Source organism: Cajanus cajan, chromosome 9 (genome assembly GCF_000230855.2).
Source record: "Cajanus cajan strain Asha chromosome 9, NIPB_CcT2T_4, whole genome shotgun sequence".
Lineage (NCBI taxonomy): Eukaryota > Viridiplantae > Streptophyta > Magnoliopsida > Fabales > Fabaceae > Cajanus > Cajanus cajan.
In genome coordinates this window covers 5881471-5951301 of record NC_138525.1, presented here as the reverse complement: position 1 = coordinate 5951301, position 69831 = coordinate 5881471, and the positions used below count along the sequence as shown (strand labels likewise).

General features: G+C 31.5%; 11 protein-coding genes across 13 annotated transcripts; 6 read left to right on the top strand and 5 right to left on the bottom strand.

Moving 5' to 3' along the window:
• The first annotated feature begins 14478 nt into the window (after positions 1 to 14478).
• Positions 14479 to 16962, top strand: LOC109795569 (uncharacterized). The gene is made up of 2 exons (XM_020355112.3): positions 14479 to 15482; positions 16099 to 16962. The coding sequence occupies exons 1-2, from the start codon at positions 14620 to 14622 to the stop codon at positions 16736 to 16738; spliced, it is 1503 nt and encodes a 500-aa protein (XP_020210701.1). The 5' UTR covers positions 14479 to 14619; the 3' UTR covers positions 16739 to 16962.
• Positions 16963 to 18758: 1796 nt separating this feature from the next.
• On the top strand, positions 18759 to 25645 carry LOC109795300 (uncharacterized). Of its 2 annotated transcripts, none has more exons than XM_020354755.3 (9): positions 18759 to 18955; positions 20183 to 20377; positions 20904 to 20974; positions 21446 to 21499; positions 22035 to 22280; positions 22390 to 22452; positions 24277 to 24345; positions 24428 to 24473; positions 25279 to 25645. In XM_020354755.3, the coding sequence occupies exons 1-9, from the start codon at positions 18922 to 18924 to the stop codon at positions 25338 to 25340; spliced, it is 840 nt and encodes a 279-aa protein (XP_020210344.1). In that variant the 5' UTR covers positions 18759 to 18921; the 3' UTR covers positions 25341 to 25645. The 2 variants fall into 2 exon arrangements, with proteins under 2 accessions (XP_020210344.1, XP_020210345.1); XM_020354756.3 differs by having other exon boundaries at positions 18763 to 18887.
• Positions 25646 to 26646: 1001 nt separating this feature from the next.
• Positions 26647 to 29370, bottom strand: LOC109814142 (arogenate dehydrogenase 1, chloroplastic). The gene is made up of 7 exons (XM_020378502.3): positions 29092 to 29370; positions 28855 to 29023; positions 27934 to 28089; positions 27564 to 27646; positions 27391 to 27460; positions 27181 to 27255; positions 26647 to 27024 (listed from the first exon to the last, which is right to left on the bottom strand). The coding sequence occupies exons 1-7, from the start codon at positions 29235 to 29237 to the stop codon at positions 26938 to 26940; spliced, it is 786 nt and encodes a 261-aa protein (XP_020234091.1). The 5' UTR covers positions 29238 to 29370; the 3' UTR covers positions 26647 to 26937.
• Positions 29371 to 32966: 3596 nt separating this feature from the next.
• Positions 32967 to 33683, top strand: LOC109814149 (protein EARLY RESPONSIVE TO DEHYDRATION 15). 2 transcript variants are annotated; one of them, XM_020378521.3, is made up of 2 exons: positions 32967 to 33233; positions 33328 to 33683. In XM_020378521.3, exons 1-2 carry the CDS (start codon positions 33026 to 33028, stop codon positions 33504 to 33506), a joined length of 387 nt encoding a protein of 128 aa, XP_020234110.1. In that variant the 5' UTR covers positions 32967 to 33025; the 3' UTR covers positions 33507 to 33683. The 2 variants fall into 2 exon arrangements, with proteins under 2 accessions (XP_020234110.1, XP_020234103.1); XM_020378514.3 differs by having other exon boundaries at positions 32969 to 33233; positions 33322 to 33683.
• A 1459-nt stretch (positions 33684 to 35142) lies between these two features.
• Positions 35143 to 35991, bottom strand: LOC109814164 (copper transport protein ATX1). Its single transcript, XM_020378532.3, has 3 exons — positions 35803 to 35991; positions 35633 to 35708; positions 35143 to 35527 (listed from the first exon to the last, which is right to left on the bottom strand). Exons 1-3 carry the CDS (start codon positions 35971 to 35973, stop codon positions 35382 to 35384), a joined length of 393 nt encoding a protein of 130 aa, XP_020234121.2. The 5' UTR covers positions 35974 to 35991; the 3' UTR covers positions 35143 to 35381.
• A 1040-nt stretch (positions 35992 to 37031) lies between these two features.
• Positions 37032 to 39324, top strand: LOC109814134 (staphylococcal-like nuclease CAN2). Its single transcript, XM_020378487.2, has 9 exons — positions 37032 to 37317; positions 37500 to 37555; positions 37780 to 37894; positions 38001 to 38111; positions 38226 to 38413; positions 38493 to 38549; positions 38628 to 38787; positions 38886 to 38954; positions 39032 to 39324. Exons 1-9 carry the CDS (start codon positions 37168 to 37170, stop codon positions 39128 to 39130), a joined length of 1005 nt encoding a protein of 334 aa, XP_020234076.1. The 5' UTR covers positions 37032 to 37167; the 3' UTR covers positions 39131 to 39324.
• Positions 39325 to 40161: 837 nt separating this feature from the next.
• Positions 40162 to 42905, bottom strand: LOC109795294 (uncharacterized). Its single transcript, XM_020354749.3, has 2 exons — positions 42583 to 42905; positions 40162 to 42295 (listed from the first exon to the last, which is right to left on the bottom strand). Exon 2 carries the CDS (start codon positions 42222 to 42224, stop codon positions 40548 to 40550), a length of 1677 nt encoding a protein of 558 aa, XP_020210338.1. The 5' UTR covers positions 42225 to 42295; positions 42583 to 42905; the 3' UTR covers positions 40162 to 40547.
• A 4430-nt stretch (positions 42906 to 47335) lies between these two features.
• Positions 47336 to 50206, bottom strand: LOC109816906 (alpha-soluble NSF attachment protein 2). The gene is made up of 9 exons (XM_020382062.2): positions 49876 to 50206; positions 49735 to 49784; positions 49582 to 49654; positions 49363 to 49442; positions 49046 to 49197; positions 48406 to 48565; positions 48274 to 48321; positions 48023 to 48103; positions 47336 to 47597 (listed from the first exon to the last, which is right to left on the bottom strand). The coding sequence occupies exons 1-9, from the start codon at positions 50018 to 50020 to the stop codon at positions 47517 to 47519; spliced, it is 870 nt and encodes a 289-aa protein (XP_020237651.1). The 5' UTR covers positions 50021 to 50206; the 3' UTR covers positions 47336 to 47516.
• A 3898-nt stretch (positions 50207 to 54104) lies between these two features.
• Positions 54105 to 57714, top strand: LOC109788660 (amino acid transporter AVT6C). Its single transcript, XM_020347439.3, has 5 exons — positions 54105 to 54572; positions 56078 to 56230; positions 56353 to 56553; positions 56693 to 57164; positions 57265 to 57714. The coding sequence occupies exons 1-5, from the start codon at positions 54143 to 54145 to the stop codon at positions 57383 to 57385; spliced, it is 1377 nt and encodes a 458-aa protein (XP_020203028.1). The 5' UTR covers positions 54105 to 54142; the 3' UTR covers positions 57386 to 57714.
• A 5792-nt stretch (positions 57715 to 63506) lies between these two features.
• LOC109817297 (amino acid transporter AVT6C) lies at positions 63507 to 66364 on the top strand. The gene is made up of 5 exons (XM_020382517.3): positions 63507 to 63923; positions 64014 to 64166; positions 65091 to 65294; positions 65406 to 65871; positions 65996 to 66364. The coding sequence occupies exons 1-5, from the start codon at positions 63566 to 63568 to the stop codon at positions 66111 to 66113; spliced, it is 1299 nt and encodes a 432-aa protein (XP_020238106.1). The 5' UTR covers positions 63507 to 63565; the 3' UTR covers positions 66114 to 66364.
• Positions 66365 to 67350: 986 nt separating this feature from the next.
• On the bottom strand, positions 67351 to 69524 carry LOC109810291 (protein LURP-one-related 14). Its single transcript, XM_020373717.3, has 3 exons — positions 69195 to 69524; positions 68610 to 68837; positions 67351 to 67619 (listed from the first exon to the last, which is right to left on the bottom strand). The coding sequence occupies exons 1-3, from the start codon at positions 69459 to 69461 to the stop codon at positions 67488 to 67490; spliced, it is 627 nt and encodes a 208-aa protein (XP_020229306.2). The 5' UTR covers positions 69462 to 69524; the 3' UTR covers positions 67351 to 67487.
• Between the last annotated feature and the right edge of the window lie 307 nt (positions 69525 to 69831).

The following is a 69831-nucleotide window of genomic DNA, read 5'->3' as shown; positions in this document are numbered from 1 at the left end:
TTTGATGACTAATTGTGAATCACCTCGGATCAATATATTTCGAGCGCCCAAATCCATTAATATTTCGAGTCCAGTTATCAACGTTTGATACTCAGTTTCATTGTTCAAGTACCTTTTGTCCATTTCAAGTGACACCTTAGTTGGCAATCCTTGGGGGTTTATGATCAGAAGACCTATTCCAGCACCTGACTCATGCTTGGACCCATCAAAATATAGTTGCCAAGGTTTTATGGTTAAGTATAAATTATCTTTTGTTTCTTTCGAGTGATCAGCAAGAAAATCCGCAAGTATCTGACCTTTAATTGCTTTTAGTGGTTCGAAAGTGAGCGAATATTCAGTTAATGCAAGTGCCCATTTACCAACTCGAGAATGTAAAACAGGTTTACACAACATATACTTAATCACATTACTTTGACAAAATATTACAACATCACGAGTCCTAATATAGTACTTCAACTTTGTACAAGCAGCATATAAACTTAAACATAATTTCTCTAAAGAAGAATATCGGATTTCTGCTCCTACTAACATTCGACTTAGATAATAGATGACCCTCTCAATGCCATTATCATCATCTTGCGCCAGCATGCCCGCAATAGTCGAATCGCTAGCTGAGATATACAACTTGAGTTGCTTCTCTTTAGAGATTGGTGCAAGTACTGGAGGATGAGCCAAGTAAGCTTTAATTTCCTCGAATGCTCTCTGGTGCTCTTCATTCCATCGAAATTCTTGCTCCTTTCTTAAACGCAACAAAGGAGAGAACACTTTAGTTTTACCAGACAAATTCAAAATAAATCTCCTCAGAAAGTTTACCTTACCTAAGAGAGATTGAAGCTCTTTCTTGTTCGATGGAGGCCTGGTCTCCATGATAGCCTTGGTTTTGTTCTTATCCACCTCGATCCCCTTCTGGTGTATAATAAATCCCAGAAATTCACCTGCTGTGACACCAAAAGCACATTTCAGTGGATTCATTTTCAAACCATATTTCCTCATTCTCTCGAAGGCTAGTTTCAAATGATATAAATGGTCTTTCTTTTGTTTTGAGCCAACAATTATGTCATCAATATAAACTTGCACGAACTTACCAATCAAATCATGAAAGATTAAGTTCATTGCTCTTTGATAAGTCGCACCAGCGTTTTTAAGTCCAAATGGCATCATCACCCATTCGTAGACGCCTAAGGCACCTGGGCATCGAAAGGCAGTTTTTGACACGTCATTAGCTGCAATATAAATTTGATTATATCTAGAATAACCATCCAATAAACTCATAATTTCATTACCTGCAGCGACATCTATCATATTTTCAGCAATGGGCATAAGGTACTCATCCTTGGGAGTTGCCATGTTGAGATCTCGAAAGTCAATGCAAACTCTGAGTTTCCCATTTTTCTTTATAACCGGCACTATATTCGAGATCCAGTCAGGGTATCTCGAAGTCCTAATGAACTTTGCCTTCAGCAATCTCTCAATTTCCCCCTTGATTTTCTCGATCACTTCAGGGGCAAATCTTCGAGGACTTTGTTTCACGGGTTTCCTTCCTGGGATCATTGGTAGCCTATGTTCCACCAATTCTCGATCTAGACCTGGCATTTCATTATAATCCCATGCGAAGCAATCTTTGTATTCATGCAAAACTTGAATTATCTCCTCTTTCAGCTCCCCTTGCAAGAACTTGCTAATGTAAGTGATTCGTTTATTTTCGATAGTTCCCAGATTAACCTCTTCGAGCGGATCTTGGGATTCTAACTTATGTTCTTCATTAGTGGCCCTCTCGAACCCCAAAGGTGAATCATCGAAAATGCAGTCCAGTTTGAGTTCTAGCTCTTGCTTTTTACCTTTTTTTGTCCTTTCGATCTCTAGGTCTGTTTTTTCCTTTTGCTTTTCATTTTTATCTGAGACTCATTGGTCCCTTTGATTTTCTGTTTTTTGTTTTTCTTCATTTTTTTTTCGATTTCGAAGTCCTTTTCTTTTCTCTTTTGTTTTTCTTTTTTCTTTATTGACTCGAAATCCATCTCTTCTTTCTTTTTTTGTTTTTCTTCGGCCAAAATGGCCGTGCTAACCTCATTGTCAAATTGATCTTTCTCGGCCAAGTTGGCCGTTTGATCGGCCACGTAGGCCGATATTCGAGCTAAGAAGCTCGAGTAAGGATCTTCGTCCTTCATGCATCCAGTGGAGCCGAATTCTTTTCGGCTCGAATCACGAATCCTCTCTTTACGTCCCAACAAAAGGTTTTCTTGACGCCTTCCTCTTCATCCATCACCCCAGAATTGTAGGCGTCGAATGGTTTGGTCTTGGCAAATGCTGTCAGTTGTTGATCAGCAAAATACATGCCAACTTCATAAGTCTTCTGATCAGCTTCGAGGACCTCTAACCCTTCATCATCGTTCCAGAAGAAAACCTTCTGGTGTACGGTCGAAGGAACAGCACCTACACCATGGATCCACTCTCGACCTAGCAACACGTTGAAGTTTGCCTTGGAAGGCGTCACTATAAACATGGTAGTCCTCTTCACACTTCCGATCTGTACATCGAGCAGAATCATACCCTCAGGATGTGAAGACTTGCCTGCATAGTCGGAGATCATGATGTTGTCGGGTTTCAAATCAGCCAAGGATTTCCCAAACCTTTTTAGCATTGTCTTAGGCAAGATATTCACAGCTGCGCCTCCGTCGATCAGCACCTTGTTCACCTCTTGTCCTTCGATCATCAAGGTCAGCAAGAGAGGTTTAAGGTGCCCCTTCATTTCTTCTGTGGGAGAGTCGAACACCGCCGAGTTGAACTTGGGGAGAACCCTCGAGATTTGATTCACCCATATAACTTTCGACTCATAGTTAGGATCCTCAAAATAATCTTCTCGATGAATGTCCTCTTGTTCATTGACGGACTCCATAGCCCCAGCATACTCGGAAGGCAAAATGGAAACTACCCCACAAATGTCTTCCAGAGAATCCTCGAACCCGCTCTCAAAGCAATCAGTAATCATGTCCTCATCATCCTCGATATATTTTTGGGATGATTCTCCTCTTTGAGGTACTTGGACTGAAAAACGATTTCCCCCAACACCTTCGAAAGTAGCCTTTCGCATCCTCTGTTGTCTCCTCCACTGGGTCTTAGTTAAATTATTAAATGGTTGTCGAAAACCCCGTCCATATCCTCCAGTCGAAACTTTGCCAGGTCCTGGGGACAGATTCGAGAATCTCCCAGCATTTCCCTGCATTGGGTTCTTAGGGTGAGTTACTATCTGTTTCCCTCGACCCATTCCACCAACCATGGACCTCGGAGGTGCATTCCACTTTCCAATCGGAACATTTGCATTTGGCACAAAAGTATTGCCAAACTTTGTAGAGTTGTACATCTCCATTTTCCCTACGGGAGCATTGTACTGAGGCATATGGACCTGCCTCATCATCACCCCAGTGTTTGATCCAGCATTAAGCTTAGGTTTCTCTCGAAGACTTCCTGCCTTATAACTTCTCATCATATCTGATTCTTCGAAGGCTTTGGCGGCAGCTCTGTCGAAGACGGCACTACATCGGGGGCACAACATTACCTCCCTATCAGTCTCCTTCTTTTTCGACAGAAAGTCAACCAAGCTGTCCCCCTCTTTAGGATAGATGGGTTCTTGCTCTTTGGCAAAATCCTCCATCAGTTCTTCGAGCTTCTCATCAGAAATGGGCTCGATGTTCTCCTCTTCTTCAACAGTAACGTCTACCATATTGATCCCCATTGTCACAGGTTCCACATATCCAGTATGGGCAGCGAATGGATCAGTATCCACTTTCATTTCCTTCTCTTCAAAAGCCAGGCGACCATCAGTAATCGCCTTCTCGATGAAATCCCTGAAACGCACACAATTGTTAGTCTAATGCCCATACATGTTATGATACTTACAAAATTTTTTCCCTTTCCTTTGCTCGAATGGTGGAATTTTATGGTTTTCTGGAAGTATAATTTGTTTATCTTTTAGTAAGATATCAAATATCTTTTCTGCTTTAGTTACGTCGAAACTATACTTCTTAGTTGAGGTTCCGTCTACATTCTCTCCTGGTTTTAACATTTGACATTGATAAGTAGGGTCAGGACGTAGTTCTGCTAAGTTAATCTCAAAATCTTCATTCGAAGCCTCACCATTAGGATTTTCACTCGATTCGGGATTTTCTAGATAAGCAACCCTTTCTTTTCGAACAAACTTATCAAATTTTCTTAATCTTTCCTTCCACTACAAGAAAATTCAGTATTTCAGACGGCAAAAATCCGTGGGAAATGCCCAAAATCCGTGGGTAATGAGGCATTTCCGACGGATTACCGACGGACACTAATCCGTCGGTAAATTGGTCGTCTGAAATTTACCCACGGATTTTTATCCGTGGGTAACTTTCCCACGGATTTTCCCACGGATTTATCCGTGGGTAATTTCCCACGGATTTATCCGTGGGTAACTTTCCCACGGATTTATCCGTGGGTAACTTTCCCACGGATTTTCCCATGGATTTATCCGTGGGAAATTACCCGAAAATTATAATTTTTTTTTTTAATTTTAATAAATTTATTAATGTAACAACCCTCGTATTTGGCCTCTCAAGAGTTCTATTTCACGATATTTCATTGTTTAGTGTGTTTTAACCTTACTTGTGCAATTTCTGGGAAACTTCCCAGAAGGTCACCCATCCCTGTACTACTCCAAGTCAAGCACGCTTAACTGTGAAGTTCTTATGAGTAAGCTACCGAAATGTATATGTATATTGTCAGTATAACTTGTACAAATTAATTCATTTAAGTCATCCTCAAATATACAATCTCATATTTATACTATAATAATAATATATAATAATTTTATATTACAAATAATAATAATTAATAATAATAATATATTTAATTATTATTTATTTATATGTACTTACTTTTATAATTAACGTCTACTTATTTTTATTTAAAATTATAATTTAAGTTATTTAATTTTATAATTTATAATGCTAATATAATTTAAAAAATTATAAATATTTATTTAATACATACTTATAAATTAAATTTTAATATTTTAAATAAAATATTAATTAATTTAATATATTTATTTACCTTAAATCAAACATATAAAATTCAAAAAATGTATTTATCCTTGTTTTTTTTTTCTAATTATCAACTATTAATAAAATACTAACTTAAAATCTTATCTAATTATATATAATATTCTCATATCAAATTTAAAATCAGATATTAGTTATATAAAAATATTAAGATCATATAGTAAAACCAGATATTAATTATACAAAAATATTAAGATCATATAGTAAATTATCAATAAGATTTTAGTTAAATAATTTAAAATAACTAATGTTTCAATTATATTGTTAATTCAAAAATAATTTATTCCAAAACTAATTAATTTTTTATATTAATTATTAGTAAAATTTAGTAACTTTTAATTTAACAATTAATTATATCGATAAAATTCAACACACGCCATGAGTTACTGAGCGGAATAACTTTATCAAAGAGTTATTTTATAAATTATCTTAAATCAAACATATAAAATTCAAAAAATGTATTTATCCTTGTTTTATTTTTTAATTATCAACTATTAATAAAATACTAACTTAAAATCTTATCTAATAATATCATAATATTTTCATATCAAATTTAAAATCTGTTCTTACATTTTCAAAAAATATAAATTTGTCTGAAATATTTCATCAATAATATAGCTTTTCCTACAAAAATTTTCTCATCAAAAATATAAATTTTTCAATAGATTTAATTTTGTTTTATAAGAAATCATCTTCGATTAATATAACATTTTGTATATATGATTTAAGAGTAAAATATTTTTAATTTAATGGTTGAATTTACAAAATTCACATTTAATATAAAGTTATACGTCATCTTGTAACTGATTTTGTCTAAAAAATAATAGATAATCATACCCTTAACTGATTTTTATTTTATATATTCTAATTTTATTTGTAATAATATGATTATATATTTAAATAATTTAATTTTAATAATTTTTTAAGTACATTTTTGTCTTTTCACTTAAAATATTTAAATTTCCATATTTTAATTTGAATTATTTTTTAAGTATAATTTTGCCTTTTTGTCTTAAATTTTTGAATTTCTATATTGTAATTTAAATAATTTTTTATTTCTATTATTTATTAATTCTTTTCTTTTTTAATGTTTTATAACATTATTAAAATATTATAATTTTAATCTCTCTAATTTTATCTTACTTTTTATTTTATAAATATAATTTGGATTATTCATTTTATAATTAAATTAATTTTTTAAATTTTTTATGAGTTTACATTCTAAGAATGTATTGAAACTCCTCAATTTTGAATTAAAAAATAATAATTTTTCACAGAATTTCCCACGGATTTCCCACGGATTAGTCCGTGGGAAATTACCCACGGATAAATCCGTGGGAAATCCGTGGGAAATTTTGTGAAAAATTATTTTTTTAAAATTCAAAATTTTATTAAATAATTATCTTATTTAAATATATTAAATTAATCATAATTATGTAAATAAAAACAAGTTCATTCATACAAAATAAAATGTCATACATAACAAATAAAGTTTAGGAGTTCAAATTTAAAAATAACATATAGTACGATCAGTAGTAGAATTATAACATAATGTCTAATAATCAGAATATCCATGTTGTTGCTATCTAATAATCAAATATTGAGGAACTTCAATAAATTCTTAGAATGTAAACTCATAAAAAATTTAAAAAATTTAATTTAATTATAAAATGAATAATCCAAATTATATTTATAAAATAAAAAGTAAGATAAAATTAGAGAGATTAAAATTATAAAATTTTATTAATGTTATAAAATATTTAAAACGAAAAGAATTAATAAATAATAGAAATAAAAAATTATTAAAATTAAAATATAGAAATTCAAAAATTTAAGACAAAAAGACAAAAATATACTTAAAAAATAATTTAAATTAAAATATAGAAATTCAAATATTTTAAGTGAAAAGACAAAAATATACTTAAAAAATTATTAAAATTAAACTATTTAAATATATAATCATATTATTTCAAATAAAATTAGAATATATAAAATAAAACTTAGTTAAGGGTATGATTATCTATTAATTGTTAGACAAAATCAGTTACAAGATGACGTATATTTCTCTTTATCTATTATATAGATAATCAAACAACTATATATTTAACTATTTTTCTTCTATTCATTTTCTCTGTCTTTATCTCTACTTTCTATATATAGATTCATTGAAGTTTTAAATACTCATATTTATACTCGTTACTTTGTATTTTACTGATTTACTTAAATATAAAATTCAGAAATCAATAAAATGTAAATTTAAGAAAATACTACAACTTAAAGAGAGATTTTTAAATCAATCAGTTATTAGGAACAAAAATAATTATTTAGTGTAATTATTTTAACTTTAATGTTTTAAGTTTTAAATAAAGAAGATTTAATATAGAAAAAATTCCATTAACCCCTACTTGAAGTTTTTCTCAATAACGTCATACAAATATCTCTTCTCAAATTTTTAAGTGAGTATTAATTTTCTTATTTATTTATTTAAGTGGCACATACAACTACTTATATATGATAATACTGTTTATATACTATTAAGGCAAAATAATTTATTAATACAAATATCAATAATTAAATGAGATTTGATTTCTTATTTCTTTATTTCAACTTTTTTGAAATTTATTTTAAATATCATGCACACTGTGATTTAAAAAAATATATTAAATTTAAGTAATAATTTTAAAAATGAATTGAAAAAATTATTATTTTCAAAATTGAAGATCAATGAAAGTTTTCGTCAAAATGACATAGTATTGGATGTAATTTAGAAATACATGATAGATACATATATATGATTTGCAGAACATAATTTAACTCTTTTCCCCCTTATTTAATTAATAACGTTATTTTCAAAGAGATGAGTGACTTTTAAAAATTAAAGAAAAGATGTGTTATTCTTAAATTTGAACGTCATGTGTTGGTATTTTTCAAGATAATAAGTAACAAAAAACACATTTACGCTAATTAGTTTATAATTTATAATAACCTAAACATATAATTATATAAAGGTAATATAAGTCATACCTCACACACTTTGATTTATATTTCTTATTTATATTTTGAAAACACCCATATAATAATGAAAATATTATATAGTGCATTGTTGTGTGTATTGATGCGATTAGGATTGGTTGCATTTGAAAAATAATTGGCTTAAATTTTATTTAATAATTTCAGAGGTGGGAAACTATGTCAGAAATTTCAGGAAACTTCGTCAAAAATTTTAGACGGATTTAAATCCGTGGGAAATTCCGTCAAAAATTTCAGACGGATATAAATCCGTCGGAAATTCCGTCGGAAATTTCCCACGGATTTAAATCCGTCGGAAAGTCCGTCGAAAATTCCTTCATGTAAAAATCCGTCGGAAATTTCCGACGGATTTTGGTCCGTAAGAAATAATCCGTGGGAAATTTGACTTTTTCTTGTAGTGTTCTCAATCTTAATCTGTTCGATCCTCCTCACTTTTTCGGCCAGTTGAGCCATATCCCTCAATTGTTCGTTTACTAATTTCTTGCGTATCGAGAAATCTAACCCTGTCGCCGCAATCCTAACTAATTCATGCTCAGGTATATTGGTATAGCATCGAGATTTTAATTGTCTGAATCTATTCAAATAGTCATCCAACGTTTCATTATTTTGTCTTTTAATATTCATCAGATCGACTATACTAACTTTCGTTTCTTCTCTAAAGAAGTGTTCATGGAAATTACCCTCTAACTGTACCCAGGTGCGTATCGAATTAGGAGGTAAGGTAGTGAACCAAGTAAAAGCATGTTTAGTCAATGAACTAGGGAAATATTTCATTTTTAAATATTTATTATTTGCTAAAGCCCCACATTCGACCCCATACCTAGCTATGTGTTCGACTGTTGACTCAGTCAATTCTCCTGCAAATTTCGAGAACTTGGGTACTTTTACTCCTCGGGGTAGTTCTGCTTGGGTAATATAATCAGGAAAGGCTGACACGAAATATGGGCGTTCGTTTCGACCTACATCGAATCCATGCCTATTTAATATTCTTTCCACCATCTGGTCTAAATGATCATTGGGATTCCCATTAGGTCGAATTACATTTTGAAAATTTCCATGCCCCCCAAGGTTTTCTCTGTCATTCAAGTTCGCACTCATGGCTCTCGAAGGTGTTCCCTCACCTAGTTTATCCCCTATTTTGTTTATCAATTCATACAGGGGAGTCATAATGTTATGCATTTGGGTTGACAACAAATTGATCATGTCATGATTACTATGGTCCATTTGCTGTCTGAGAGCCATCATAGCCTGGTTACTAATTCTAGTGGGTACGTAACTGCCTTGTCGAATTAACGAACCTTCCTGACTCGTTCCTATATGCTGATAGGGGTCTTGCATAACAAACCCCATGCCGTTTGGTCCAGGATTATATCCCTGTGGGGATATATGCATTTGGGGATTAGGCCCTATCAAGGGTACTGGCATATCAGCATGTATAGGTTGGGTACTTCGCCAATTAGGTGGCATACCCCAAGGATACTCCCTCGTGACATCTACCAGTTCCTGAGTTGCATTATTTGGCCTTGCTGTGTTTTCGAGTAACACAGGAGGAGACCTTGCCCCCCGGTCACATTAGTAGCACTATCAGGATTGGGGTTAGGCTGTTCTACATTTACATTATTATGGCTTGCATTCAGATTATTAGACGTAGACATAGTTCTCCCACTCCTTAATCTCATGCAATTCACACACCTAAACTAGTCCAATTATGTTCTGAATTAAACGTGTCCCACCGGGCGTGCCAATTTGTTTATGGTGGAATTCGTTGTATGAGTTCTTTTTACTCGGACTAGCACAGTTAATGTTTCAATTCAGGTGCTTTATATCTTGTGATTTTATGAAAGACAATATACAGCTTTAATGATTACTTGTCTCTAGATATTCGTTAAGTATTATCAAGCAATAATGTTCGTACATGTAAATACTTAAACTTACAGAATGAACAATACGAACATCAGCAATGCAAATCATGATTCATTTCAGATAATGTCCAAACATTACAAGGTTTACAGTCTATAAATGCGGAATTAAAAGGAGAAAATAGAAAAAGGAAAAGATTACACTAACTCTAACTCTATTCCTAAAAAGAGAAAAGGAAAGTGGCCAAGAAATGATCATACCCAAAGATGATTCCTCGCATGGAAGCCATATGTGCAGGCAGAGAATGCTTTAGAATTTGTTTAAAGTATGAGTTTTCCGACCTTTGTTAAGGTGCGTAGTACATGTATTTATAGAATTAATTAGGGGCAGTTAATTTCATGCACGTACATCATTAGGGGATAACCGCTGCCCACTATGCTCACCACGTGGTTTTAACTTGTAACTTCTCATAACCGCTTATCTCACGTAAATTAACTTCTCGACCCAGTCGTTAACTCTCCTTGTATGACCGTAAGTACTTTGCACCATGTTACTATTTCTCGAGCACATCGAATGTCCCATTTCAAACAATTACCCATTCGTTCATTGGTAGACGCGTGCCTTTATAATCTTTTTCGAGGAATCTTGCAAATATTTCGACTCGTTCGTCTTCGAGTTGCCCCAACAGAGAGAAATAAGGCACAAACTACTTATGTGTGGAAGACAGGTATACGTAGATCACTAGATCTTGCATAAAGTGAAAAAACCTGTCTCATGTTTTAGATCAATACGTTACTATAATAATTAATTTTAAGAAAAATGAAAAGATTAGTGAATCGTAGGTGCACTATATTTCAGAATGACAAATTAATTGACAAAATATTATGTAGTGGGTAGGGTTTTTTTCTCTTCCCATTTGTGTTACGTGCAAGCGACTCCATAAATACCCTTAATTAGTTTGGCTATTATTCTTCCCACTTTGTGTACACGAGTCTCTTGCTATGTTCGTTTATTGTTATTATTATCAAGTAATTTTATTATTATATTTTACTCTTTTTTTTTTTTAACAAAATGAAGTGCTGCAAAAACACCTTTTCAGTACCTTTTTAATTATTTTTTTTTCTAAGCAGACAGTTTTTCAGTTAAAATTATTTTTTCTTAAAATATTATATCTGAGGATCAAATGACTTTGGTTGTTTTAGAAACTCTAAAAAAATCACATAAAAAATGTTTAAAGAAAAAACCCACTTAATATCCATTTCATTAAAGCAAAGATATCCGCATTTGTTTGTGAAAGTGAATATGTGAAGGTGTCTAGCTAGACCGTAGGCAGGTACCGTAACGAAGTAGTTCCTTGTGTATGTATACGTATACAACAATTATTCCTTTTAAATTCATCCTTTCCTATAAGAGGTTTTATATACTTTCAAAGTAAGAATATATTCACGCACATATTATATATACTCACACACCTAGAAACTAGGTGGATTAGGCAGCAAAGCAGAGGTCGAAGCATTCTCTGATAGGTTACTTTCTTGGTTTGAAAGAGAAACAGAAGTCAACAATATGCCGAGTATCTGAACTTTAACTTCTTGAAAGTGCATGCGTATGTTGAAGAATTAGACCCTGGTTGAGAGGAAGGAAAGTAAGGAGAAATTGTTATTATTTTTTTGGAAATTTAAATGGATGGAAAAGTGGAAGGAAAAAGAATTTCAAACTTTTGTTATTAAAATATCAAATTTCTTTTTTTAATTTTTCTTCGATAAAATAAAATATATTAATATTCATTTTTTTAATATATATTTTTCACTCTCATTTCTTCCAAACATATTTAAGAGTTCAATATATTTATTTTGTTTTTGTGTATAACCTTTTACATAAGAGTTTAACTTTATATATGCGCAGCTAAAGTAAAAAAAATTTACATAGTTAATTAATAAAAAAATCATTGTTAATATAATTCTTAAGATAAATATTATAAAAGTTACTATTTATTACTCTTATAATATTTATGTTGACTCTTAATTAGCAATGTGTATTTTTCTTTTATAGCTTTTCAATGTTTTGATTACTAGGGTGTCATCATTATGAGTGAATATACGGGCAGCAAGTCCGTTTAAGTCTCAATTCAATTTCTCTTCTAATTATGTAAATTTTTTTAAAAAATATGTTCATTAATTGTGTGATCTATTGACTTATCAAATTAGTTTACGTAGGCTTAAGTTCATAAATACTCATCCTTATTCTAGTCATCACATGACAAAATATTATCGGGTTGAGACTTCATGATTTTGTTCTTAAAAGATATTTTTATGGACTAAAAAAAAAAAATATTTATAAATTATTATTAGTCTCAATTTATAAGTGATATAAAGTTGTATCCGTATATTAAAGTATTGGTATTAGAAGGGGTTGGATCACACACATACGAAAGATTAAACCCTTTAATTTCGATCAAGAATTATAATTTTGTTACACTAATAAAGCCTTACATTATTTAAGGACTAGGACTTAAAAGATAATTTATAAATGCTACCTTTTTTTTTAATCTCATTGATGCGTCTTTTTAACACAATATCATGAGATCTAGACGTACTAAAGTGGATACAATATCAAATGTGGTGTTACCCTTAGGAAGATTCTTTTAGATTGTCAATAAAATCAGTATTTGATTTTTGATACAAGGATTATTATGTTAAAAAATCTCCACGAATGATTTTAATACAGGGTATAATGCAACTTGTGAGGTTTTTTTTTTCTTTTCATATTATACGTACGTAAAATGTTGATATATAGCGGTGTGAGGTGTTTTTTCATGAAAAGTAATTGCATAAACTGGTTCTTTTGATCTGATGTCGTCATCCATATTAATTATCATCTCAATAATCAATCTTTCTCCCTCGGTAGGGTCATCCCTCCACTGTATGGCCATTATTAACATGCATTAAGGGAAAATGTTAGCCGGGTAAGCAACTTGAGTGTATGAACTACTTGTGACAAACATTCCATTGCACACGAATCTGAGTTTCAACTAAAACATTTCTCCTAAAAGACTATCTATATATATGCGTTAAATAAGCACTATTTAGTGTGTGTTTGATAAACCATGTAAATCAAGTAATGAGGCAAACGGCCAATGAACGAGAAAACTATAATTTTTTTCCTTCTGTGTTTATTGTTTTGGAACGTGTGAATGCCAATTTTACAACATGATTCCCAAACACAGCTCTATTAACTAGGATTTTTATGCGTGTGGGTAAAGAATCGAATACCCTTTTAATTAACAAACAAAAGATGCCGTTGGCCGTGAAGTGCCACACGTCAATTTAAATCTATGACTGATATTCCTTATTTTATTGTGTTTTTATGTCTTAATCTGCTGAAAGAGAAATTCCAACGATTATTAAGAACGAATATTTCCATGTAGAGACATAACTTTGTGTTATTTGCCAATTGGATTCAAAGGAAGTTTAATTTGGACCATTTCATGTCACATAAGTACCACAAAAATGCTACTCTAATATGGACAACCAAAGACTTCTCAGTATAAGGGGATTTGGCATCTTCAAATTCATCCATGTCTTTAGAGAATGTACAAAATGCTATTGCAAAATTGGATGCCTCTCATCTTCATCCTGCCTGTACTCTATCCATATCCTTCCTGATCGATGAAATTAAACATATTTATTATTCGTCACTTAATACGATATCTAATATGATTTAAAAGAGTAGTTATATTACTTGCGGACTCCTTGAAAATGGTAGCTAAATTGATATTGAAATATATGTAACAGCCGTCATGTTTTGTAAAATTACTGCTTAATATTAATTAGTTTGTAAAACATTAATGTTTTCATTGTCTTGTCAATTGTCATGTACACTCCATTGACGATAATTAAAGTCAATAAATGACAATTTACGTACAATTATCCAAATACCGCTTATAAAACAAGTTGGGACATATTTAACACGTCAATAATGCATATAGATACTTTTCTGAGTATGTTCCATAGAAGACGATTATTTGTGTAAGTAAAATTATTATTCACAATAAAATTACTCATCTAAATATTAAATATTCAAGATAATCACGTAATTAAAAGTCGATTTCAAAATTATTTATTTAAAACAACTTCATATCATATGATCGATCACTCTTCGGTATAATTTAGATAATATAACCAAAACTTAATTTTAGAATTTGTGAAGTCTAATTTTAAAATTTAAATTTGTAAAATTAGCTGTAGATGTGAGACTAGTAGCTGAGTGAAACGAAACATGCCTATCTAAATATGTAAACAGAAATTATTTCCACTTTTATTATTATTGTATTTTATATATAGTTATATTTATTTTGGGTGAATATTTGATAATGTGATGCATTTTAGACAGCCAGCACATGTGATGGGAATGAACGATAGAACATACCAAAATTAGTTTATCTTCTACGTACAAATAATCCATCTTTCCTTTTTCTAGGTGCTAATCGTCGTCGTACTAATCACATGCACTACTTTTGACTTTTTTGGCCTAACCAGAATCATTGCTACTTTGCTTTTGCGTCCATTAAATGGAGAACACGCCAAATGCATGAGCCCCCACACGACAACACTAGAGAGTCATAGCTAGGTTATTGCTGCATATGCATGCCATGGCTTATTACAGATTTCTTGATGTCTTTTCATGGATTCAAAACCTTCCACCAATCTCAGAATGGAAAACAAGTTCCACATCGCTGAGCTTATGTTCCACAAACTCATCTCAACCATCACTTAATCTCACCATATCGAAAAACCTTCACCAACCCTCGAAACTCTCTTTTGCCATCGTCGCAGACTTCAATATCCAAATCTCTCTGTGGACCTCTAAGCCTTTCAAACCTAGCTTTAAAACCATGAAGTTAACAGACCAAGAAACCATTTCAAATCTCCTTGTTAATTTCATAGAAGATATCCTTCGTTACGGCTCCAACAAGAACAGTCCCTATCTCAAGTTCCTCAGACTTGATTCTATTTCAAACTTTTCAGACATTTTCAACCTTGCTTTCCTCACTCTCTTGTTCCTAGTTTGCATATATGAAGCCCCTTCTGATCTTCGTTCTGGTTGTCTTAGCACTTTGAAAGAACAGTTGGCGGGGTGTAGATCAAGGCAAGCATCGAAGTTGCTGATGAAACTTTTGGGTTCTAACTTGGAAGAGCAGTGGATGCGTTCTGTGAACCTTGCAATCACGAACTGGATTGTGGAGCTCCAAGAGGCGCATCACAACACGTTCAGAACACCGTCTCCTCTATTTTCCTATGCATTATCGAATTTTGGGTTGTGGAAGGTTCAGTTGTACTGTCCTGTCATAAACATGGATGTTGTAAATGCAAACAACAATCCTGCTGATGAGAGACTTCAATTCTCTCTCAAATATCAGCAACTTGAAGGTGTTCTTCAATTCAATTACAAAGTCATAATCAAAGAGAAGTGGGTCGAAATCGTGGTGAGCATTGACAACATAAGGTAACCAATAATATATCTATCCAATTCAAAGTGGATAGTTTCTCATATATATATTTTTGTTCGTTATCAGAATTTAATAAATTAACATGAGACTTTTTCTAATTGAATTATTTTAACATGGATGAAACCTAAGTCACTGGTTGTCTTTATATATGTGTCACTTTTTTTTTTCAAACTTTCCATGCAATAACAGAAAAATGACACTCCCACACAATAAAATTAACAGATTCGAGCAAAAAGTTGTGGACTATATGCTAACTGAGCATCTCTTTCACTTAGTTTTAATAAATTCTTTGGATTTTCCCAAAAAAGATAAAGGCAATTTCCAGAGGCAAGTGTCATTTTTCTATTGGAAAAATAAAGAGACACAATAAGAAATTAGAAGTGATCATTTCTATCACAAATTAGAGAGAAAATATTATTTTTCAACGGCTTATCATCTTATTTGAGAGGCAAAAAATTGAGATAAGAATATAAGGAATGAGTAATCTTATCCTTTGCATATATGTGAAATATTTTCACCAACTAAGAAAGTATATTTTCTAGCTGCTATTAAATCATTATCCATGCAATTAATGTTTCCTTCTTTAATTAATATTTAGATTTGTATGGGCAGATGCGATGTTCTGAAACTGGTAGATGAGAGTCTTATGAGAGAACGAGGAGCAGGTGCAGCTGAAAAACATTTTCCATCAAGAATATCATTACAAGTCACCCCCACAGTTCAACACCAAGTGTTGAGCGTGTCCGTTGGGAAATCCTCGGAGAACCCGCGAATAGAGTACGGTGTGGAGAAAGGAATAGAAGCCTCATTTGAGCCACCAAATCCTTACCTGGGACTGAGCGTATCAGCGGGAGAGTCCACAACCGTGAGCCTAAAGCCGTGGAAATTCGAGGAATCAGTTTACGGCTACAGCGCAAACCTGAACTGGCTTCTCCACGACACCACGGACGGGAAGGAAGTGTTTTCATCCAAGCCTTCCAAGGTTGCGTTGTTCAAGCCCAAGTCCTGGTTCAGAGACAGGTATTCCAGTGCTTATCGTCCTTTCACCAGGCAAGGAGGGGTTATTTTTGCACGTGATGAGTATGGAGAAAGTGTGTGTTGGAAGGTGGACAAAGGTGCTGTGGGGAAGACCATGGAGTGGGAGATAAGGGGTTGGATATGGCTCACGTATTGGCCCAACAAGCACAACACTTTCTACCATGAAACTAGGAGGTTGGAGTTCAGGGAAACGGTGTACCTCAAAATTGCATAGCTTAAGAGTTACGTCAAAGAATATCGATTCTGAAATCCATCTATACATATGTCTTGGTCTGTTTTATTTTTTAACATGCACACACAATATAATAGCAGTTAATTTTAGTGCACTATGATTGTCCAAAGTTTGTATTATTATATTATATTATTGTGTAAGAGGACAATTCAACTCAGAATCTTTGCTTCTTACATGAATGTCATATTTTAAGTTTTTAATATTCATGTCTGTGTATTGGTTATTTTATCATTTAATTTTTCATCACAAAAATTGTCATATATGTATATCTTAAAGTTCCAAGATTAAAAGATTGAAACTAAGTTGGATCAATGGAGTAAATTAAACTTGTATCTTGAAAAAATTTTATTCAAAAAAAAATAGTCACATAATTGAGTGTGTCAATTTCATTAAAATTTGTGAGACAAAAATACGGGTGAAGTTAAGTATAAGATTTTTTTTTATCTATATTATAGGTATTTTTTTTTATTCCGTGCGAGTTCATCTGCGCATTTGGTGATGAAACCAAGTGGAAGATGGTGCAATTTAAACTTCTATTGTAATAAAATTTGAAGGAAAAAAAAATTGTCTAGATTTCAACATGAAAATTTTGTTTGATGGAAAATTATATAAGAAATTTAATAACATGCACACTTATCTAAAAGTTTAACGAAAATTGTTGTACTTATTTTTTTTCACAGCTGTTGTACATTTTTTTTAAGTTTGAGAATTAAAATACACTCGACATCGAAGAGGAGGTAAATTATAATTTTCTCATAGTTAATTTTTTTCCCTACATGCACTTGGTTCTTATACGTTCTTTAAGCAAAAAAATAAAATAAAATGAATGTATCTGAGTCCGATTGTCCGATTTAATCAACTTTTTATGTACCTAGCACTCAAAGTGTGTTTAAGAGAGAATATAATTTCTCATTTTAGCCACTTATTAAAAAGAAAAATAATCTTTTTACAGAAAATATTATGTATTAAAAAAATTAGCTTCTATATATTTAAATGTGAATGTTATACAAAAATATTTTTAGAAACTATTTTTAACAGGCTTTTTTTTAGAGATTTTATTATGTCTTATCTAATTCAATTTTTTGTTTATCATATTTATTTATAAATTAAATTGCAATATTTTAAAATAAATTATTAATAATTAAAAATAGTTTTATGTGACAATATAAATTATTTATGTTAAATCTAAAATATAATTTATATATTTAAATAAATTATTTATACAAATTTTAAATATAATTTATATATTTAAATATAATACTTATTTGTGTATGTAATTTATTATAAATTTTAATTATATATAATAAATATTTAGCATACAAAATATACATGTTAAAATACTTATAATTTAAGTTTATAAATATTTAATTCTTTTTTTTAAAAAGAAGCTATTTTATGAACTTGAAAGTTTTAAATTTATTATTATTTTTTCAATAAATTATTTTTTTTATATTTAAATAATTAAATATTTTAAAATTATTTTTCAATAAACTTGTTAAAATAAAATTTTATTTTGATTATAGTAATAATTAATTATTTATATAATTGATTGATGAAATAATATAATTTTTATATCTTTTCCAAATACATTCTTAATGTATAGATTATGATTTTTCTAAAATTTTCAAAACACGTAAGAAACTTTTGAGATAAAAAATTATTTGAAAAATCAAACATTTAACACATCATTTAAGTAAAGTGTAAATATAAAAATAGTAATAGCTAGTTGTATAAAACAATTTTAGAAACAGGGACCTTACATTCGATACAAGTAGCGAATTTAATTTTAATATATTATCGGTAACATATTAGTTTACACTATAAAATTAATATTTTTTTAGTCACATAAAATTATATGATTGAATTACGATATAAAAATTATTCTATTATCATATTTCAATTAAATTCTTAAGGTATTATGAAAAAAAAAAAAAAAAAGATGAGTTGTATATGTGTTGAGATTCCACGCGGCGGTGTGTCTATTAAGTAGAAGCCTACTGCGTTGCATAGGAAATAAGAAGCGATGAGAAATGAGAAAACCATTTATTTACAACTCGGTGGAGCGAAGGCGAAGATTTCGAAGCTTACGTTAAAATTAAATCGTTAACAAGTCCGCATTTCCTCTCTATAAGTTAAGCATTGTATTCTTCCTTTCTCTGCATTCCATGGGTTCCTCCGCTGCCATTCCATCTTTCCACTGTATTTCTCTCTCTCCCTCTCTCTCTATGTATTTGCACCTTTTCTGCTTCCCTTCTCTTTGTTGCCTTTACTTGTGTGGATTTTTTACAACCACATTGCATCTTCATTTTTATGCGCTCTTTCGCGTTATACATTTGTGCGAACCCTCGCGATTTATGACCTTATAATATAAGAATAAACCTTATATAACAAGTCATTTGAATAAACAAATTATATAAGAAATCCTTAAAGAATATTTCCGAGAGGATGGTGCTTTAAGGATCAAATTGATGATGATTTATTCTATAATGTAAATCGATTTTGGATTTAATGTGGACCTTATGAACTGCTGGTTTGATTTTCAAATTTATATGGCCTCTTTGTTTTACTTGGAAAATTACGTTTCATGTCATGGAATGTGGTTTTCACAGCAACATGTTTGTTTTGTTAAAGTTTTGGGGATCAAAATCTGCTAGTACTTATTAGAATTGATTTCAAGAGGGAGAGTTTAATCTAGGTGTGAAACTAGTACTATTTTAATTTTTTTTTTTTAAATATGCATATTTTTATATTTTAAAAGTGATTTATACTTTATTATAACTCGTTTTAAAACATCATCTCCAAATATAAATTATTTCTTTTCAAACACCAATTCTTTCAAAATCAATTCTACCAAAATTTAAACCAAACAAACCCATATCTTGCTTGAGTGGTTCATTATTGTTGTAATATACATGTGCTGGTGCATGTATTGTATCACATCCTCAGCTGTTGATTTTTCATCCGCCATTCTAACTTCGCATTTTTGGTTATGTAGTATACTCCTCACTTTAGAGAAGCCAAATCCTACTTTTTGACTGAATTTCCCTCCCGGATCTACATAGGGTCAATTTTCATAGCCCCTTTCAACGTTATTCCAAAACATGTTTTCTGCATCATTTGCATTATAAAAGTAACACAGCCAGCTGCTGATTTTTCCTCTTTCAAATTTGACATTACCTTTCAATGTTATTCCAATCAGACATTTTTTGCTTTGTCTTCACGATGGTGTCTAGTTTACTTAGTTTAATAACCCCCCCCCTCCCCACCTTAAATATCATTTTTAGGTTTCTGTTTCTCTGTTATAACAGACGTTAGACACAGACATGCACAAGTATTTAAGCATTAATTGTTGTTATCACCGTATTCTTAATGATCATATTGAAAACCATTGCAAACCAGATGCTTAATAGTACTTTTTGACTTCAGGTCTCACAGACACCATGTCTCATATGCAACCCTTGCTTCAAAAGCCAGGTATAATTCCCATCCATAGTGTTGGATGGAACTCTCAAAGCAGGCTTTTCACCCAGAGCTTGGCAGTTAATTCTCACAACAAATGGAAACGAACACTAGTGTTTTGTGCAAAAACAACTGAAGCTATTGATGCCACCAAGTCTGAGGGTGGGTTGTTTTGGTTTTGAAATGACTTGTGTACTTATGATGTTATCGCCACCACCAAGTCTTATTCTTTATTCTTATTATGGTTGTTATTTGATTTATGATTTTTATAACAGACGTGTTATTTAAAATTTTGAAATACATTAATGTATAGAAGAAAGTATTTTTCCTTACTATTCTTATCCAATTTGAAAATTTAAACTTCTATGAATGCTAGTAATTAATATGATCATGTTAGAATGCGAATAAGTTGACTTATAAAGGCCACATGTCATTTCTTGTTGTTTCTTTGCCTTTTTCTCACAAAAAAAATGATATAATTATTCGGATGCTTAAAATTAGGCAACAATTTTATTTCTGTTGTTGATGAAAATTATTATGCTAATTGAGAAATGTTGTTTACTTGTTTAGAGATCGCATGCTAAAACTCTGTTTTACTCCAAATTCTGAAGAAGTTGGCAGCTAGTGTAGATTTTTCATCTAGCGTTCTTATTCCTAAAGACCTGACAATAATGTTATGATGTTGCAGCTTCTTTAGATCGCTTTCCTGAAAAATCTCTGGAGGGAAAACCTTGGCAAATGTTCCCCAGTGGATTTGAGGTCCACAGCTATCAATCCTTTTAATAACTCCAACTTCATTGTGTTTCTTTTTATTGATAAATGATACAGTTTGGTGGTAATTAGAAATAGTAAGCCAAAAATCAAAATACTAGAGTATTTTTTAAGTGACACAAATCAAGATACTTAATGTAAGCTTTTAGAAGGAATTAAAGCAAGATATTTTCTACTTATAATTTCTGTCTTATGTTTAAGACTACCTATTGCATTTATTAACAGCCATTTTTTAACTTGAATCTGAATATCTGATAATCCCCGTTAGTTTTTAGTACTATAAATATGCTTAAGCCAAAATTGATTCTTTTCGCACCATTCTATAGGAAAAAGCTATATTGCATGGAATAATTTTCTTACATCTTAAGGATTTTAATGCTAACAGAACTCACCATCTTTCATTATCTTTGTAATTCCTTTTTTGTTGACTTGGACAATGTCTGGTTTGCTTATGATCAGACTCTGATATTAGAGGTATGCGATGAGACTCAAATTGCTGAACTGAGATTAAAGGTGACCTTCTAGTCTCTAGTTTTCTACTTTTGTAAAATTTTGAATACACTTTAATTCAAAGGATGAAAAGAACCTTTAGCGTATGTTTTAAGCTATATGGTTTCCCATTTCCTTGTTATTTGTAAATTACTATATTTGGTTAGTTCAATTGAACATGTAATCTAATGATTAAAAAAAATATATCGTTAGCCAGATGTCAGTAGTGACTGCAGTAAATATGATTTTCTCAACATGTGTCATAGCAAATATTCATTAATGACTTAATGTTAATGGTGCTTTTGTCTGTTTTAGCACATTGTAATTCAAGCTTGAGAAAGTGGTTCTTTTCGGCTTCATACCATATCTGAATATCATATTTTCCTTTTCTTTTTTCATGAAGATTGAATTTTGTTAAATGTAATATTTTATTCAACATTGTGTGTAACTTAGATCCAACTACACCTTTTATTTATACTTGGTTCACCAAAAGAACATGATTTTAGCTTTTTTTATATGCAGATCTCTGAATGATGTTATTTTGCTTTTGTTAAGTTAGGTTGGAGAGACTGAGATGCATCTGAAACGAACCGTTGGAGTAACTAAAGCGCCTATGGCTAACAGTTCACCAACTACAACACCACCCGTTCCAACTAAACCGGTGGTAGAATCAGTGCCTTCTATCCCACCACCATCACCAGCAAAGTCATCTCCATTTGTAAATGATTCCTTAGCAAAGTCATCAAAATTGGCAGCATTAGATGCTTCTGGTAGCAATAACTATGTTGTAGTATCATCTCCTACGGTATGCCTTGTATAAATATATACTTTGCCCTTTGCTTTCACTGATTTACTATCTTTGAGATGAGGTATGTGGAGTTTACAATCAATTTCTGTATTCTATCTCTTTCCAGGTTGGTGCATTTCGAAGATATAGAATAGTGAAAGGGAAAAGGCAACCTCCTGTCTGTAAAGAGGTACATGGTCTTTCTAAGTCATCAGCTTATCATGACCTAGAATAGTCCCTTTACATTGTGTCTTTTACTGTAAACTCAGCATTGGGAGCATATGCACATGTACTTTGCATCCTAAGGTTCTGCCAGATCACAAACAAACATTTGTGGTTTGTATATTGTTCATGTTTACCTGTAGCATGTGAAGGGTTATCATGCCTTGCTTCAGTGTTATTATGTATCCTGCCTATGTGTCAGCCTAGGTCTACTAGTGGGCCTTTCTACCATGCATGCGTTGACTTTTTAAATCAATTTAATTTACAAAAACAGATTGTGGTGAAAAAAAGTAATTAATAATAATTAATCGAGTGTTGCTGTTAATAAAGTTGCTTTTATTGGGTACATAATATTTTTTTAAAAATTGCATTACCTTAATATAAGCATTAGTTATATTTGTTCACATCAATATTAATTAATAAATATTCTAAATGAATATATATATATATATTATATATATATATAATAAAAGTAATAATTTTCTATTATTATACTCTATTATTTTACATCTATTCTTTAAATTAGAATATGAATTGATTATTTGATTACTTTTGAAATGAACAAACATAAGAGTGACTTCATTACGAAAATTCAAAAACTTTTTGGCTTTTGGGTTTAATACATCATTTGTTTCTTGAATTTTTTTGCGAATTTTTAATTAGATCCCCAAACTAAAAAAAAAAACTAAAATTGAGTCTTTCATCTTTTTATATTTTTGTAATTTAGTCCATAGAATTAGACACCCATTTACAATCTGTGAAATTTAACATAATATTTTTTATATCCTCATATTTGAACAGTATTAGATTATTATTTCATGTTATCATCCATACGTATCATGTTATAATTCCTATATGTTAAAATTCTCCTAATCTCCCGAATCACTAGTCTCCCACACTCTTAAATCCATAATCACTAAAATTTGCCTAATCTCCTTATCCATGAACATAATCTGATGTGGCTGTCGATATAAAGAATATTCTGTCAAATTTCATAGATTATAAACAAATGTCTAACCTTAAGGAACTAAATTACAAAAATATAAAAACTAAAAAGATTATGGACCTAATTACTATTTTTTTTTAGTATAGGGTCCTGATTAAAAGTTCTCAAAAACTTCAGGAATCAAATGATATATTAAGCATACTTTTTAAAATCATTTTTAATGTATTTTTTAAATAATTGTACTTTCATTCATTAAGAGAGTCACTAGAAGATGGATTTAAAAAAAAAAGAAGAATCACTAGAAGATAAGCATTGTGAAATGTTTACAGTTTGATGCTTTGGTGAATTTGCATCCGCATTGGCATCTACTTTGACTCCATCATCCACACTATATGATTGAGGATATGACCATGCGAAGAAGTGTCAATTTTCTTTTCAGTCAATCATATTTATTCCTTAACCTATATATTGCCATTTCAATTTTGTCAGTATTTAAGTGCTAAGTAGTAAACTATAGCAATTGTTGTCTTGGGTTCTCTATGGCCAAAAAATTAGGACAAAATCCCAATATATTCTAACAAATAGGAATTTATGGCAATCTTATCCATGGAAACGTGCAAATTAAACATTTTTTTTTATAGATATTCTTATGTAGGTTGATATAGGTTGACCTTTATTTTTTTACCGAGGAATATTTATGTCACATCTTTCAGAAGCTTTGTCAAGTTGTTTGTGGATCTCACTTTCATTGAACTAACTACAAATCATTTTCTTCTTTATTTTCTATTTCATTTGTAGCATTTTTGCATATAATCAATTGTCCGTTTTCATTTTTAAAATCCACAGGGTGATCTAATCAAAGAAGGGCAAGTTATAGGGTATTTGGAACAGTTTGGTACTTCACTTCCTGTTAAGGTGATCTTTCCCTGTTCTCTTAATTGTGGATCCTTCTTAAATATCTACTTTTCCTTACGGTTTTTGTTTTGAAATCTTGCAGACAGATGTAGGTGGAGAAGTGTTGAAGCTTCTCTTTCAAGATGGAGGTATAATGACTATGACCTTTCATTAATTTAAAGAATTTTAGTTGTCCTAATCCCATGAGATTAACTCACTTGGTAGGCTTGCAAGTTCCTGACCATGCCCCTTCTGATGAAACATCCCCTTCCTTTTTCTCTTCTCCCTCGCTCCTAATGTAGATCCCCCATGCCGTAGTAGGTCCCCAACTACCCATAGAAATGCCCAACCTAACCAGGGATCCTGAATTCCCCAGCATCAAAGATATTAAAAATTTGTGTGTGCTACTGTATGAATGCAGGAGCACCAAATGGTTAAACTCATCCGAGGTTTGTGTTTGTTAAACAATGAAAAGTCGCAGGTTCATGAAGTTTTTTAATTACCTCATAAAAGATGCTAACGTATTATACATTGTAGTGTGTGAGAATTTGGGTTTACCAAATGCCTAAACCCTACCCACTGGATGTCTACTTCTTGCACTTGTTAAATGATGATAAGTAACAGGATTTTGAAGATTAATGCGGTTCATTATAATTTACAAGTATATGGCTATTAGGTGATACAAGTTTCATGAATTTTCTAATTATTGATTAACTGGAATTTGGAAGCTTATATTCTAGCTCTCTAATTTCTGCTATTCTGTGTGAACATGGTTCTTCATGATTTTTTGTTTTCTATCCAATTGCCATAGTTACTGCTCACTCCCTAGACTCAACAATATTATGAATATTAACTTACTACTGCACTTTTGATGATTGGCTGTCCACATTTATTGTTCCACTACTCTAATGTGTGTGATTAATTCCTTACTGTTTTTGCTATTATCATTTGCAGAAGCTGTTGGTTACAGAGATCCTCTCATTGCTATCTTACCGTCATTCCAGAATAGCAAGTGAGCTAGCCCATTCTATTGTTGAGGATTAGTCTGCGGCATTAATTTGTTGGGGAGCGGAGATGCAAATTTAATTTGAAGTCCAGTTATTCTTTTTGTTCTGGCAGCAAATAGCTTATATTTATATTAGCAGAAGTTTAGTGATAGATTAAAAAATAATGGTTTGTGCTTATATATTGGGCAAAGGTGTCCTTTGTTGATGACCAAATTTAGTATACTTTTGTATAAATTGTACTAGATTAACTTCTTATGATTCCTTTATTATTTATTGGAGAAGTGAGGCACGCCAGGGCAATTTCAAACGTACCATTTGATTTTGTATTGGTAAAATAATGGCAGCACTTGTTGCCAGTGTTTTCCTGCGTGGCTCCCTTCCTTTTATGAACCAAAATAAATGTGTTCAACTTGGTTGGAGATACTTGAACCAAAATTAAAATGATATGCTCGCATTGCATTTTGCTAGCATAAACGAAAAATGAAATTATGTTGCTTTGGCAAAAATTCTAGTAATCATTAGAAAACCGGTTAGATTGGATTGGTAAACTTAACGGATAATCCAATCCAAAAATATCCTTAACCAATTTGGGTGATCACCTGGGAATGTGTGCTCACTTTTTAGTTACCATTGTTTAGAAGACCACAATGTTCATGTCAAGATCCTTGAGGATTAAAGGTTAGCGGTATGATTTATTTTAAGGTTAAATTGATTTTTTTTTTGTCTTTTATGATATTAAATTTGCACTTTTGATCTTTATATTTTTAATTTAACAATTTTAGTGTCTTAATTTTATAAAATTTGTAATTTTGTCGCCCCATCTATCAATCATTAAAATTGTAATACTTGTGACATAATAGTAGGAGATGATGCAATAATTAATATTTAACAATCCTTAGGTTCAATTATACTTTTAGTCAAGATTTTCATTCTTTTTTTAAAGGAGTTATAATTTTTTATCTTATTTTATCATTTTTTAGGTAATAATAATAATTAAAAATAAAATATAGTTTAAATATTTTTAATATTAATTATTATGTCATTCACTTAATGTTAAATGTTAAATTATGACTAATATTTTAATTTTTACTATGTATATTTATTAAGTGGCTAAAATTGTAGATTTTATTCAATTAGAGGATTAAAATTATAAAAATAAAATAATTAAAGTTACATATTTGATATTATAGGAAACCAAAAATATAATTTATCTTTTATTTTTTTTATTATTGCAAAGAGATGGCAAGTGATTCGGCTTGAAATAGTGAATTGAATCAAACAAAAACAACGGAGATTAACATGTTTTAGACAAATCTCGGCGACCCAAATGTCAGTTTTCTGATGCTTTCTAAATTTACCAGTATATGCTGGAAGCAATAACGTTGGTACTTTTTTACTACAAATGATTAAGCATTAATCTACTTGCTGAAACTCCGGCCTCTGAATAAAAAAAATAACTCCAGCCTTGGTCTTCTTGAGATATAAAATGTCTAAATATTTCATGAATGAATCTTTGTTAACGGTACCATGCACCAACCACTCTCTCCTATAAGCATAATTCAAGAATAAACCATTGTCAACAAGAGGATTGTGCTGTGCATCAACATTAAGTATTTTCTGTACCCAGCTCCTCATTCATCCTTTGAGCAAGCATCTCTTTGACTCTCTGCAAGGCACGTTCGAGATTCTCTAGCTGCATATTTGGCATAATTCAATGAGTCTATCTTCATTTACTTGTTTTAGTGTTTCAATCTTTTCTATAGAGTGAATGGCTAATTTTTTCCTACTATAAGTAGACATTTTGAGTACTATGTTTTGGGAAATAGCCATCTGGGAAGTAGTTCCATACCTCTTGTACAGCGAACCTGTTATGTATGAATAGTCCACTATACAAGTCAAAACTATCTCTCGTGGTGGTTTCCTTCTGCAATAAGTATTAACATGTCAATGAACTGCACTTTGATGATTATACCATGCCTAGTTGCAAACCAAAAAATGAAAGGAAAGCTTTTGAAGGAGGGACGGGGAAATTTTGAAAACAAGATGATTGACGATATACCAATTGAACAAGTGTCTGAAAGCCCTTTGTATCGATAGGTGTGGACTTGATATCCAGTTCAGCCAATGTCCTGATAAAAAAGAAGGCCAAAGTTGTACCTACTGAGCATGTATATTACTATCTATACGTGTTTGTGCATGGTTGATTAGATGTGTAGAAGGCAACATATATACCTCCCTATAGTGTGTGTGATAAATTGGCTCTTGGCAGCTAGTTTATCATGTTCCTCACAAGACATTTGTAACATCCTGCAACCCTTTTCAAAAGAAAGCAGGGTGAAATGGATAATAAATCACCTTCGATAAAATGTGAGGCACTCACAATAAATTCTTCATGATTACTTATTCTAAGTTGTGACAAATCTTTTTGACTTTTTTTTTTCTGCATTCAACGATTTTAGCATATAACTGTTGTTAAGGTGTTATTATCAAAGCCTAATTCAAAACTCTAACTTTATACTTCATTATTTCATTCTTCATTGGCTGCACCATTAGTTGGAAAGTTTTTGTCATTGATGGCAATTGACCAAGGCAATTAACCTACCTCACTTGCAAAAATTTGGAGAAAGTTAGAGCAGATAGCTTCATCTCGGATTCGCACTTTATCATACACGAAAGTTAGATCTTTCCACCCATCCTTCCCACTATCTGGTCCAAACATTGGGTGCGTGCACAGTATGTCTGACTCCTCTGGCAATACCTGTTATGAAAGATGGAAACAGTGTCCTTGAAACATGATATCTGAGAAATTCTATGAGAGGCCTTACTCTAATGTGAAACTGGTTTGACAATTTTGTTAGATTTTAATAATAACTAAGCTACCCATGATTATAAAACACCAAATTTGTCCATTCATGACTATATTGATTTTGGTCTTCTTGAAGGATTAACCTGTGTTTCCCGAACTTGTAATGCAGCTTGTAATGGGTAAAGCTAACACAATTAGAAGGGAGGAGAAACATAGCACATTTATACCCAATTCATCCCAAGCAAATCCTTCCATCTAAGGTTATTAAGAAATGGAACGTCCCTATTAATCGCCTAATAGATAAATAAGTCTCAAAGTGTAATAAATGCTCTTAGTTAGTTTTATCTTTGATCGACGTAGGATTAAGATTTTTTAATATATTTCCTTATTTATATTATTATTAGACTTAATACATATATAATAATAAGTGATTCTTTTAAAGTGGATTTAGAATAGTTTTTTACCATATTAAAATATGAATTTGAGTTTGATGCAATTTATAAGATCGATAATAATTTTTTTTCATTTATATATTCTTCGATAACCTTATCCTTTGTGAATACAAAAGTCGAGTTTTTCACATGTATTAATATCCTTACACATTTCTTGTATCATAAATTCATAATGGTTCACACCAAGGAAAGCACACATTGTTAAATGTAAAAGAAACAAAAGAAGAGGAATGATCGAAATGAAGCAAGTAAAAGATGAAAGTACCCGAAGTAGAAGATCTCTTGGGTGCTCTTTAACTGAAAGCACATCAACAAAGAGTGTTGGTGTTTTGAGAGGAGTGAGTGGCATAGAGGTGAGAACCTTGGAGAGAGACAGGATGGATGTGCATATGAGTATGACATGGTTGTCGGCCTCGAGGAATTCAGCAACATCCCTGCAGAGAGACATGAGAAGGTGAAGGTTGTCATTGTATAGATAACATAATTGAAGCATTTGTTTTACCTGAAGAATTGGATGCCCATTTGGTGGCATAATTGGGAGTAGTCAGTACGAGAAGTTGCCCTTAGAGTGTGGCCTTGTTTGATCATAGTCTTCGCCAGAAACTGCCCAAAGGAACCAAACCCAACTATGCCAATTTTCAGAGACATGATTGCCTTCTATTCTGTGTTTCACTATACGTGCTAACCAGATCAGATTGGGGTCGGCCTTTAACTCTTATACTTAGCTCCACCTAATATTTGTTAGGTACTGGTCGATTTGGTGTTCATATGATTCATGTTATGAAAAAATAATTCTTGATTGTTAGTTTTGACACATCGTGAAACTTGTGTTCATAAAATATTTTCTTTCTTAGTTACTGCTTTTTGTTTTAGAATTTTTTTTATTCCACCCGGAAGTTATTGAACATGCCTTTGCTTAGTCTTGTGCTTTGCGAGTTGTTTCTTATCAAGTTTTTATTTATTTATTTATACTCTCTGTTCTCTTTTTTATTTTATTATAATTGTTTTTTTTATAGAAAATTTCTGTAGATATATAATTTATCTTTTTTCCAGGTCTGATTATTTGATTTTAAAATAAATAATAACAATTATAATTATAAGTTGCATTTAATCTGTTTTGAAAGATTGTCTTTTTTTTTTCTTTTTTTTTAATCGTGGCTTTTTCATCAGAGAAGGATACTTTTTAAAAACAAAATCTCAAAATAGATATTTAAAAAAGATTAAAAAAAATAGATGAGTTATGTTTCTAAACTCAACTTCAAGAGAGTCGTGTTTCAAAATGCGAATTTTATGTTTTCTATTAATAAAATTTGTTTTTTAAAACATGATTTATTTTTTAACTTTACATAACAAAATTTACTTTGAAGAAGGTTGTACTTTCAACACGACTTAGTTTTTATAAAAATAAAATAAAATAAATTGTGATTTGAAGCATTACTCCTATTAAAAAAAATAGAAGTTGTGTTTTGAAAAATAATTTTTATTTTTAGAGGACTTCCACTTTTTACAAATACGATTTATTTGGTTTCAAATTTTTTTAATATTCATCTTTAATATTTGTAAAGAAAAATTTTTCATTTTGCAAAAAAAAAAAAAAAAAAATTTAATCATCACTCGATGTCATACTTAAGTTTGATCAATGCAAGACCCGCAAGCTCTTCTTCCTCCTTCCCCTCAACACTCTCATTTCCTCCTCACATCCTTTTCCTTGTTCCAAGTTTCTAAGCTTCCTTGTGGTGTTGTTGTTGCTGAAGGTAAGGAGTAGAGGTGTGGATTACTAGTCAGAAGCACAGACCTTCTCCTTCTTCTTCTTCCTTTCTCTTCTGCGGAGCTCGGATTCTTCTTCTCTAAGGTGAGAGAAGCTAGATTATAGATTAAATTGTTGTATCTGAGTGTAAAAACTCAGCTTGATGTATAAATGTTGAAAATCATTGATTGATTTGAAGAATATCTCTCATTTTCGGGGTTTCGGAAAAATTTGGGAAAATGGTGATTTTGATGCGTTTGATGGCTGCATGTTGAAATAAAGTTTGTTTTTGAGTCGTATGAAGTAAATGTATTTCATTTATGGATTGCATGTGTTTGAGTTGGCTAATTTTCAAGTGTTTGGTTAGAATTTTTGAAGTTGTGAGGGTTGCTGTTTGAGTTCATGCCGAGCGTAGTTCTTGGCACCGGGCATGCGTTCATCAGGGAACTCCATTGTACAATCACGTTGGGTGCGAGGTTGGTTGCGCCGGGCGAGATTAGGAATGGAAGTCTCTGGATGAATCACATCAGGCGTGAGGAGAACCATGCCGGGCGTAATATCAGATAGTGACTCAAAATTTTGAGTTACTGATATGGCGCAGGGTGCGATTTGAGCGCATCGGGCGTAAAGACTCCTTGGGAGTCGACCCTAGTGAGGTCTCTGCCTGATTTGCGCCGAGCGTGAGTTTGGCACGTCGAGCTTGGGAGACTCTTGGAAGTCTCTGCCTACCAACACGCCGAGCGTGATGATGATACGCCGGGCGTGGAAGAGCTTTGGAGCTCTCGGGTTGAGTTCAAGTCGGGCGCGAGTTTACTTGTGCCGGACGTGAGTGTGTTTGATTCTATGATTAAGAAAATGTTGAATATTATGATATGATAAGAAGATGTAGTTGTGTGTTGAATCATAGTTATGTATTTGTGAAGAAATACTATATGTATGATTTGGGTAAGTTACTTTATTAATGACCAATTTTTCGACTTGAGAATTATATTTTTTTTAATAACATAAATTATTTACTTGTCTCGTTAATGACCAATTTTTGACAAAGAATCTAATTATCTTTTAGTAAAGTGCTCCCTCAATCACATGTCAACTTTCGATCATAATACTCAAAGTCCAAAATCCTATTTACAAAAGTTGAGTTCAGTTTGATTTATATTCAAAACTTTTTGATTATAGGAGTTTGATTTAAATTAAATAAATTCAATTAAAACGAACATACATTTAAATTAAATAAAGTCATTGTTCTAAATGTTATTTGTAAATAAAATTAAAATATAATTTTTTTATTTTAAAAAATGATTATTTTTTTTTTAAAAATACGATCATATGTTTAAAAAAAAACATATACATATATATATATATATATATATATATATATATCATATAAACGTTCAGTTTCATTTTAATGAAATAACAGTAAAGTTTAAAGAAAGAGTTAATCACCTATACATTGCCCGTGTAAAGTTTTTTTATACTGTCAATCAATCATATATTTTAATAGTGTCATGTCAGTTGCTTATTTAATGAAATAAAAATAAAATAAAATAATTTAAAAAAATATGATTGGTTACTAATGTAAAAAACTTTACATTGACAGTGCATGAATGATTAACTTTTAAAGAAATGAGTAAGCTTACATAATTGAGGATTTGAGCATTCAAATGGAGAATTTTTTTCTCAAATAATATTTTTTTTAAAAAAATTACAAAAAAAACATCTATTACACATTATTTATCCAAATAGACCTCTTTACTGTTCATACTCATAATTCGGTTCCCAAGGAACCGAATTCTGAGTAGTGTTTCAATTTTTTTTTTAATTTTTTTTGTTTTGGGCTTAAGAAAGTGTCAATTTTGTAACTGGAACGAGTCGTTCTCGTTCTCTCTGGAGAACGACCCGTTCTGCTTAGAATGATTCGTTCTGATCCATTCGTCATGTGTATATTTTTTATCTGGAATGGTGGGCTGTTCTGATTTCAGAACGGTCCGTTCTGAATCCAGTTTTCTTCTTCCACCGAAACTAAAACGCAAAAAAAAATAAAATAAAAATAACACTGCTTAGAATTCGGTTCTCCGCCGGGAACCGAATTCTGAGTGTGAACAGTAAAGAGGTCTATTTGTGTAAATAATGTGTAATAGATATTTTTTTTAATTTTTTTTAAAAAAATATTATTTAAGAAAAAAATTGTTCAAATGGATTGATTTATAAAAAATGAATTTTGTATAAATAATCCTTTGATACTGTAATTATTATGAATGGATTCTCTAGTAACGTTCAAATGAATTAAATAATGTATTTTGTGTGATATTTTATTATTAATTTCTTTAAAAGCAGTTAATGTGAATGAGGTAGTAGATAAAAGACAAGTGTAAAAAAAAAGTGAAGTAAATGAGATGGGTAGATCAGATGGTACAATGCACCGACCAAGCAGAAGAGGAGACAAAAATGACGTGGAACCTAATAACCTTGTCTGCAATGCATCATGTCATGCATACCCATGACTCGTTGAATGTCAAAAACAGTGTCCTCTATCCACACGCATCTCACGTGTGCAATAACACCAAACTGTGTCGTTTTAGTTGTCACAAATCACACTGTGTTTGCGTTTATATTATAAATAGGAAGGCAGCCCTAAGGCTAAGTGGATAAGCAGGACGACAACAGTGACTGATCCTTATCGTCTCCAATGGAACTCATTTCCTCTTCATCCGCCTTGAATCCGAACGCTCCAATGTTCGTGCCGCTGGCATATCGTAGGGTGGAGGATTTTTCCCAACAATGGTGGGATCTCGTTCACTCCTCTCCCTGGTTCCGCGACTACTGGCTCCGCGACTGCTTCCAAGATCCCCAATTCCTAAACGACGCCTTCGATTTTGCCTTCCCTCAACATCTCCGTAATTTACTTCTCCTATACATTCTTTTTATTTATCTTTCTTTTTATTTTATTTTATTAATTAATTTGTTTTTGGATGGATGCACAAGATGAAGATGAAGATGAAGATGAAAAGGAGGGGAAGGAGGAGAAGAAGTTGGTGTCTTTGGAAGTGCTCAAATGGCGAACCTGTGGCTGTGGCAGTGGGTCGGCCCAAGCGCCCAGGTATGCGGAAAAGGCCCCTAAGTTTGTCAAGCCCAAGGTCAGCCCACGGGCTATTCACCAACCCCGTTAGACGCAGCCAGGCCCATCTCCCACCGCTTATGTACATAAAAGCGTCACAGCTTTAGTTTATTTGTTTACATTTCTCATTTTAATTTTCGTCTTGTTGCTTCTTGCTCTGCTTAGTGCTTACATAACATAAACTGGGTTTCTTTCACAATCATAACTGCTCGCCTATTGTATTGTTCTAGATCTTTTTTTTGAAGTGAAGTTAGCAATTACTACCGAGTTTAACCAAGAGATTAACAAAATAGTATGGCTTATGGGTGTGTGCCTAATTAATTCAACTATCTACAAGGCTTCAATTTAATCTTTTTAATAGGGTTGCGTTTATTTTTGACACGATTCATGCACTTTCGTTGCTAAAACGAAAGGATCTTCTAATCCGGTGGGCTAAAACAGACAAAAGGGTCATTTGTGGACTTGGGGTGGGCCGGTTACAAATCTTTTGTCATTTTTCATTAGACATTTTCATTAAAAATAGAAAGATAAAATAAATTAAATCTTTTATTCTTTGGGCTAGAAAGCCTAAGCCTAGAAGACTAAAGTACAAGTCCAAAATTAAAGAAGAGTGGAAGGTGTAGCAAACAAAACATCTTATGCCAATATCAAATACTTCTGTCATTTTTTTTTTCTTTTCTTTTCAACAAAAAGAAATATGACAATTTGTTTCATTCCTCTTCAATACAAGCTCTGTTTTTCAACTGCCATGCCACCAAATGGACGCAGACTAGGAGTTATAATTTCTTACTTCTCAACTAACCAAACATTGAAATGTATGATTCTCCGATGGAACTTGTACACAAATATGCACGGCTAACACTTTGCCTAGAGCTTATTTTCTTACAATCAAAATGCGAAACTAATTTTCAATTAACCCTCCCAATTAATGAAAAAAAGAGTGGTGTAATTTCATCATCAATGTTTTGCTTACACAAATAAATTTCATTTATAATAAAACTTATGTGGCTAATAGTAGTGTTGGTGAAATCAGATATAGATCAGAGTTTATTTGAAAGAATTTATTTAAACTTATCCCCATTTCTTTGTTTTACCTCATCTAATCTAATACTTGAACTTCATAAGTATATGACATACAGATATGAGATATATCAGTGTAGATAAATACTTCTGAGAAAAGGAAAGAGTCACTTCGTGTACTATATTTGAGAAACTTCCGAGAGGAAGTACTTGTAAACAAAAGCAATAATTAAAAAATTATTTTTGCATATAGTATTTATATCATAATAGAAATGGTATAATAACAGGTTGAAATAAAACATTAAATATAAATTTAAATTAATAATAAATAGAAAGATTATGTTTCAAATATAGATTCGGCCCTTTTGATTATAAATTAATGAAAAGATGGTTCTTTTTTTATTGTAGATCGTGAGTAATTTTCAAAGTTATAAAGTGTGTAGTATGAATTTAGCCATTTAGGAATAGAAGTGTTAAATAATAATAATAAAAAAAGTAGCAGTTACTAAAATATATCGTATTATAATTTTGAATGTAATTAGTGGAGAAAAATGCGAAAATAGGCTTCCATTTAGCGTGTTTAGGATAAGTACTACGAAAATCACAACTACAGTATCAATTTAGGTTGCTCCATTTGTCAAGGTAAAGGAAATGTTAAACAAAGAGACTTTGCAAATAAATCGAATCATTATTCTCATCAATCTCTTATTTCATTTTATGTCACTCCATCAGATGCTTTCATTCGAAGATTTAAGGTCAAAAATTACAAATTAAAATAGTTAGATATATAATTATACCTCGACAAACTCTACATATACGATATAATTTCACTCCTTATTAATCGTGTGTTTCTTTTCTTGAGGTAAAGAAAACTTTAAGGCTATGTTTGGTAACTGGAATTGTGAATTCAGCAATTGGGTTGGAGTTGAGGACATTCCCATGGGGTTGCATTCTTGCCAATCTTCTGAAGAACTCTAATCACTTCTTCTGTTGTGACATTGCCTGTAACGATGACCTTATTCAACGGTTTGTCCACGTTATACGTCTCAATATCTGCAATCCCACGGCTCAAAAATTATTCAAGGAAGAAAAGTGATAAACAAAATATAGTATATGATTCTTTGTCATTGGGACCTTATATGGAAATTAATTAGTTACCTTCAATCTTCTTGATGGCCTTGAAAATTTTCTTGATACACTCGTCACAGTGTAAACCAACCTTCACTTCCACTACCTGATGACACACAACATAAAACTTTGATCAGTTTTTCTGTCCCATATATATAGCTGAAAACAAAAGGATGAAAATTAATAACAAAGTTGCTCACATTGGCCATTCTAATTATCTCTATGTGGAGAATTGATACAAAATTAATGTGTAGGATGTTAGAAGCCTGGAGCAAGTAGAAGAAAGAAAAGGGTGACTTAGGCACAGTGTGACATACAGCCACATTTATATGAAATAACAATGAGTGGAGAGGGAATGAGATTCTGTGCATGAAAAATGGAATCCTTCACTTTCTGTGATTCCAACAACTGGTGACTTGGGAGCAATTGGCCTCCACTCATTTGGTAAGGTTGGCAACCACAATGTCTCTGTTGGGTTTGGCCAAAAACAAGTGAACAAAGATGAAGAACAAACTAATTCTTGCAACTTTCATTAGATTTGCGACATTTGTCTACTGGGATAACAAAATGCTAAATATAGATTCTCCACGATGGACAATACAAATAGAATTACAACGTAACTTTCTGTTATTATTGTTGAGGTTTAGGAAAATTGACCAATATTTTTCACTTTTAATTTGAGTAGTGGTTGGACACAAGAAAAACTCATTTATTCAATTACAAAAAAATAGGATTATTTATTCTTTTTTGTGAGCACAGCAAAGGTTCTTAGGTCTATGGTTTTTTGGATTTCTTGTGAGATTGACTCCCTATAATCTTAGTATTTAGTGAGTAGGTAAGTGGATGGTCCTTTTCATGAATTTTGGGATATGCTGATTGATATTCATGCTTTGCTTATACATCTCTCATAAATTAATCATACCCATTAAGCTCTTGAAAACAGACCCGAAAAGCTTTTTAAGAGAGTCGTTCATTGTTTAAGTTGGAGTTCAATCCATGAGATTTCTTTAATGTTACTTTTGTGCAACTTGCCTTACCTTAACCTAAAGCGAGCACCAGGAAAAGTTAGCCATCAAATAAAGTGTACCAAACGTCTACAAGCCTATCACAACTTTTTTATTACATCATTCATTTATAGCTTTTTTTTTTTCTTTTATTCTTTTCTGCTTTTATATAAAATATTGCTTAATTTATTTTTGTAATTTTTATTTTTTTTAATTTATTATGGTGGATCAGCCCGTGAATGCATCCTGGATTTTCTAAAGATAGCATCACGTTAGTTTTGAAACGCCGTCAATGTCCCAAGCCAACCCAGAATTTGTTAACTTAACGTCCAAAAGGGTTACCCACATTTCACGTTAAACCGTTGACGAAACAATTCGCAAAAACCAAGAATTCAACCCAACACCCAATCACAGATCGAAACGTGTCATATTCTTTTTTTGGTACCTTTCCCTCTGTGCTCGATCCCAATACAATACCAGATTCTTTGCCACTCCTAGATTTTCTCCCTCTTCTTCTCTTCCATTCTCTCCCAAAGTTTCAACCTTTGATAAAATTGAATCATGGGAAACGCCCTCAGATTCCTCTACAGCCATTGCTGCAAACCCACAACAGCCGGTGATGAGTCACTTGGACCTCACGGTGTGTCCTCAGCCACCGTTGGTGTTTCAGCACTTGCACATGATCTCTTTCACTTTGACATCACCTCCCAGGTACACACACATGTCTTGTTTCTTTCCTTAACCCTCCATTTAGGAACCAACTCTTTGTGTAATTCTGTTTTTCACTTAATTTCGTTCATTCATTTTGTGTGGTCTTTATGTTTTTCACCTAATTTTGCATAGTGATTTTCTGAGGTCTTAATTTTATGCTATCCCTTTTAAATTCTTTTTAGGTCCCGGAAGGACTCAGCAAGCATGTTGTGTCTTCTAAGAAGGCTCAGGCTAATTGGTACACTCACTACATTCTTCTTACTAGGACCTAAGTGCTTAGTAAGCACTTACAAGAAAAGAAGAAAAAAAAAAAAAGCTGATAAAATGAATTACATTTCTCTTGTTCTTCTTGTATGAGTGCTTATTTAGACCAAACCACCTGTAATGAATATTATAAAACGTTCATAAACCTTTACCTTTGAACTATGTGTACCCTTTCTGTTCCTTACAATGTTTTTGAAGGTATAGAAAGTTGGTTGATGCTTGGAAAGAGACAAAGCCCCCTCCTAAGACACCTGAAGAAGCGGCTAGACTTGTCATTCAGACCTTGAAACGACATCAGAAAGCAGATGTTGAGGTTTGCATGTACTTCCAAACTTTGAATTCAAGTATGGCTGTACTAGTATGTCACCTAGCAAAAACAAAGCTCATTGGGGATGAAATTTATGTTGTTTGATATATAGGGATTGTTGGCTTTCTATGGTCTTCCTCTACCACACACCCTCGTTCAAGGAACTGCTCAACCCCCTTCATCTTTGCCTAATGGAGTGCAATTTGAAATGCACACCTTGCCTGTGAGGATATAACATTTCTGTTCAATCCATAAAACAAAATCACATGTATACTAGTGCTGAAAATTTGGTAGTTGATAAAATGACATGATTCATCATTATTCTCAATGGGACTAGGTTGATGCAAAAGCAGTAGCAGATGGTGATACTATAACAGTGTATGTTAGCACAGCAGACTCCAGAGAATCAGCATTTGTCCCTGGCAACGTGCATACAGCAGCTGTGCGAAGATCAGAAGCGCGTGCACGAAGGAACTTCGCAGAAGCAGATGCATTTCACAAACAGATCATTGATTCCGGATATCGGTTGGTTTGTAGTTTCCCAATTCCTTATGTCAATGCTTCCAACACTTCATATTTTTCTTCTATCTGTTTGCTTATTTAGGGTGATTCCTGTTGAAAACGAGGAAATCCTAGCTAAGAAGTATAGGATTCGACTAAGGTAATGATCAAACAAGCACTAGTGTTAGAATGTTCAAGTTGTTGTGCAAACCACTAATGGACTCTAGAAATGGAACAGGGGAATTGATGCACCAGAAAGTGCAATGCCATATGGAAAGGAAGCTAAAGCTGAACTGACCAAGATTGTTCAAGGCAAGTCTTTGAGGATCCTTGTTTATGGAGATGATCGCTATGGTCGTTCTGTAGGTGATATATATTGTAATGGCATTTTTGTACAGGTATTCATTCATTTTATGTGTACAATTCATCATTTTGCTCTTAATCTATACTTGCTATTACTATCTAAGTTTCTTATTTTGCTTTCTTTTGTGACAAGGAAATGATGTTAAAGAAGGGTTTAGCATGGCACTACACAGCCTATGACAAACGACAGGAATTGGAAACAGTAAGTACTAACCCATGTTTTGGTTCTTTATTTATTTTTAAAAGCTATATCCTAACTTTCTTAAGTTGTTATGTTAGTGGGAAAAACAAGCCAGAGCAAAGCGTGTTGGATTGTGGGCTTCAAAAAATCCTGAGATGCCATGGGAGTGGAGAAAGGACAGACGAGAAGCTGCATGACAGCACTTGAAATCACACTAGTGAGTGCCAAAAGAAATTGAGCTTATTAGCACATTCTAGGGAAAAACTCGAACAAAAGGTCCTTCATTCAATGTTAATGTATCATTTTTTGAACAAATTGTATGTATATAAAACTGCTGTCAACCGACTAGATCTATTTTCCAATGGAATGCTTGGATCATTAAGTTAACAAATCTAATTTTGGACATTCTAAACAATTTCTTTTACCAATACGCTTGCGTTTTCTTTTTTTATTCTCTCAACACTCTAACCCTTATAATGTTTTAAGTTTTTACGCGAAAAGGTTGAAATAATATGATGCTACTATCTTTCATTTAAATTAAATTCTATTTATTTTGTTCTCTAATAAATCCTATTACTTTGTGTAAAGTCTTATTATCTTTAAAATATTATTATAATTATACTATTATGCTCTAATTTGATTTATATAATTAAATGATTCTATATATAAAAAAAAGTATTTATTTCATACATTTGTAGGGTTAAAAAGATAATTAAACAAGATTCAAAAATAAATCTATTCACACTGTTTTAAATTGGATTAGATCGTTGCCTTAATTGCATAATACACATTGCCCGTGGTAATTACGGCCTCATGTACGGTCATTGGGAAAAGCGTGAGGGGTGAATCTAATCTCGCATCCACTCAAAGATATGACTTAAATAAATTTTATAAAGCTTGGCTATTCTTCGAATTAACCGAATTTTGGCGAGTAAAATTGGATCTAGCCTAAATTTAATACAAATCATGTTTAAATTTAAAACAAACCAATTTAATGATAAAAACAGATAACTATGTCTCCTGAAATCCTTATCCCTAATCTAATACATGATGGGATTGATAATATCACAGCAATGCGTTCATGCATAAAAATCATTATTGAAGAATATAAACGGTGCGCCTTGTATCTTCGATTGAACAGGAAACCTGTACAAACATTTCACCAAGATCTCTCTGCCAATACCTTGAGATCATTAGGGAAACTCCACAGTTGGAAAACCGAACCTGGTTGTGTACAATGCCCAAAACATTCATTTATTTTACTCTCACAAGAAGGAATACAAGTTAAGAATGTACAATGCGCTCTACAACCATTTTCTCTGTCATTTAAATCATCTCAAATTGGGATAAAATTGTAAAGAAAACCTAGAAAAAGAAACAAAGGGCCTTGGTTCACACGGATGTCTATCCAATTAATTACACAATGTGACTGACAATCAACATCTAAAATCTACTTCCTAAAATGAAATCATGGTTGATATACATGAGTATGAGAGCTGAAAGTATAAATCCATGACTTAGGATACACACTGAGCACAAAATTTAATGGACCATCCCATACAATGTCATGTTCATTAGGAAGCAGAAAACATCCCTGGCTTTTACCTTCATGGACTAAGGAGATTCTCTATGTATTGATAGAGGACTTGGTGGGTTCATTGTTGCATCTTTACCTCTTTCAGGAAACTCTTCTTGTACAGTAGGTAGTGGCCTCTCTGGACTATAATATCCCTTAACGAAACTGCTTGAACTTAGAGGACTAGATGGCTTCATCATAGAAGGGGAAGAGTTGTTACCCAAAGGAGAACTTGTGCCAGATTTTGCTGATGCTACATCTTCACGAGGTAAAGGTGATATTGGCTGTTGATCACTATTATAAACATCTTTCCTGTATAACTTATCTTCTACAATGACATAGCTATTCCCTGTTCTCACTTCTTGAGCAAGAGAGCACCAGCTACAGCAGAGCCAAAGTGTGCAATCAGAAGCTGAAGGCTTGCCAAAACAGAAGTTATAAGAAGGCAAATTGAATCTTTTTCTCATTTGGATCCTCCAGAAGCCACCATACAATAAACCAAAAAAACATAGAATGATCCCAGTAGCTACTAGAGCCTGCCTAACAGTGTCATCCTCAATATTAACAGCAGCCAAGATAAAAATCCAAAAGGGAGCCATACAGAAGAGCATAAAAGTAGCAATATGAACATACATGTTTCCAAAGCCAAGTCTCTCCATGTTCCAACCAAAGACACAAAAAGTGCAGAAAAGTGATAGATATGCTTGAGAAATATCATTCCAAATGTCAAGTATTCCTCCACTCCACTGTGGATTATTTTCAATAACCCTTCGTTGCTGTGTGGATGCAAATGAATATTTCTTCTCAAATGACTTCACTCTCAGCTGTTCTTGCTTCTGAGCAACAGAAGCTTGAACCTGTGCTTCTTCATCCATCTCAGAATCATAATCTTTACCTAGAGGGCTAAGAATGGTGTACAGACCAGAGATTGCGGGCGCACCTATTGCAAAAAATATGCATATTCCAACTCCTATGGCGGGGCGGTCGGATCTTTTATAGCCCCAGTTTAGACCACAAAGTGCATATTGAGCAAAACAGTTCACATTAAGGAGAATGACCACAACCATCATATGTGCCCACTCATGGGGCTTATAAGTCCCATTCTTGCAATAAACCTTTCTAAGCCTTGAGATATCTTGTGGACTCCACCTGCACAGAAGTACAAGATGGTAACACCTCTTTGGATGTTGATACAAACACATCAGTGTAAACAATGCATTGAGTATTTGATTGTTCACTTCAAACCATGCATTCCTCTGGGACTTCCTTGGCAGCACACCATTCAACATGCCAGTCATAACAAGGAACAGAATTGCACCTGAAACAGCGACACACAAGATCCACACAAAAAGGGCTATGTTCATTGGATCCCTAATCCATTCCACACACATCTTCTTCAGTGAACCCCAGTCTAGTTTCTTAGCAAACATGCCACTGAAGCGCTCCCTTAAGCGATTAGAACCTGGGGAAGGCACCGATTGTGAAATCTGGTCCTTCTCGGTAGCCAGCCTCTTGAATTTCGCAGATGCAGAACCAAATTTCAAGAATTTGATCCTATTGGGAATAGAACTCAAGGTGCCCTCAAACTTTCTTTGAGGATTTTCATTGCCGACCAATGTTCTTCGAGAAGATGAAATATCTACGGAGACAAACTCCTCTATTTTACTTCCATTAGATTCCTCAATTTCATCTTTACCATTATCAACCAAAACCATTCTGATTTGAAGCCTGTGCTTTCTAAACGAAAATAGTCAATATGGTAAGGGCACAGTTCACAGACCAAAACCTGCGAGGATAAGAACAGAACATTTGTGCTAAGCTTTCAAAAACCATATCAAATTTCATGTGAATCCATAATAACATATAAGTAATATATACTCTTTAATTAATTAAAATTCACAATTCATATAATAGGGGGAAAAAATCAACAGAAGCTCAAAAGTCAAAACCCAAAATCTAGTTCTAATAATAATACCAATAGATTCAATTCATCTGAAGAAAAAGAGGAGGGAAAAAGGAACAATAGCATCAAACTTTGAAGGCTTGCGGTGTCAAGTGCAAGTAGAAACGTACCTGTAAGCTGACAAAAAAAATGAAGAAAGCGTTGAATCCAAGGAATTTATATTCTCTGCAACACTCGCAATCAACTAACGGAATCTAAACTCTGGAAAGTGGAAACTGTACAACGTAAAACAAAACGGTTCATCAGCATTCAGCACATGGTCAAACAGATTGGCGAATGCCACTTCCCAGAGAAATAAAAGGGAAATGCAGATTGAAAATATTGAAAACTCATTTGGTGGGTGAAAATTGCAAAATATATTTATTTATTTCTTGTTCCTGCAGCAACCGTGACAACTGTTGTGGGAAAAGTGAGAAAACAATGAAAATTTAATTTATCTAGAAATTGAATCATCTTATTTTGTATGCAGAGACGGTCCCACCGGCCACTACCGTGTAAAATATGAAATATCATCTCTCTTTCTTTTCGTGTCACACATTTTTTTCAATCTTTTCTTATTCATAAAATTATACTTCTTGATTACATCATGTTACCTTTTCTCTTTCTTAGCTTATATGATTAATGATCTGTAAAAAAATATATTTTTTCATGGTATCAGTAGAAATATCCATCCTAAATACATTGACTAGTATAAACGTAGTGTATGTAACAATTGGTTAAGCTGTGTTTGCTTTATAGGGTCGATATCTTCTTTTATGTCGGCTGGAGCTTGCATGACTCGCCGGTTCTACACGGTTCACCAATTTAAAATTAAATACATATTGATTAAGATGACATCACTTTGAAGAGCTAAGCCATGTTCTTTAGTTTAGTGTCTATATCATATTACCTTACCTGCTTCACGATATCAATGAATCTTAAGTAATTATTGCTCTATTTTTAAAATATCTAGCAATAGTTTTAAGTATCACTATTGCATTTTGAGGAACTTAATTTTGATAAGAGAAGCCAACTTGATTATAAAAAAATTCGTACATAATGCCATCAGAATCACTGAAATTGAAATTATGTATATTACGCGAAATTGAAATAGTATATAAAAAATCTTAAGTTTAAATTTATTAAAAAGAAACGAAAGAAGTATATTGAATATCATTGATACTTATTGAATGCTTGTGACGATCGACTATATTTATGAAGGAGATGTGTACACGAGTTCTTTTGTATCGTAAAGATTGAATTAATACCAATAATACACGTATTAATTTTAAAAATAGACGACATTGTTGTTTGATGGCCAGCTATATTATTACTGTATTTATTTATTTATTTATTTTCAAATGAGGTGAATTAACTTAAACATCCACTTGGCATGTTTTCAATTATTTTGGTGATGAACGGATTCTTTATTATTTTGTTTGGTCCATCTTGGTAAGCGAATTCAAGCTAAGATTTATGTGAGTTTGACTTAAAATATGTGGATGGTAATTGGTAGATACCATTTGTTGTTACTTGTTACAATAAAATTAACAAAAGAGTTGAGTTTCTTTCATTATGCGCTGAGCTTTAGCTTTAGCCTTTAGGTTGGCCAAATGTTCCCTTCCCGTTGACAATCAAGGTGCTTCCGTTTAAATGAGCCAAAGTTTAGAGAGTAAGAAACATTAGAATCAAAATTACTCTTCCATCCCTACATATACTTTATTTTTACTTTATTGTTTGTCTCTTTTTACAATACTATTTTCGAATTGTCTTTTTGCATTAATTATTTTTTCTAAAATATTTTTTTATCAATTAACAATACTTTTAGATAACAAATAATAAATGTTGAGAATTAGTAAGATAGCTCTTTTTTCTCTTTTATTATGATTTGAAAAGACGAGTAGACACAATTTTCAAATATTAATTAATTAAATAAATAAAATAAGTAAGTGAAAAGAGATGATTAATTTAAAAAAGGCTAAAATAGTATTTTAGTCCCTTATAATAATTATTTGTCTCAATTTATTCCCACTTTTATTTTTGGTCTCAATTTGATCCCTAATAAATTAATTGGTTTCAATTTGGTCCCTAATAAATTAATTTGATTCAATTTCGGACTTCGTCCAAATTATTTAAACGGAGTTAATTATTGGCCACGTGGATGTCACGTCGATGCATAGGTGGATGTCACGTGGATGCCAATTTTTTGAAAACACCTGGAACCAGAACGTTCCGTTCTGAAACCAGAACGGGCCGTTCTTGGTGCACTCTTGGTGTGTAAATTTTGCATCTGGAACGACCCGTTCCAGGTGTAAAATTAACACACTAAATGTGCAACCAGAACGAGCCGTTTTGGTTTCAGAGTGGGTCGTTCTGGTTCCAGACTGCTAAACATAAACGATCAATGATTATAGTTCACGATTGTGAATCGTGGAAGGAAAAAGACCCAAGGTACAAAGCATTTCAAATACCGAATTTGGTAATATTGTCAATGGAAATTGATAACTTCAATTGCTAAACAGTTAGACTATACAGTGTATCATTAAGGACAATGCAGTATATCACTAAAGATAATGGTAGCAGATTTTATTTCATTTCAAACTGGAGTGAACCACTTACTACCAAATTGATACTATGCAGTAAAGGATGAAATGATATGATATTTTTCCTTGAAGTCATTAACGATGTACCCCAATAACAACAACCTGTTCTTGAAGAGGTAGAACCTGAAGTAAAGGAAGAGGATACACATGACTAACATTTCACCACATAACCATATGCAGGGACATATTTAAGTTAATCATAGTGGGGGCACTTGCCCCCACTAAAAAAATTTTCATTCTTTTTTTTATATATAAAATATTAATAATTTTATAAAATATATATTATTAATTATATTTTAATTATGTTGTTATATCTAATATAATAAATACTTTAATATTTTTTTATATTTTATTTTATTGTTTAATTGTTTTTTCTTTTGTGGTAAAATTATCTTCATTTTTAATGAAGAAAAAATTACTTACTTCAAGAGTAAGTCTTAATAGACTTATTCTATTTAATAGTTAATGTTCTATATCAAATTTTTAAAAATTTAATTGTTAAATTAAAAATCTTTTCATGTATAGATCAAATTTATAAAAAAATTTAAAAAATTAAAAATTATATGATACTTCGTTAAATTAATTCAAATTAACATATAAAATATTTTTGTTTTAAATGAATGTAAAAATTTAGAGGACACTAAAAGAAAATAAATTAATAATTTTATTATGTTTATCCTATTAATTTTTATCATTTTATTCCTTTAATTTTAAATAGGTTGCAAAAAATTATAAGGTGACACTTAAATATTTCTTCAGACAGAAAGAGAAAAAGGAAAAGTTATTACTCTATTTATAAGAATTGTATTTTATAAAAATAAGTAATTTTAAAATTTTTACCATAAAAAAATATTTTTTAAAATTATTATATTTTTTAATAAAATTAATAAAGAATATTTTTATTGTTTTCACTGAGTTCTGGAACGGGCCGTTCTGGATTTAAAACGGCCCGTTCTGGTTTCAAAACGGACCGTTCTGCTGTACTAGTGATGTGTTAATTTTGCATCTGTAACGGCTCGTTTCAGATACAAAATTAACACACCAAGAGTGCATCCAGAACAACCCGTTCTAGTTCAAGGTGTTTTAACGAAATTTGGCATCCACGGGCATCCACCTATGCATCTACGTGGCATCCACGTGGCCAACAGTTAACTCCGTTTAAATAATTTGGACGGAAGTTCCAAATTGAAACCAATTAACTTATTTGGGACCAAATTGAAACCAAAAATAAAAGTGGAACTAAATTGAAACAAACAATTATTATAAGGGACCAAAACAGGGTTTTAGCCTTTAAAAAATTAAGGATAAATTTAATGTCATTAACCAAATTTATTCAAAAGTTGTAAATTAGTAGAAAATAACTTATATATACTCCCACTAAATTTGCTTGAAGTTAAAAACTTGTTGAGTAACACACCCCCACTAAATTTGGGCAGAATCAGAATTCCCTAAGATGATAGAGCAACTATAGAGTTTGAAATTAAAATCTAAATGCCTAAAAAAATAATTAAGATTTATTTTGTTATTTAATGTATAAAAATTATTTTTGATGGATAAGATTTCATTCTGTCACTTTGGTGTCCGGAGAGTATCTGTGTCCGCATAATCGACGTATGATTCGGATTTTTATAGGATATTTTTGTCCAGTGAAATTTCATTTTATTTTTAAAAAAAGGGAGATATTAAATAATAATAATAATAAATGATCCTTAATTTTTTACAATTTTGTAATTGGATCCCTGAATTAGTTATAAAGTTAGTTTATAACGGCCAAAAACTTCAAAAAGAAGTTAGCTTTAAGCCACCATAAATTAAATTCAGAAATCTGATTACAAAAATTGTAGAAGACTAAAAACCAACTACACTTTTTTTGGTTTAAGAACTTAATTTTTTTTTTTTTTAAAGTTTGTGATGTATTATTAAAACTTTGTTTTACCAAGCAAATATATAGTGATTTTTGTTCCGAATTTTACATATCCAGTTTTTTCCTTACTCAGTATCGTTAATTTGTATTTTTTGTAAGAAAGACGGCAAATCTTAACTCGATTGCGCCCAGAAAACAAAACAAAATTATAATAAAAAATAAAAAAAATTATAGAAACTCTCTTGCTTCCATAATTCAGAAAGTTTCAAATGACATGGTTTAAATGAAATTAGTACTGCAAGACGTTCTAGAACAGTGGATACTAGAGATTTTTCATTCTTCCAAGTTACTATAATAACAATTCTTTATGATGACAACTCGCGGGCATATGCAGAACCAATAAAAGTGGATCTGATCTGATCAGACTATGGCTAACTCCACATATATTCATTTCAAGAATTCATGCAGACCACTTCAGTGGAAACCCAAAGCAAGTACACTTTATACTAGTAGATATGTGTAAGACGAACAACTGGACAAACAAGCTTAATACAAGACAAACATGAAATCCAACCGAAAGAATACTATATTGTGCAATTCAAGTAAGATCATCCTCCTCAAGTTCTTTGGCTTTCAGTTTTTCCTTCACCCTCAAAAGAAGTGTTGTCTTCCAAGAATCCTACACAACATTCACGCAAACATGCAATGTTGATAAAATACTGAGAGTAGATATTTTTATGGAATGCAAAAGAAAAATGGTCAGAACAAGGAGTTTAAAACAACAACAATTCATAAATCAGTTGAACATAGTCACAGACAAAAATATTCATAACTTCTTCTCCTCGGTGTTCTTCACATAAATAAAATGGTACAATTTGATGAAATTTCTAGCGTCTGCAACCTACTTTTAACTGAATGAATCAATATTTCTCGGGAACATTCAAGGCAGATGCAAATTAGCAAGAACATAATTATTAAATTGCTGAAAATTGGGGCAATTTAGTTATGATATGTTTATTCTGTAACAAGATGCATCTAAACTACAATGGAAAAATTGTCAGCTACCAACTAAATTGTTCAATTTTCCAAAAATATGGAGCTTACCAGAGGGGTCATGCTATCAAATTCCTTGACAACTTCAGTAAACTTTCCGATATCTTCTTCATCGATTGCAGCAGCAATATCCTGTCCATTTTATTTTATTTTATTATAAAAAAAACTTCAGTACCTCGTCAGGCATACATGTGTAATGAATCAGTCAATGCAACAATAAAATGTTATAATAAAACCAAACATTAAGAAGAAGATTATAACAGAGAAGGCAGTTATTGAAATGTCCACAACTAGTAACATACTGCTAGAAGTCTATATTCACGAGTTCCTGAAAATGTTGGATCCAAATCCTGCATAAACAAACACATATTCAAAGAATTTAGCAACCGGTGATGTTACCGATCTCAAGATGTAAATTGTTGAAAATATTGGACCTGATATCGCTCTAACGCATTGGTAATAGCAATGACATCGCCTTTACAGAGTTGGCAAATGCCAGCATTTAGAAGATGTCCTTTAACTCCATACTTCAGCAAATTATTGCTGAGAGACTGGCGAGCAATCTCTTCATAAATCTCAATTGACCTCTGATATCTGGAGAATTATCAAAAAATTTGAAACAGTTAATATTCAATTTTAACATAGAGAGAAGGCAATATAAAATTCCTTTCATTACCAAGTATTATTTTCCTTACATTATTGTACAGTTCCTTCTCAAATTAAAAACTGATGTACACATCAATATATGAATAAGACTAAGTGCAGAAATGGGCTGATATTTGTTAAAACCACGTATGCATAAACATCAATATATGATAAGACTAAATGCATCCCTGGGCTAATATTTGTTAAACTTGAGCAGATGTTAACCCTGGGGAGAAAGGGTGGGATGGGGGGGAGTATTAAACCATGAGAATGGGTGATGCAGAGGAACTAAACCAAAAAACAATAGTAAGCAACAAACATAGGGAAATAGAAGAAAACCATGTTCAAGCATTATTACGGAGCTCCTCACAGTTCACATCAACCAACAACTACACAAGATAAAAGGAGCAGAAAAATAGAAAATCTTACTGTTCAAGCTGGGCAGAGAATTGAGCAACTTTTTGTTTGCACTGGTTTGCAGAAGTGTTCACTTCTTCATTTTCATAAAAATCAGCTGATTTTTCATAGTAAACAACAGCCTGCTCAATATTCTGTTCAGACTCATACAACTCAGCAATTTCCTGTGCAAACAAAAGAAAAATCCAATCATGACAATTCCTTCAAGAATGCCTCAACAGTAAGCCAAATGGAAAGGGACACCATTCACAACCAAATAAACATTCCAATGTTAGAAATTAAATTTCAAAAGCCATACTAAAATAAAAAATAATAACTTATCTATATACCTTCAAATATCTAGCAGCCATAGATAGCCTCCCAATTTCACAGAAAATATTTACAGCATTGTCTAAGCAAGACACAGCCTCTGCAATAAAAATATAGAAAAAGAAGCTTAGCATCGTTGACATGCATTATATAATTTGATCATGTTCAAAAGCATATATAAGATTTGGAACACAAAGAAACATGTTGAATTGTACGTAAGCACTTGCATTGATGCATACCATTTATATTAGTTTTTTTATAGCAATGCGCGGCGTCAACATAAGCTTGGGCAGCTTCGTGCTTGCTTTCCAACTACAACAACACGATTCATCACAGCGCGTGGAGAGAATCAAATCAAAGAAGCCCAAAAACGAAACGGATTAGTTAGTTACCTTCAAATGGCAATTGGCCAATTTGATGTAGGTGGATCCTGCTTTGTCCCCTGAAAACATGCACAATGCATTCCGTTAATTAATTAATTAAATAAATAAATAATTAAGGAATTAAAAGAAGAAGAAGAAAAAAAAGGTTACATGATTTAGCGAGCTTGAAGGAATTGGCGGATTTGTCGAAGAGTTCAGAAGCGTCCTCGAATTTGGAGCCGAAGAGGCCCCAACCGCTGAGCTTCTTCTCTGCCTTGTTCTGGAAATCCTCTGCCCTGGCCAAATGATCTCCCATCTTTTCAACTTTCAACGATTAATTCCCTCTCTTTCATGCAATAATAATGTCTCTTAATCACAGATAGATATTAGATACTATTTCATCGCCAAACTGGAATCAAAATGAAAACAACGTGTCTCTTTCTCTTTCTCTTTCTCTTTGTTTCGCACGCAATTACCACAATCCTCACTTTCTCTTTCTTCCCCTTCCGAATATGCTTTCCCTTTCCCTGGGCTCCGCACTTCGCCCATTTCATTGGGCTAGGCCCATTACAAACCAACAAAATGCATCCATTTTCTTCTTCCCCTTTTTTCGTTTAAAGATATAATAAATCTAACTCAAAATGTACTTGGGCTACATCAACACCATACATTTTTTATTCAACAAAATAAAATTCATATTTTTTATTTGTAAAAGTGGAACACATTATTAAGGAGTTTACAACGCATTTTTAATTTTACATATGTATCCTTTTTTATAAGCAATTAAGAAGAAAAAGACACTTTGTTGTTTCTATATATTTATTTAAAAATTAAATAAAAAATTATAGTGATTTGTGAGGATACAATGATTCTAAAAATATAAAGACTGAAAATAAGTTATTAAAAATTAATATCTCTTTTTATATAATAGTATTACCTATATTTGAGACACTATCAAACATTAAACATGAATACTATTTTAAACAAAATTTAAACATTCATTTATAAGTTAATCACTTATACACTAACAACCAATCATATTTTTTAATAATTTTATGTCATTTGCTTATTTAATGAAATAAAAGAAATAAAATAATATTTTTATATTGATTAGTTGTCAATGTAAAAATGTAATTAACTCTTAATTTATTGCGTTAACTTTTTTCACTAAACTCAATCAACATTGATTATAAATAAATATCTAATATGTGTTTTACCTTACATTAGGCTGGATTAATAAAGCCAATGCAAGTACCTATTATAATTGACTCAGTCGAGTAGTACAATATCTTGTCCAAATATTTTATTTAAATTAACATTACGTTCAATTAAATTATCAATAAAATTAGAATTTAGAAGTTTCATATTCGATTTTTAAGTATGTAATTGTGTTAAATATTTTTAAAAAAAAATTATTGTTATATTAATTTTATTCAATTCAAATAAGATTATTTCTATTAAAAAAATACAGTCTACAAAAAAAATAAATATAATTAATTATATTAATCTATCTGCAATTTTAACATTTTTTAATATGTTTAGGTTTGTAATTGTATGATATAATAAATTAATCAAAACATCAAAACTAGAATTTAATTTTAATATACTCATAGTAAAAGGATTTTTCTTAACGTTATTTAATTGTAACTTATATGTATAATGTATTAAAAAATGATGTTTTACTTTTGTGATGATTATATTAAAATTAAAAAATATTTTAAATATTTAAAACTTTAAAATAATAAAATTAAAATATTTGATAAATATAAATAATTAAATGATTTAGACGATGATTTAGAAGTTTCATTTCAAAGGTGTAGTATTATTCAAAATAAAAATCTTATAATTAAAATTGTTAATAATTTGAAATTGTGACAGACACAGAAAACCTAACTGAGTGGATTAAGATATGAATGAGGAAGTGGATGTGGATCCCAAAATCCCAGAATACGGACAAGGCAAATCAAAGGCTCCAGAGGGAGAAGATCACAATTACACGTCATTCTTCTTCCAGAAGAGGAGCCAGTCTCAAGTGGAAAACTAAGTAATCATTTTTAAATATTTTTACATGCAGATACATTCAAAATTATTCTCTAACCACATATATGAAAAATAAAATTATTTATCCAGTATCTATCATTTTGTTAATATGCATATCCAATTACTGATTACAAATATTTTTTTTAAAAAAATATCTGCATGGTATGGACAGTTTAAAGAATGAACAAAAATATTTTCCGTAAAGGTCACAAGCAATTAGAATAAAAAATTAATCGAATCATAGATAATTTTTGATATCATATATTAAAAAGTTATGGAGTAAATTACATTACTCGTTACTTTTTCTTTAAGATAGCAGTAACATTACGTCATTTTTCTTTCTTATGATAAAATATAGATAATGTTATTCAACGAAATACTAGAGTCAATTTACTCATAAAAATTAAAATAATATGTGCATATTCAAAATTCAAATTTGATATCCTCATTATAATTATAATAGATAAAAAAATTATATACCACTTTTCTTTCAAAATATATAAATATAAATTATTTTTCTTTTCACTAATAAAAAAACATTATCTTTCTCCTTTATGTTGAAAAATACATTTCCTCCCTTGCATGTTAAAATATGTATTTTTTCATTTTTTTATTTCATATATAGAATTAAATATGTTTTTATGTTATTTTTTTTGATAAGCCAAATAATTGAAATTAAAGAGAGTACAAGGAGTACTTCAACTCATTACAAAAATATCACATGTGATATGTGTATTATGCACCACTAAAAATACTATTCCAAATTATGTACTTGAGCTAGTCCATCAAGGAAACTACTATGTATGAAATATAGAACAATTATAAATCATTAAATTACCCTTTCAGTAAACTATTCTATATTTGTCTAATCTAAGACTTTAAAGTATAATGATGTGATTGTCAAGTCTTTTCGATTGGATAAAAGAAAGTAAAAAACTTAAATTGGAACAACAACAACACCAAAACCAAAATATAAACATAAATAAGAGCAACCAGAAGTTTGAACCAAAAACAATATTATCCTTCTGATCCGTAATTTAACAAGGGAAGCAGCAACACTAAAACCCAAAATATAGTATAAATACATCCAATCCACAAATATAGTATAAATACATCCAATCCACAACTTTAAAATAGAAATTGCAAAATCAAATTTCTTCAATAGCCTCATTTATATTAAATATATTTAAATATATAGACTCAAACTTGTTTTTAATTTGTGTAAAACGGTTGAGATTTTATTTTAGTCTTAATTTTTTTTTATTTATATTTTTTCTTATAAAAATTTATAAACATTATATTTAATCTTTGTAAAATATTTTTTAGTCTTTATAAAATAAGTAAATTTTGATTTTAATCTTAATAAAATATAAGTTTATTAATTGTTATCTCTCTAAAATAATTATTTTTAGTTCATAACAATAATTTATAAGTAGATAAATAGTACTTATTTTAAAGATTTATAAATTTTTTTTTAGAAATGTCACATATCTAATACTACATAATTAACAATTATAGATAATATTAAGATAATTATTTAATATTTTAATAAATAAATATGTAGTTAAAAAAGACCACATGATAATAAAAAATTAAAAATAACACTTTAAAATTTCGAGAGATGAAAAATTAAAAAAAAATTATAAGTATTAAAATCAAAACTCATCATCTTAGAGACTAAAATTATATTTAAATAAAAAATTTATTATCAAAATATCTTATACACCAATACTCTCAGATATAAAAGTATTATACTGTCATTTTTCCTTATATTAAAATATACTTTTTTTCTCTTAATAAATATTAATACTTTACATGTAAATAATTTATATCTTAATGTATATATTTAATTATTATTTAATAAAATTATTATTATTATTTTATTAAATTTAACTGTATATTTTAAAATATATTCCATTTTAATTATGATTTTGCAAAAAATATTTTAAATATTTTAATTGACTAGTACTTTTTTCATAAGATTAATTATTATATTTATTAAATATAATATATATATATATATATATATTTAAATTGACCAGAAATTATTTTATTTATTAAATGTAATGTATTAAATATAAAGATCATATTTAATTGATGTTCTTAATATAGTATTTTTATAAATATTTAAAGAGGGGTTAGTGTTTTTGTTAGATAATATTGATTATTAAATTTATTTTATAAGTATTAAGATGGTATTCAATTGATGAATACATTATTTTTTATGAATACTTAAATAAATAATAATAATTATATTTGTTAAATATAATATATTTATGAAATTTAATCTACATTATTGATATTGATAGGGATGATATGTCAGTTAACTATATTATTCATTTTAAAAGAAGCGAGTGACTAAAAAAACGCATAAAAAAAAGGATAAAGAAAAGAACACATGGGTGTGTTTCAAGTTTCAACTCCACCAAAGATGAAGCCTGCATCTGTCTCTAACGTCACTCAACTTGCGGAGCCTCTCCTTCTGCCACCGGACTGTGAACAATCTCCGGAAAACCAGACTCAGCAAAATGGATCCATTTCCGGAGCGGTCTTCAACATATCAACCACCATGATCGGCGCCGGAATCATGTCCATTCCGGCCACCATGAAGGTGCTGGGAATAGTTCCGGGCTTCCTGCTCATACTTTTGGTCGCACTCGTGACAGATGTCACTGTCGAGTTTATGCTACGCTACACAACTTCAGGTAAATCCACTACTTACGCCGGCATGATGGCCGAATCTTTTGGCTTCATAGGATCCCTCGCCGTCAAGATTTGCGTCATCATAACCAATTTTGGTATACTAATAATCTACTTCATTATTCTTGGTACGTTCATCCTCCTACTTCGCCTTTAATTCCTTCTTTTTTTATTGTTTACTTGCAGCCCGTGTTAGGATTTTTTTTTTATGCAAATTTGGGCTGATTCACTCACCTAGTTTAGTTTGGGCTCACTTGATGTGTCATAAAAGACAGAAAAGATTAGAAAAAGAGGAAAATTGTGATCATTTTTTAGGCTGTTCGGTGATTTTATTCCTGAAAAGTGAAAATCCATGGTTTGGTGGGGCCACGGTTCATCAATTCATTTTTATTAGAATATACTATATAAGATGAATGATTACTAAAATACCCATTAGAAATTTTAGTTGGGTTAATATGCATTTACATCTTTTACTAATACATGATGTGTTCTGTTTGGAATATTAAAATACTGAAGTAAATAAATATTTTAAAAATGGTCTCCCGTAGTTTTAGCTACTAATTTGGCCTGCAAACACAAAATCTGGCAAGACAGGGTGTAGAGACATTTGGGAATTCATAGTTTGTACCCTCACAAATGCCAGATAACTTTTAAGGCACCGATCCATCAATAGAGTTTTGTGATGAAATCATCAATGTCAAGAGCATCTAATAATATTCAACACTCACATGCTACATAGCAGTCCTGCAGATCCTGTCATGTGTTGGGCCTAATTTCCCGGGGACCTTGGAAATTAAGTTAACCATATGTAACGTGTTATGGTTTTCAAGCTTGGAGCCAAAGGTCGATGAATAGAGTAGATTCGATTAGGAGACTATTCAAATAAAGAATCTAAATCTAGTTGTAGCATTACACGTGGGGTTAAAACAAGGCCTGTTTGCCAACCCCTTGGTTAGAAAACCTCCCACAAATTTGGATGAACTTGGAGTGTGAGTGGCCTAATATATGAGGTCGCTGGAAGTGAGGTGTAAAAAAAGGAACGATATTAGTCCCCTCACAAATCAAATTTTGTTTCTCCCTTTTAATCTTTAAATTACATTAATCTTTTTACGCAAATAAACCTCTTAATAACATTTTTTTCTCATGAATAACGTTCCAAAAAGTATAATTACCAACAATGTTATTCTTGAGTAAATAAAAAACATTGTATTATTTTTCTTTTGTTTCTGTATCTTTCATGTTAGACAATTTTGTATGAGATGCTGTCATAGTCATACATAAACATGGGTTGGCCTTTCTTGATAGAAATTTGGAATATGTCTGGTCACTTTCTTGGAGACTATTCCCTTCCACTGTATCCCATTGCTAGTTGAGTTATATGATAACTTCAATATTTCATAGAAATGCTCCGCGTTTCTCAAAAAAAGATGGGAGTGATGTTTTTGAATTAGATAAAGAAGGGTTGTAATCTAAGTATTTTTAAAGAGAGGATAATTTAAATATTGTTTGTTAGACTAGCAATACATATTTTATACGTTCTTTTTCTCTTATGTAATGGACTTGCATTTTCTAACTATTAATTCCATGTTTTTGACATAAATTTGATTGAGTTTCATTGCCTTTGAATTGGAAGGTGACGTTCTGTGTGGAAATGAGTCGAATGGAACGACACACTTGGGTATTCTTCAAGAATGGTTTGGCATGTACTGGTGGACCTCTCGAGCTTTTGCTCTTCTCATTGTTGCCCTCTTTGTAATGCTTCCACTTGTTATGTTACGGCGTGTTGGTAAGTACTACTACTACTACCAAATTCACAAGCACTTTTTCTTTTCTTGGAAAATTAAACTTTCCATCTTAAGAGCATTAATTTGGCTAATTAAATTGTTTTTTATATTTATATATGTACAGATTCACTGAGGTATAGTTCTGCAATATCAATCCTTCTAGCATTGGTGTTTATTGCAATATGCTCATCTATGGCCCTTAGTGCATTGTGGTCCGGCAAAACTCAATCACTGAGGATTGTGCCTGATTTCTCTCAAGTCACTGTCCTTGATCTTTTCACCACTGTCCCAATCTTCGTGACCGGTTTCGGCTTCCATGTCAACGGTTAGTTTCAACATTATATATCACTTCCAGCTTGATTATATCATATTTTTCTTTTAATTTGTCATTTTTGAAGAATTTTTTTTATTTTTATTTATGACTTCGAAGTTTTATTCATCAACTTACGTATGATTTGATGCAGTTCATCCAATTAGAGCAGAGCTTGGAAAAGCTTCACACATGGGTTTGGCCGTGCGAACTTCGTTAACAATCTGTGTGGCTATTTACTTCGCTATTGGCTTCTTTGCATACCTTTTGTTTGGTGATTCCATCATGCCCGATGTGCTAGTAAACTTTGACCAAAACTCCGACACCACTGCTGGTCGATTGCTGAATGACATTGTTCGGTTAAGCTATGCACTCCATCTTGCACTTGTGTTCCCCATCATGAACTATTCCTTTAGGGCCAACATAGATGAACTCATTTTCTCAAACAAAAATAAACCTCCACTTGCATCAGACACAACAAGATTTGTGTCACTCACTTTGACTCTGCTAGCCCTCACATACTTGGTGGCTGTGGCCATCCCAAACATATGGTATTTTTTTCAGTTCTTGGGATCCACAACCGTTGTTTGTACCTCATTCATCTTCCCTGCTGCTATCGTTCTAAGGTATGTACGTATACATGCTACTACCAATTTTTGTGCTCTTAATATATATTTGCTTAATTTATGTATCTTAATTTTTTTTTTTTTATATACAACAACACAGGGACATGCATGGCATATCAAAGACAAGAGATCAAGTCATGGCAATAGTGATCATAGTTTTGGCTGTGGGCACAAGTGGCATTGCTATTTGGACCAACTTCAATGGTTCAGGGACTGATTAGTGATTAACTGTGATGTTGTATATATACCACCCTGTCTTTTCAAGTGTTAGGGAATTGAAGCCTCATCAAAGATCTAGCAGTATGGTCCCTAATTGCAAAGATTCAGAGGGATTAAGATCTTCTACAGTTGTGGGAATATCTCCATGAATTTGGTCCTTAATTATGTAAATTTATTTTTTTAAAATTATTTCTATAAATTTTAAAGGTGAGAGAGATTGATATCTACGCATCCTGTATTTTGAAATGGGTAGTTATGCATGAATAGCTTATAGCTTAATAGTGTAAAAACATCTCATTGATAGTCAATTTTTTTCTCTCTCTCTGTCGCAGTATATTTGTCTACGTACAGGTGATTCTCTCTTCTATCTCTTTCTCTCCCTGGATATCTACTAGCATATGAGTGTCCATGGATTATTTTTCTTTTAAACTGCAGTAGATCCTATTCTGATTCAGACACGAATTTACTTTTAAGGTTATAGATCCTTACCACGGATCAATTCACGCACACCATCTTAATTTCAATCTCTTATTCCGAGGGGGCATACCAGCAAAATTTTCTATAACACTTTCTTTTCATTACTCTTTTTATTATTGTTTAAAATTTATTAAAAATTATAAATTTTATGACTCTCATATCTTATGTATCAAGTTTATTTTAATTTAATTATAGAATCCACTCAAATTTGTGATTATCAAATATTAGTGAAAGAGTGTTAGAGAATGTTTGCTAGCATTTCTCTATTTTCAATTCTATTTCTATTTTTTTTATTATGTTTTTGTATTTTTTTTTTATTATGTTTTGATTTTGCTCAATATTTTTAGAATAACCTTTCTATGAAAATAAAAATGACGTTTTTGAATTTGTTTCTAATATAATGTTAAAAATTAATTTAAAAAGTAGAATTTATCAATTTTTTGGATTTTTTCCATGTACGATCTTACTTAGGAGAGATTGTACACCTGTAACTAGAAAATGCTTGATTAAAACGTGTCTTTATTTTTTAATATATACTTTAAAAATTAACCTTATCAAACCACTAAAACCTATAAATAGTTTGTTTTTTTGTTGTGTAATTTTTAAGTATAATCAATAATATTATATAATATAATTAGTATGAATTTTAAAATATGAAAATTATATAATAGTAGGTCATATCTTTTGATTCTATTAAATTGAATATGTCTTTATCATTTAACTTATTTATCTTATATTTTCATAAAGTTGTTTATCATAATATAAATTATTTTTTCTAGTATGTTTAGATTGACATTTTTTAATGATAAACTTATTATTTTGTAGTTTCAAGAATACAAAAAAATATAAATTATTTGTGGATTAGATCAACACTAAAATGGTTGATAAAGACATTAAGATGATCAATTTAAAGTAGATCAACATAAGCCTAGGAAGATACACAATCTTTCTGTCTTAATCTTAAATGCAATAGCACATAAAGACTAAGTGAAAAGTTGAGAATGATCGTTCTTAAACAAATCGATCATGAGTCTAGGATGGTACAAAAATATTTTTTAATTATTTTATAAAAAATACTAATGACACATAAATACAAGACCTCATTTATTTTGTTTAATTTTAAAATTTAAATATTTTTATAATAAGACTTATAATGTAATAAATTAACAAATATAAAAATTTAATCATAATATAATATAATTGAATAATTTAAAATATTAAAAATAAAATTATAATTAATATAATACAAATAATAATTATAAAAACATTTTAGTGTATCATAACTCATATTTACCAATTGGGATTGGAGTTGGACTCTAACTAGTGACCACCATGCCTTTGGAGGTCAATTGTTGAAGCAAGAAAATAACACATGTAACACCCCGAATTTTCTGCTAATACAATGTTAAATATTTTTATTTTTATATAGTTATTTTTGTTAATTAAAGAGGTTTTTATAGAATATTTTAGAGGTTTGTTACAATTTAAATTATTTGTGAAAGTTTTATAAAAATCTTTTTTTTTACGCCGGAACGGGTTGTTCCAAAAGTGGAACCGGCCGTTCCAAACAAAGAAAATATACTGATTTTGAGGTAGCAGAACGGGCCGTTCCAAAAGTGGAACGGGTCGTTCCAATTTAGTAAAAAGGCCCATTTTTGTTTTCCCAGAACGGGTCGTTCCAAGGTTATGAAATTGCCTAAAGACCTTAGTTGGAAACGGGCCGTTCCAACTATGGTCAATCAGTGTTAACGTGAACTTCAGAACGGGTCGTTTTGCTTTTTGAAACAGGTCGTTCCGAATTTGGAACGGGCCGTTCCAGTTGCTAAATTTGCCTATGTTCGAAAAATCCGGAACGGGCCGTTCCGAATCCAATACGGGCCATTCCGGGGACCCCAGGATGCCTATAAATAGGGGCCAGGGGGTGAAAATTTTATATACTGAAAGAGAAAGTGAAATCTTAGAGAGAGAAAGAGAAGAGAGAGAGAGAGAGAGAAAGAAAGAAAGAAAGAAAGAGAGGAAAAGAAAGAGAGAATCCAGAGGAGGAGGCCCTGCCCAAGTTTCAACTCCGCTTATCCAGGTAAGGGGGGGAGTGAGCAAGGACGGAGCCAAGGGGGACCTACGGGTGCCACGGCCCCCCCAACAATTTTAATTTTTTTTTATATTTTTTTTTATATGCTTTTGATACTTTAATTTTCATTTATTATAAATTATATATTATTTATTCTCGGCCCCCCAGTATTGAAATCCTGGCTCCGTCCCTGGGAGTGAGAAACCTCGCTCAGGGGTGTGGGGATAATTGTTGGATAGTTTGTTTGTCGGATTGGCCCCCAATCCCTTGCCGTTGTTCTGTCTTATTTTCTGTTTGTTCTACTTTATTTCTTGTTGGAAATAATAAATAATTATGTAATCTCAATCCCTTGCTATTGTTCTGTCTAATTTTCTATTTACTCTACTTTGTTCTTTGTTGAAGGTATCGTTATTCTGTTTGATTTTCTATTTACTCTACTTTGCTCTTTGTTGAAGGTGTCGTTGTTCTGTTTGATTTTCTATTTACTCTACTTTGTTCTTTGTTGAAAAGTAATAAATGAATATGAAATTAATGTTAAAAATAAATGAGTTTTAATATGAACAAGAATGCTCTCTGGATCTCTATGAATTGCTATGCGAACCTTATAAGGAATATTTATGACATGACCATGTGAAATATGGACAAATGACATGAGACCTAAGAATGGACTATTGAGACAAACTATGATTATGAGACTATGACAAATGAGGACATGATGTACTAAATGAAATTCTGTAATAAGTTAAATGTTGAGTCAATGAAATTATAAATGTATGACATGCATCATATGCATATATGACTCCAGGTGTGCCGCTGAGGCCGCATACCCACGACTAACAAGGTGTACCTTATGGTCACCCACGACTAACAAGGTGTACTTTATGATCACCAGTGATGATATGTGAAACTTCCTTATGGCGCCACATGCATGCATTTATGAGTCGAGTCCATGACATCATAGCATGATAAATGAATATATATGTGATATTGATTATTTATGTATGTTATTTACATGTGACTTATATTTGTTGTGTGTGTGAGCTATTTAACCTTTATTTCTGCACCTGAAACTAAGTGAGATGTTTCTCACTCCCGTTATTTTTGTATACGTTTAAATTATGTTGCAGGTGAACAACATCATGAGGATGTTGGTGATGAGGCTTAAGGTTTCAGTTGGGCATGCTCTGATAGGATGTGACATCGGGGCTTAGCTAGCTTAGTCTAATATGTTATTATTTTAAAAGCTTTAATTTTCTCTTCCTTTGTAATTTTGAACGTTCTTGAGAAAAGACCAAAATATACATCTTTGTCATACTATTTTATTACATGATTTGAAAATAATATATTAATTCCTAACTAGGAGGCACTGCCACCTTTACTGGAATTAATATATATTCTCCTTTATATGATTTCTTGAGTTTAATACTTATATTTGACTTTTTATGATTTATGAGTTACGAATGTGAATCTTCTACCTTATGATATTTGAAACAAGTGTTTATACATGAAAGATGTTATTAAATTATGGAAGATTTTATTTACTTAAAAGAAAGAAAGAAAAATATTTTGTTTAAATTTATTGTGCATTAATGATGGAGTAGAGGGTGTCACAACACACATTTGCGTAAGGATCTTAGCTTGTTAATTTGTGAAGTTCATGCAACTGAAGTTCCAAGCTTGGTTATTTAATTGCTTAAACCATCAAAAACAAACATGAAAAAGGATATTACGTTAACATAAGAAGATGCTCTTGTTGCAAACTTGCAATAATTTGCCTTTGAAGCCTTGTAAAGCTCCACAATGAATACTGCGCTTGATGCCTTGGCACTCCATACTCTTTAACATTTTTCATAGTTAGGATATACCATTTTGTAAAATTCATTTTGCAGTGGTTAAAAATTGTCAACACATACTATATATATATATATTTTTTTAAAAAAACTACAAATATAAATTTTGAGAGTTTTAAATTAACAAATATTATATTTTTAATCGTCACAATTAATATTTCAACAAATTTGTCATATATGTATGGTTACTTATAGAATTAATAAGCAATGATTATTTTTTACATATTTTCAAAAAATAGAAAATTAAATTAATTAATTTTAGGGAACATAAACTAAGACCAAACTGAAAAAAAAAAGGATTATATGGATGACAATTACACGCTATAGCCGTTAGCGAATTGCAATTTCCTTGAGAATTATGGATGTCTTAATTATTGGTGATAAATACAAGGTTTATGTTCCAATAAATAAATAAAAGGCTTATGTTTATATGGGTGTGGTTGAATTTGTGTGTTTTTTAAAATTTAAACACACTATTTAGCCTATTAATATTTATTTTAAAATAGATAAATAATATTTATTTTAAGAATTTATATATATATATATATATATATATATATATATATATATATTTAAAATGTTACATGTTAACATAGTATTACAAAAGATTATGTGTTACGTGAAATAATTACTTAAACTTACATTAAAGACATAAATAGTTAACAAAAATCACATGATAATGAGATTGTCGTTTTGTGAATTTAGAATGATCGATATAATTGATAAGGACTTTTATATATAAATATTTTCAAATTTAAATATGTATTATTATTATTATTATTATTATATATATATATATATATATATATATATATATATATATCATAAACATATAATTTCAATAAAAATAATACATTTTTTTTACATGAAGAAGATTTTAATAAATCTTTAAAAGTATGTATTAATTTTTTTTAATAAATTCTTATACTATTTATCATCAACAAAATATGTTGTTTAAAAATTACTAGTGTCCATCTTTCACAGAACAAAACATATAGTTTGTATATAATTTTTTTAGAAAATGATGAAAATTTCTTTAATATTTTAGAAAAAATTAAATATTTAATCTGTTAAAATTTTGAAATTTGTGATTAATTAATTAAAAATTGAACCCGAGGAAAAAGACTAGAAAGTTAACATTAAAAAAAATTATTTAGAAAATTAAAACTGTATTTTTATTTTTGAAGCTATAAATGATAGACTCATATCGGTTACCATTTTTTTAACTCTCAGATCCGGTCCTGCATAATAAAATAAAAGATGTAATTCTATATTTTAGAGGACGAAAAGTAATTATTTAAAATACTAAATTAGAGTATTTCCTTAATTATAATATTAAAATAAAACAATTCTTCAATGCGAAAACCGAACTTTCAGAAATTCTAGAAAAATAGAAACATATTTTACCCGAATTGATAATCCAATATGGCTTTCAATTTGACAAATTATGACAAGAAAACAAAATAGTCTGTAAATGCATTAGCATAGCATCCACTTCTCCGTCCAAATTCATTCATTTTGGTGTCCACATTCTTCCCGATACCTCTCCGCCTCCAACCTGTCACTACATTACACGCTCTCATAATAAAACCAAACACCATCCCCTCAAATTACGATCTTACCCTCCTCACTTCTCCCCAGCGTGGACTCTCCAACGGTATTATCGTAATCTAACAACACCAATCATTTGTATTGGTAGACTCCTATAAATAATTAATTTAATTCAACTATTCCTACGTATACACTAAAACTTTCACTTTCGCGGTTCCTACTCACTCACCGCCGGGATGTCGCCGGTGGCCGGACCACACGCCCCTCTCCTCCAAGGATCCAAGAACGTTCCGCCGGCGACCGTGCCGGGCGCCGTGTTCAATGTCGCCAACAGCATAATCGGCGCCGGGATCATGTCTCTGCCGGCGACGCTCAAGGTTCTGGGCGTGGTTCCGGCGCTGGCGCTGATTCTGGTGGTTGCGTTTCTGGCGGAAGTTTCGGTGGAGTTTCTGATGCGGTTCACACGTGCGGGGCAAACGACGACGTATGCGGGCGTGATGAGAGAGGCCTTTGGACCCTTGGGAGCAGTCGCAGCTCAAGCTGCTGTTGTCATCACAAATCTCGGATGTTTAATTATGTACCTTATTATTATTGGTAACCTAACACTTTCATTTGAATTCAACTTGATTTTGGTTACTTGGATTGGAGTTGGATCGAGTAATTTTTGTTTCATGCAATGAACAGCGGATGTGTTTTCTGGGAATCAACGCGAAGGGGAAGTGCACTTGGGTGTTCTGCAACAGTGGTTTGGAATTCACTGGTGGAATTCGCGCCAATTTGCTCTTTTCCTTGTCTCAGTCTTCGTGTTGCTTCCGTTGGTTCTGTTCCGTCGTGTAGGTCAGTGCCTTCCACATTTAAATTTCATGTTTGTCTTTTCAATTTTTATTTTATTAGAATTTATTAGATATTTTCGACCGACCACATTGCTCTTAACTAAAATCATATCACATATAATAAGATTAAAAAATTTAAATACATATCATTCAATAATGTGAATTAGTTTGTACTCTGATCACTTGGTTCTTCTTAACTACCTTATAATTTCTCATATTTCAGGGTCATTAATGTTTAGATGGTGGTAATATTAGTCCTTTTTTTATATTATAATTTAGTTAATGCACGTAGCTAGATGATATCTGCAAAGAAATACACTTATAAATCGTTCACGTTTAACCTACAATTTTTGTGAGTACAAAATTTAAATGCAATTCCTTGGATTTGTTTGATGTTATTTGATCAGATGTGTAATATGTAAAGGTTTGCATTAAATATTAATGGTGTGTTTGGTTTTAGAATTTTATTTTTTTTTTTAGAAAATATTTTTATTTTTTAATTTAAAATTTTACAAAACTTGTTTGTCTTGACTATTTTCAATAAAAATTCATAAAATATTTTTGTGTAAAATTTACATTCAAAATTATTTTTTGTATATATACGAATTAAAATAATATTTTATTTAGTAAATATTTCATTCTTTTCATTCTATCTTATACTTATTTTTATTTGAATACTTTTCTCTCATAATAGATGAATTTTATTATGAAAATGTACAAATATCCTTTATATTTTTTTGTATTAAATGAAATATATATTTTTAAAATTAATTAATTTCTATTTTCCTCAAAAATAAAAATAAAAAACTGTGAAACCAAACATGCCCTAAGATAGATTATGGAAATGAAATTACATTTATGATCATATGGACATAGCCAAGACTAACATTTTATGATGTTATGCCATGCTATTGTTTGCTGGTTACAGAGTCATTGAAGTTCAGTTCTGCAGTATCAACTTTCCTTGCTGTGGCCTTTGTTACAATATGTACTGTGTTGGCAATAGTGGCTATTGTAGAAGGAAAGACAGAGTCCCCTAGATTGTTTCCTTCTTTGGACCGCCATACCTCTTTCTTCGATCTGTTTACTGCAGTTCCAGTCATAGTCACAGCCTACACGTTTCATTTTAATGGTATGTACTTACTTAATTACTTAGCTTCGACTACTGGTTTTGTTGCACCTTCTTTAAAGCATCCATGCTTAAAAGATTTTGTTGTTGATATATAGTTGGTTTTATTTGCAGTGCATCCAATTGGGTTTGAGCTTTCCAAGCCATCTGAGATGAAAACTGCTGTTCGAATAGCATTGCTGTTTTGTGCTCTCATTTACTTTTCCATTGGCCTATTTGGGTACCTCTTGTTTGGGGATTCAACACAATCTGATATTCTCGTGAATTTTGACCAGAATGCTGGTTCTGCAATTGGTTCCTTGCTCAATATTTTAGTCCGTTTGAGCTATGCATGCCATGTTACGTTGGTTTTCCCTCTCCTCAACTTCTCTCTGAGAACCAACATAGATGAATTCTTGTTCCCCAAGAAGCCTCTGCTGGCCACTGACAGCAAGAGATTTATAAGCCTCACTCTTGTGCTGCTAGTCTTAAGCTACACTGCTGCTATTTTAGTACCAGATATTTGGTACATCTTTCAGTTTGTGGGATCAACTTCCGCAGTGTGCCTTGCCTTTGTCTTCCCTGGTTCAATTGTTCTAAGGTAATCTATATCTCACATGATTTTGTTCCTTTCTCTTCAACTGAATAGTTACAATTGTCAAATAAATAAACAAAACCCGGTCTTGTCTAATATTGATCTTTTTCTTTTTTCAAAAATATGACAGAGATTTTCACGGTATATCAACAAGAAGGGACAAAATTATTGCGCTCGTGATGGTTATAGTAGCTGTAATAACAAGTGTGATTGCTATCTCCACCAACGTATACAAAGCTATTCAGTAAATTAGTATTTTCTTTTTTCCTTTTCTATTTTGCCTCATAAAGAAATTTTGATTAGGGGAGAAGGAGAGAGAGAGAGAGAGTTCTAGACGCATTTGATAATTGATGGTTGAGATTCTGGGGTTGATGAGATTGGTTTGGATGTCATTATCATTTGTCTGTTGTAAAATTCGTATTTGTAGAACTGAACAGCTATGTAAAATGTAAAATACCAAGCATGCATATAAAATGAGATCCAAAGTTACGGTGAAAAAGGGCATGCAAATAATGCGAGATCCAAATTAAATGTTGAAAAGTGACAAAGTATGGCGACCAATAGCATTATCATGCAAGAATTCCAAGTACAAATACACCGCGTGTTGACATATTGGTGGTAGCTGGTAGTCTGGTACCCATAATGAGAACAGATCATATTTTAGTCCTATTCACTGTCAATGGTTCATGTATTTATTCATTGTATGTTTCGTCACTTGGTCCATCAATTCTTTTAGCAATTATTTCCTGTCTTTTTCAATGGAGAAGGCAGCTTAAATACTCAAATGCTCACTAACCAAATTGGTCTAAAATAAGCAACTTGACCACATTTGATCGATTCATATTTGGCCACGGATCCTGTCCCAAGTTATATATTTATATGGTTTCTAGAATTTTCACATTCACTATAAAGCATGATCATACGGCCTTTATAATTATCCTAGAGTGATAAGTTTAAAACTATTTTTTGGTCTCTTTTACGTTATAGTTTAAGTCAAATCAAAGTTTATTTTTTTAAAATGACTTTATTAACGCGGTTGCAAGGTCAGACAAGGGCATATCATCCTTACTAGCGATGTTTTGATTTTGCAATGGTGGTACAAGGTTAGAAGTCAAAACAGAGGAATATACCAATGAAAAAAAAATGAATTGAATTATATATTTTTTGACCAAGTTTTGGTCAAAACCTTTATCACAATTTTAAATTTATTAATTCCCCGGTATATGCCTAGTTTCTTCCTTAAAAAAAAAACCTAGATTAATTATATCCGTGGGTAGTTAAAATCCGAAGGCGAGGCCTTGAGGCCACGCTAGGATGGGAACCGAAAGAGGATGAAATGGAAAGGAAAAACATTAATTGTATTGTTTTTATTGTTTATATTAATAAAATGAAAATGGAATACAATGAAAATATAATGGCGCTATTCCAATCTAATTTATTGTTTATTGTTTATTTCTTCCTCTTTTTCTTCTCAATTTAGATGAATAAGAAGGAATGAGAGTTTTATTGCGTTTCATTGTAATATTCAAACAATAGAATCAATGGTTTTATTCTGGTATGTTGTATTCTTTTATATATGATGTTTTTAGTAGTATAAGCCTTGTCCAGGAGGGAGATGAGAGTTATATGTAATCATTTACGGTGAGTATTACAAGCAACGCAACAATGAAAGCAAAATCCACCCCTGCATTTAATTTCACCCTAAAGCTTTCTGTCCATTTGCTGAAGTTGCTCCTTGGGTATACATCAATTACCTGCAAACATGATTTGGTTAATTTCTTTGGTCTGTAGTGTAAACAGCCTTTTTTTTTCAGGGAAAATCGGGAATTTTGCGCTTCATGATCTAAGTTCAGTCACGTATTTAGAGCCAATTTAATTCTTTTTAATATGTATTTATAAGACAAAAATAAAATAAAATAATTTTACAATAAATTTTTTGGTCATCTCAACTATTTAAAAAGTTAACCGACAGAATTTTATACATAAATTGATTTGAATCAATAAGAGAGTTCGAGTTATTCTACCTACTTTTATTATTTCTGTAAGTACTTATTTTAATAAATTATTTATTGTTTTACGTAACGTTTGATTAGAGAAGAAAAATGAGAGAATGAATTTTTTTTTTGAAAAAAAACTATTTGGTTCAGATTTTAAGAAAGAAGAATAACAAAAAAATTTTCTAATCTAATTTTAACTTCCCTCTAATATCAGGGAAATTTAGAGGGGAGGAAAGAAAAGAAATTGATTTTTATTTTTAATATAATATTTAAAATATCTTTATTTATGTTATTAAGTTTAAAATTTCTCCCATTTTTTTTTACCTAAATAAGAAAAAGGTTATTTTTTTCTCTCTTTTTAATCAAACAAAATTTTAAACCTTTTTTTCCTCTCTTCTTCATTAAAATCCTTGTTTTCCCATTTCTCCTGTAAACTAAATGGACCTTAATGACCACTTGCCTTTATATACAGTTTTTTGTGATTTTAGACGTGGAATTTGTACTTTGCTGACCCGCTGACTCAGTCAACGCTCCCTTCCACTTGCTTGCCGTGCTTTATGTTTATGTTATTTCAGAAATTAATTAATAAAAAAAACTATTAAAAATCATTTTGGTAGCACATTAAAATCTCTGTGAAAATACATTAATAGTATTTGTTAAACACTATATATACGTTAATTAAGAATAGTTATGCAAAGCCGAAGATTAAAATCTGCAAAACAATTGTAAAAGCATGCACGAACGTACCTCTGCAATCATGGTGTCTCCTTTGTAAACTTTGCAAGACTTGTCAATGTGGCTCCCAACAAGTTGAAAGCTGCTGATATGTTCATTGATGTTGGTGGCCATGAACACTTCAAGCCGTGGTTTCATGTCAAGAGGGTGCGATCTTTCAACCCCAAAAATCACATCCTTCTCCTCCGACATTCCGCCTCTATAAACCACCCATCGATGCCGCAGTGTTACCACCTTAATCTTTAACGTATCATCACACTGTCAATTTCTTATTCCAGTCTACTTGAATCATGAATTTTACTTGTCCAAAGTCAGTAAGGTTAAAATAAGAATGCTTCTCGCTCATGAGAAAATTAATTATACCCATATTCTATATATATTCATTATGTACATGCACCTATCAACAAATGAATAATAGATAACCTTCTTCATTAAACGTATCCTAATTAAGGTATATGAAAAAATATTTGTTGAAAGACGTGAATTCTTTCAAAAGAAAGACTAGTATGTTATTATAACATGTTGGACTAGTCTTTAATGTAACATGTTTATTTGAGAGTGGAAGAAAAAGAGAAAGTTAATAGTTGAATTAATTACCTTCTGACGCATTGTAAGTATAAGGGAACCAGTAGCATCACGCATGACCCTCTTCTTCCTAACGTCTAAGCTTGAGCCATCAACTTGAAGCAAGAGATTACCATTAAGATCCAACACCTCGTATCGTTGGTTTAAGAAGAAACCGCGGTATTTCTTGTTCACTGTTATTTCTGTTGGGTAAGTGACACAGAAGCTATCCTCTACGACACTGATCATGGGGAGCCCATGTGCCACTTCCATTGGCAATTCGGGAGCGCTGGCCTCCATTCAGAAATTATTAATGCCTCAAAGAATTAATTCAGACTTTATATAGAAAGATGCTTTTGTTGTTTCTACTGCCTAAAACATACAATATATATATATATATATATATATATATATATATATATATATATATATATATATATGTGGGAGTTCATGTGGTTTTCTCTCGTTTTGGTCTCCTTCAATTACCAGAACACACGATGTTGAAAAGTAAGATAGGCGACTTGTTATTATGTTGCATGCTAATTATTTTTATCAGGTGCTTGTTATTTGTTATTAATTTATTACCGATCAAACAACTTGTCTATTATGTTAATTTAGAGGAGTATTATTATATTAATATAGTATGACATGATTCATGGATATAATTTTA

Coding starts and splice junctions, on each gene's coding strand:
- LOC109795569 (XM_020355112.3), top strand. CDS start 14,620: ATGCATGCCATGGCTTATTACAGATTTCTTGATGTCTTTTCATGGATT. Junction 15,483..16,098: donor GTGAGCATTGACAACATAAG/GTAACCAATAAT, acceptor TTGTATGGGCAG/ATGCGATGTTCTGAAACTGG.
- LOC109795300 (XM_020354755.3), top strand. CDS start 18,922: ATGGGTTCCTCCGCTGCCATTCCATCTTTCCACT. Junction 20,378..20,903: donor TGATGCCACCAAGTCTGAGG/GTGGGTTGTTTT, acceptor ATGATGTTGCAG/CTTCTTTAGATCGCTTTCCT. Junction 24,346..24,427: donor GTACTTCACTTCCTGTTAAG/GTGATCTTTCCC, acceptor GAAATCTTGCAG/ACAGATGTAGGTGGAGAAGT.
- LOC109814142 (XM_020378502.3), bottom strand. CDS start 29,237: ATGTCTCTGAAAATTGGCATAGTTGGGTTTGGTTCCTTTGGGCAGTTT. Junction 27,647..27,933: donor TCCAAATTTTTGCAAGTGAG/GTAGGTTAATTG, acceptor TCTTTTGAAAAG/GGTTGCAGGATGTTACAAAT. Junction 27,256..27,390: donor TTCAGACACTTGTTCAATTG/GTATATCGTCAA, acceptor TACTTATTGCAG/AAGGAAACCACCACGAGAGA.
- LOC109814149 (XM_020378514.3), top strand. CDS start 33,026: ATGGAACTCATTTCCTCTTCATCCGCCTTGAATCCGAACGCTCCAATG. Junction 33,234..33,321: donor TGCCTTCCCTCAACATCTCC/GTAATTTACTTC, acceptor TGGATGCACAAG/ATGAAGATGAAGATGAAGAT.
- LOC109814164 (XM_020378532.3), bottom strand. CDS start 35,973: ATGCACAGAATCTCATTCCCTCTCCACTCATTGTTATTTCATATAAAT. Junction 35,709..35,802: donor AGATAATTAGAATGGCCAAT/GTGAGCAACTTT, acceptor GTGTGTCATCAG/GTAGTGGAAGTGAAGGTTGG. Junction 35,528..35,632: donor GGCCATCAAGAAGATTGAAG/GTAACTAATTAA, acceptor GTGGGATTGCAG/ATATTGAGACGTATAACGTG.
- LOC109814134 (XM_020378487.2), top strand. CDS start 37,168: ATGGGAAACGCCCTCAGATTCCTCTACAGCCATTGCTGCAAACCCACA. Junction 37,556..37,779: donor AAGAAGGCTCAGGCTAATTG/GTACACTCACTA, acceptor ATGTTTTTGAAG/GTATAGAAAGTTGGTTGATG. Junction 38,550..38,627: donor AAGTATAGGATTCGACTAAG/GTAATGATCAAA, acceptor GAAATGGAACAG/GGGAATTGATGCACCAGAAA.
- LOC109795294 (XM_020354749.3), bottom strand. CDS start 42,224: ATGGTTTTGGTTGATAATGGTAAAGATGAAATTGAGGAATCTAATGGA.
- LOC109816906 (XM_020382062.2), bottom strand. CDS start 50,020: ATGGGAGATCATTTGGCCAGGGCAGAGGATTTCCAGAACAAGGCAGAG. Junction 49,443..49,581: donor TAAAAAAACTAATATAAATG/GTATGCATCAAT, acceptor TTTTTATTGCAG/AGGCTGTGTCTTGCTTAGAC. Junction 48,566..49,045: donor TTCTCTGCCCAGCTTGAACA/GTAAGATTTTCT, acceptor ATAATTCTCCAG/ATATCAGAGGTCAATTGAGA.
- LOC109788660 (XM_020347439.3), top strand. CDS start 54,143: ATGGGTGTGTTTCAAGTTTCAACTCCACCAAAGATGAAGCCTGCATCT. Junction 54,573..56,077: donor AATCTACTTCATTATTCTTG/GTACGTTCATCC, acceptor TTGAATTGGAAG/GTGACGTTCTGTGTGGAAAT. Junction 56,231..56,352: donor TGTTATGTTACGGCGTGTTG/GTAAGTACTACT, acceptor ATATATGTACAG/ATTCACTGAGGTATAGTTCT.
- LOC109817297 (XM_020382517.3), top strand. CDS start 63,566: ATGTCGCCGGTGGCCGGACCACACGCCCCTCTCCTCCAAGGATCCAAG. Junction 63,924..64,013: donor TATGTACCTTATTATTATTG/GTAACCTAACAC, acceptor TGCAATGAACAG/CGGATGTGTTTTCTGGGAAT. Junction 65,872..65,995: donor CCTGGTTCAATTGTTCTAAG/GTAATCTATATC, acceptor AAAATATGACAG/AGATTTTCACGGTATATCAA.
- LOC109810291 (XM_020373717.3), bottom strand. CDS start 69,461: ATGGAGGCCAGCGCTCCCGAATTGCCAATGGAAGTGGCACATGGGCTC. Junction 68,838..69,194: donor TACTTACAATGCGTCAGAAG/GTAATTAATTCA, acceptor GATACGTTAAAG/ATTAAGGTGGTAACACTGCG. Junction 67,620..68,609: donor GAGACACCATGATTGCAGAG/GTACGTTCGTGC, acceptor TCATGTTTGCAG/GTAATTGATGTATACCCAAG.